The sequence below is a fragment of the Elephas maximus genome, chromosome 1, assembly GCF_024166365.1.
Source record: "Elephas maximus indicus isolate mEleMax1 chromosome 1, mEleMax1 primary haplotype, whole genome shotgun sequence".
In the NCBI taxonomy this organism is placed as follows: Eukaryota; Metazoa; Chordata; class Mammalia; order Proboscidea; family Elephantidae; genus Elephas; species Elephas maximus.
The window spans coordinates 26,027,898-26,099,986 of NC_064819.1; the positions used below are offsets into that span (position 1 = coordinate 26,027,898).

Sequence of the window (72,089 nt, forward strand, 5' to 3'; positions counted from 1 at the left end):
GAAACAAAGGACTAGGAAGTATAAATAGTGATTGGCTCTAGCAGAAAGGACTATGAGATGATTTTAGCTTAGTTTTTGGGTTTTTTTGTTTGTTTCTCTGCATTTTCCAATTTTCTGTGATGATCAGGAAATGTTTATAATCAGGAAAAAAAATAAACAAACTCATACTGAATAGAGTCTCTAGCTATCCCATCTCCCCAATCAAAACCAACTGCTGTTGAGTCAACTCTGACTCATGGCAACCCCATGTGTTTCAGAGTAGAACTGTGCCTCCTAGGGTTTTCTTGGCTGTGACATTTTGGAAGAAGATCAACAGGCTTTTCTTTCACAGCTACACTGGGTGGGTTTGAACCAGCAACTTTTGGTTAGTAGTCAAGTGCTTAGCCATTTGTGTCACCCAGGGGCTCCTTCCAGTCTCTCAGGTTCCCTCTAGTAGGCTGTCAATAGATCTGTCTTCCCCAAGAAACACCGTTCTTACTCCGCTCCTTGGTCTAGCATCCACCCTCCTCTCCTTGGTCTAGCATCCACCCTCCTCTCCTTGGTCTAGCATCCACCCTCCTCTCCTTGGTCTAGCATCCACCCTCCTCTCCTTGGTCTAGCATCCACCCTCCTCTCCTTGGTCTAGCATCCACCCTCCTCTTAAACATCATTCGTATTCACCAGCTCTGTGTCCTTTGCCTCAGGCCAGTCAGATAAATTAGCCATGTTAATGGGAGCTAATGAATTAATAGAGTTAAGCATTCCTGAACCCTACCACCACTTTAATGAATATATTTGAGTTGTTACTATGCATTCAGAAACACCCCCAAAGGTTGGACTCTCCAGCTCTGCTGGCGAGGCAGTGGGGCATGAGAGGGCAGCTGGGACATTACCAAAAAAACCCCACTGCCGTCGAGTCAGTTCTGACTCATAGCAATGCTATAGGACAGAGTAGAACTGCACCATAAAGTTTCCAAGGAGCGCCTGGCAGATTCGAACTGCCAACCTCTTGGTTAGCAGCCGTAGCACCTAACCACTACGCCACCAGGGTTTCCAGCTGGGACATTGTCAGCCTTTTAATCGCTTATCATAATGTACTCACCGATTCAGTAGCCCTACTCTGTGCTGGATTGAATACTTACTCTGTGGTAGAAGGGCCCCTGGGAGGCACAAGTAGCTCCTAACCTAAAGGTTGGTGGTTCAAACCCATCCAGTGGCACAATGGAAGAAAGGCCTGGCAATCTGCTTCTATAAAGATTACAGTCAAGAAAGCCCTATGGAGCACAGTTCTACTCTGTAACATTGAGTTGGAATCATCTCATTGGCAAAGAGTTTGGGTTTTTTTGTTTGTTTTAGTGGTAGCAAAAGGAAAGCCACTGCAGCAAGTCAAATAGCAAAGCCCTAAATTATTTCCTGGAGTCTCTGGACAGTGCAAATGGTTATCGCACTTGGCTGCTAACCAAAAGTTTGGCAGTTCAAGTCCACCCAGAGGCACCTCTGAAGAAAGCCCTGATGATCTACTTCTGAAAAATCAGCCATTGAAAACCCTGTGGAACACAGCTCTACTCTGATACACACAGGGTCGCCATGAGTCAGGATTGACTTGAAGGCAACTGGTACTGGTTGGTAGTTTATTCCTATGGCCCTCTCCTTATTACCTTTACTAATCCTGTCAATTCTGGAAGAGTAAACAGGTTTTAAGATAATCTTGTATTAAGTATTGAGGCTCACTTGACTTACTCTGCTGGGAGGCACTAGAAAGTAAAACTTCTTGTTGCTGTTAGGTGCTGTCGAGTCGACTTCGGCTCATAGCAACCCCATGTGACAAAGAAGAACTGCCCAGTAAGGTTTTCCAGGCTGTGACCTTTACAGGAGCAGATCACCGGTTCTTCTCCCACAGATATCCTGGGTGGGTTTGAACCACCAATCTTTCTTTCAGTTAGCAGCCTAGTGCTTAACCTTTGTGTGACCAGGTTTCCTAAGTAAAGTTTAGGGGTGATAGACCCTCAGTTTATGTCTGTTAATATTGTTTGAATTTTTAGACACATAAATGTATTACCATTTCCAAAGAATTGCAACTTTTTAAAAGAACATATAGAAAACCTGGTGATTACATGCATCCACATAGCATGTCTTCCTTTGGCCTTTCAGCAGCACCAGTTTTCTCTGTGGGCTTCACCTATAATGTTTATTTTCATCAACTTTTACCCAGAAAAAAATGTGAACAGATTGAATTAGGGGCAAGAACTACATGGTAAGATTTGCTCCTCGATCCTCAGCCCATATGGTATCCCCAAAAGAATATTACAGCAATGTGAACTTAGAGGAAGAAATTAATATAAACATTGAGTCATGGAACCCTCTGGTATACACAAAGTATCTTTAAAAATGTAGGAGCTGGGTAAATAAAAGGAATGAGAAAGGCCTTCCCAGTCCGACCTTCAAAATAGAACTGTGATGCTAATCCATGTAAGGACCAAAATAAATTTCTAGTTCATGGCAGGTCACCGAAGATGAAGCAGGACACTTCTCAACACAAATTGGCCTTTGTAGTTAGTCAATACTCAAGACACAGCTCTACAACTGGATTCAAGAGTGATCTCCGTGAATTTTGAATCTGTGGAGTTCCAGAGAACAGAATGGGAACCCTAGGCGAATGTACTGAAGTTAAATTTTGCCTTATATTAAAGAAGGTTTTAAAACAGTTGTCCAGGGATGGAATGGACTACTTCATCATCAGGAGGGAGTGAAGTATTGGCATGGTGTCCACGTGATGGAGGGGCTGCATGAACCATTGGAACTAGGCGGTCTCTAGGTCTTCTCACTGTGTCTCAATGCCTTGAGGGTGAGTTTGGCACTCACTACCTCTCATTCTCCTCCTCTCTGTGTCACTGCTTGAACTCTAGTGCATGGGACATGATATAGACCAAGTAGTACACACACACAACCATTACATCTGAAACAACAACTGTAGGCAACAATAGCGTGTGGGGGAGATGTGTTGTGCCTTTAACATCCCTAAGGGGATAAGCTGTAGTGCCCACATGTCAGATCTTCATTTATAAACCTCAAAAGCCATCTAAAAGATAAGAATAAAAAAAATAGCCAGTACTTATTGAGTTCTTGATCTCCACACATTTCTCAGTTTGTCATACCGTGAAGGTCATCGAAAAACCAGAAGACTGTCAACTAGATGAATTGACACAGTGGCTGCAACAATGGGCTGAAGTATAACAACGATTGTGAGGATGGTGCAGGACCGAGAAGTGTTTCGTTATGGGTCACTATGAGTCGGAACTGGCTCGATGGCAAAGAATAACAACAACATTGAGTTCTTATCACATAAATGTTAGGTGTGCCTCAGTTTTTTGTTTTGTTTTGGTGTATAAAGTAATTTAATCCTCTTGGGGGAGATGACATTTGAGCAAGGGCTTAAAAAATAAACAAGATGCTGGTAGATCAATCTAGTTTGCAGGTAGGAAAATAAGGCCTGATGTCAGAGGTCAAAGATTGAGGAACCTGTGCTGGGTGAAGTCAGTGTTGCTTCAGAGCAAGTTCCTAATAATGTCCTCAAATCCTCTATTGAACTGGAGAATTCTGGTTCCATATTCATCAGGGCCATGCCTGCAGACATGAAAGATGTAGAATCAGAAAATTCCTTGAGGTAATCATTTATCAACACGCAGCTCCAGGGAGAATGGAGTTAGCAGATTTCCTTTAAAGTTATGGAGTTTGGAGAGGTGTTTAGAGAGCTCAGTATTAAATATTCTGTCCTATAGCTGCAGCTGTTAAACCTTCTGGGATAGGCTTAAATAATTTTTTGTTGAGGTGAACATGAAGATAAACAGACTGAGCCAACCGGTTTGGCAAGACGGTCCACAGTTCAACAGCTGATATCTAAGAAGCACAACTAACTTGAAATTGCAGACTCCCAAGAAAGAGTTTGGAATCCAATAGCAAAAGAGAAAATTAAAGACAGGAGATAGAAGCCAGGGAATCCCGGTTACAAGTCCATGTTTTGCTACTTGTGTGTTGGCAGACTTGAGCACAATTTCCAATCTTCACATTCAGGAAGGTTTTGTGATGGATACAGAAATGCAAGCCCCCGATCCTCCCTTTAAGGAAGGAATTGTTGCTCCAGCTGCTGGAATTGCTGTCACAGAGGGCCTTCAGCTGTTAGCCCTTCAGGGATTGCCTACTGTTGCAAAGGACTCCTGCCCTCACGTCCAGGGATTGCTCAAGGTGACTCCCTTCCTAGAGTGGAATACATCCAATAACTGATAGAGGGTGGGCTATAAAGGCCTGGCCAATTCAGCCAAAGTGGGACAACTCTAAGGGGCCATTTTAGCTTCAGAACTTTTTATGATTGTGATGGTTAACATTATGTGTCAATTTGGCTAGGCCATGATTTTCAACATTATGTAATTAACCTCCATTAAGGGGAATTTCCTTGGGGGTGTGGCCTGCATCTAATATGTTCTAGTAAAGCTCACTCGCTCTCAATCTTGCATCTGACTCGTCATCCTCTGACCTCCAGTTCTTGGAACGTAAGCCTGCAGTCTGCTGCCTAACTGGCCCATACTGGGTTCATCAGCCCCGGCAACCACGTGAGTCAGGAAAAGCCTCCAGGCTGGTGTCTGAACCATGAATTTGGGACTTGCCAGCCTCCACAACTGCATGAGCCATTTCCTTGAAAGAAATCTTTCCGTATATATTTACATCTATATGCTTCACTGATTTTGCTCCTCTAGAGCACCCAGCCTAAGACAACGTGTTGGCTGAGTTTACTAGCCAAATAAGTGTCAACATCACAGTTCCACTTCACCCTCTGCCCACTCCTACATTTGCCTCCTACCTTCTACAGGTGTTGAGCCTAAGAACTAAACCAGGTGCCATCGAATCAACTCTGATTTTTGTTTATCTCATGTGTGTCAGAGTAGAACTGTGCTCCAATGGTTGATTTTTCAGAAGTGAATCACCAGGGCATTCTTCAGAAGGTGCCTCTAGGTGGACTTGAACTGCCAACCTTTCAGTTAGCAGCTGAACAAGTTAACCAGTTGCACCCAGGGTCTCCAGTCTGAAGGACACTCCCTAGTAAACATTCTGCTCGCTTATCTCTGTATGAAGATTCTGCTTCCCAGGAAACCAACCTTCAGCAGGTCTCTAGTCAAAGAGCAATGGGTTCTCTGCATCATCTTCTAATAAAACAAGGTCGGATTTGCATGGAAAGAACTTGAACAAATTGCTTTAACTCTTTGAGCCTCAGTTTCCCCATCTATAAAATGAAGGCACTGAATGGTAGGGCTCTTCTATCTCTGTGAGTCCATACACTGTATGGAATCTGCCTGTGGTCGAGCAGAATAGGCAAGCCCTCCACGATGTGAATCCAGAAATTGAAAAAATCCACCCTGATTAAAATATTACCTTTCCAACACAGCTCTGTGGTGCCTACAGCGTCGTTTCTGCCCCGTAATCTAGACTTCAGATCTGTCAACTGTTAGAACATAAGGCACTTCCTTATATTTATGTATGTTAAATTTATATATGTATATACAGTGTGTATACTATATATACATAGGTACATATTTGGTTTTTGGTTTTATTTTCGTTGTGATTTGGTTGTTTGTCTTTCTAGCTTGAATGTTTCAACTCAAAAGTTACAGGATTTGATGAGCTGAAAAGAACACCTGAATAAATGAAGAGACACACATGTCCCTGGTTGGGAATGTTTGGTACATTACGTTGTTCACATTCCCAAAATTTATTTTGACACCCAACTTCACATAGATACATTGGTTCTTTTCATTTGGAGGAGGAAAGTAACAGAAACAACGACACAGGAACTCTGGCTTCTGTGGAGGAGAAAAAGGTTTAAAATATGGAAAATCGATTTTCCTGAATTCAAGAATTTGGATGGAAGAAGTGGAGGGTAGCTGCTGTCGTTGTTGTTAGTCGCTGTTGCGTCGGCTTCAGCTCCGGCAATCTTATGTATAACAGAAAGAAACATTGCTGGGTCCTGCTCCTTCTTCCTGATCTCTGAGATGTTTCAGCCCACTGGTGTGGCTATTGTGTCGATCCATCTCGTTGAAGGTTTCCCTCATTTTTGCTGACCCTCTCTCTACTTTACCAAATGTGAAGCAGGTGCTGTATGATTAGGGCTCTTCCTTCTAGACCCATCCACTCTTTATCACCAGAGCCTCTAGACTAAAGAGAACTGTGGAGCAAGAACTAGAATCCAACCCACAAGACCCAGCCTGGACTCAAGGGCTGCATCAACTAGCTGTGTGATCCAGGGCAACTCCGGCTCTGTGAGCGAAATTCTTCTTCTGGAAAAAGAGCACTGTCTTTTTTGCCCTGCCTCCCTCCAAGAGACGCTGGGAGCATTAAGTGACGTGTGGATATAAAAACACCTTGATAAGTAAGAAAGCAAAATATACATGCAAAGCATTATTGTCATTGTTGAATTTCCAATCCTCTCAGTCAGCAAGGGTTCCTGAACTCATCTGATTTTCAGCACCTTTCAATAAAGCAAAGGTCAAATTTTCTAAAGGGAAAAAGTTCTTTTGTTTCTTTGCTTGTTTCTTGGTTTTAGTTTATTTTTTGTGGTTCGGTTGTCTTTCTAGCTTGAATGTTTCAACTCAAAAGTTACAGAGTTTGACGAGCTGAAAAGAACACCTGAATAAATGAAGAGACACACGTGTCCCTGGTTGGGAATATTTGATGTCTTATGTTGTCCACATTCCCAAAATTTATTTTGACACTCAAAATATATCCCATCACTCTATCCCATCACAGCATTCCATTTTATTCACCTCTAAATTACATTACCCTCGTACTTATGTGTTTGTGTGGTACCTGCTTACTCTCATAAGAATATAAGCTCCACGGCAGCAAGAATCTTGTCTGTCCTTTTCATCACCAAATCCCCAGAACCTAAAATACTGCCTGTCACAGACTAAGAATTTCTTATATTTTTAATTGAGCAAATGAGTGAATCAATGAATACAGATTTTTTTATTGGCCCATAAGAGTAAAGTTATGGGTTCAGTGGTAGAATTCTTACCTTCCATGAAGGAGACCCTGGTTCAATTCCCAGCCAGTGCACCTCATGCAGAGCCACCACCCATCTGCCTTAGAGACTGGCGTGTTGCTATGATACTGAACAGGTTTCAGTAGAGCTTCTAGACTAAGAGGGACTAGAAAGAAAGACCTGGCAATCTACTTCTGAAAATAAGCCAGTGAAAATCCTATGGATCCCAGTGGTCCAACCTGCAACTGATTATGGGGATAATGCAGGACTGGGCAATGCTTCATTCCTTTGTACATGAGGTCACTATGAGTCAGAGGCTGACTCAGTGGCAGCTAACAATACAACAAAGGGTAAAGTTAAACCTCCATGTGTAGATACTTCTATCTGTAGGGTAAAGTCAACTGGGGAGGAGTAATAGCTTTCAGACCAGAAACAGAAATGGGGGATGAAGAACGCCAATGAGCTGCAGAGGAGAATATCTCCTTCTTTATACGTGATGACATACACAGAAAGATGCGTAGATGATAGCTCCTGGATTGTAGTTGTTCAGATATGCCTTCCATGGAGATATTTTCAGGAGCTGAAAGATAAGAAATCCTTTCAGGAGCCTGAGAGATTATGCTAGTTATTTGGAGCTAACCAATTGTCGTCGAGTTGATTTCAACTCATAGCAACCCTACAGGACAGAGTAGAACTGCCCCATAGGGTTTCCAAGGAGCAGCTGGTAGATTTGAACTGCTGACCTTTTGGTTAGCAGCCAAACACTTAACCACTGCAACACCAAGGCTCCTCTTTGGGACTAGAGGGTAGGTATCTTAGACAGTGAGTTAGTTGGGCAAGATCTAGGGTGACCAACTTGTCCCAGTTTGCTTGGGACTGTCCTGGTTTTAAAACTAAAATTCCTGGATCCCCCTCTGCCTCTGGAAAACTAGAATGGTTGGTCACCCTAGAAGGTCAGAACTTTGCACTATACTTTGTAAGCAAGACTTTTTTATTTTTCTTATTACTTGTTGCTTTATTTCCTATGGCTTTCCTCACCGTTGGATATATTTGAAAATTCCAGGAACAATTTTCTGCACTGAACAAGAAGAGAGTGTTCAGAGGGGATCAACTGATAGTGTGGGTGTGATTACAGTGACAAGACCCCAAGGGCAAAGTGACAGATAAGGAACAGAATTGGTGCTTCTCAGCCTAGAGATCTTGCAGATGTTTGCCAAAGAAGAAAAGCAAAGGGAGGAAAAAGAGAGGGAAGGAAAGTAAATGATTTGAATTAAAAAGAACTTTAAATTGGCACTGATGAGCCTCAGTTAATTGTTTTGTGTTGTTTTTCCAGCAGTGGAGATGGAATTTATACCAATTCATCTACAGTCCTGCACCAAGTCCCTCTTGTGCTTAGGTTGCTCATAGCTGGGAGATATCAGCAAGAACACCTTCTCTGCCCTGAAAACACCCACTCATCATTTAATTCAACTGCAGCAGAAAATATATTTGATAAATTTCAACATCCTTTCCGGATTAAAACTTATAATAAGTAGGATATAAGAATAGATGGATGTACCATTTTATTTCTGCTCCTTTGTATATAGCCTTTCCCTCTCTTCTAATAGTTTTTGGAAACTTCTGTTTATCTATGTGACTTTTTTAGTTATTATTCATTATGATGGGTACCACATGTACACTTTCAATCTGAAAAGTCACATCTTTTGGATCTGGGAGATTTAAAAAAAAAAAAAAATTACTGCTTAGTTAAGCTCTTCCTCAGTGCTTGTTCAGATCTTTCTTTCTGGAGCTCCTACTAGACAGATGCTGGAGCTTCTGGTTTGATCTTTTATTTTCTCGCTTATCAATCATCTCTTTGTGTTTTTATTCTACCTTCTAGGTCATATCCTTAATTTTATATTCTAACTGTTCTTCAGATTTTTTTATTACCATATTTTTTATTTCCCAAGAGCCCTTTCTTGTCCTCTGGATGTTTTGTTTGTTTTATTTTGTCTTAAAGTATGTGAAACATCCTTTTTTTATTTTCTGGATGTACTATTTTCTCTTATATCTCTGAGAATATTATTCATAATTTTTAATAGGCTTCTTGTATTATGTATGCTTTCCTCAGCTTCCTTTTTATTTGTTAGTTTATTTGTTTTATTTATTTATTTAATCTTTTATACAGAAGCCTTTCCAAAGATGTCATTTTTTCTTGGAATTGCTTGTCTATAGTCTTTGCTGATTTTTCTATCAAATTGAGGAATTTTCCTTGTTGCAATTTAAGAACTCTTTATATATTAAGGAGATTAGCTCTCTGTTTCAGTGTGGCAAGCATTTCCTCCCAATTAATCATTTGTCTTATTTGGACATCTGTAAAGAAATTCTTCATTATAATGTAGTTAAATTTAGTGATCATTTTACTTGGGAGGTTTTGGTAATATTTAGGCAAGCCTTTCACATTCCAAAATTGTATTTTTTTAAATGTTGCATTTTTTTCCTAAAACTTTTATAGTTTCTTTTTTATATAAATTTATACAGTTAGTTCATCTGGAATTAACTTTCATGTAAGAAGTCAGGTAAACATTCCACTTAATTTTTTTCCCAAAAAGCTAGGCTATTGTTCCAACATCACTTATTGAAAAATTCACTAATTTGAAATACCATCTGTATCAGCTAGGATTATATTGGGCTGAATATTACATTGGGCTGTGTCATGGATGGAATTATGTTCCCCCAAAAATGTATGTATCAACTTGGTTAGGCCATGATTCCCAGTATTCTGTGGTTGTCCTCCATTTTGTGACTGTAATTTTATGTTAAAGGAATTAGGGTGGGATTGAAATATCACACTTACCCAGGTCACATCCCTGATCCAATGTAAAGGGAGTTTGCCTGGGGTGTGGCCTGCACTGCCTTTTATCTCTCAAGAGATAAAAGGAAAGGGAAGCAAGCAGAGAGTTGGGGGCCTCATACTACCAAGAAAGCAGCACCAGGAGGAGAGCGCGTCCTTTGGACCCAGGGTCCCTGTGTCTGACAAGCTCCTCAACCATGGGAAGATTAAGGACAAGGACCTTCTTCCAGAGCCAACAGAGAGAGAAAGGCTTCCCCTGGAGCCGGCGCCCTGAATTTGGACTTTTTAGCCTACTTTACTGTTAGGAAATAAATTTCCCTTTGTTAAAGCCATCCACTTGTGGTCTTTCTGTTATGGCAGCACTAGATAACTAAGACAGGCTGAATGATTAAAAAAAAAAAAAAAAAAAACCTGATGAAATTGACTAAACCAAAGAGATTTTTCCATGTTTAACCAGAAATCTGGAAATAAAAAATCCCAAAGTGGTTTTTGCAATGCCACTAGCATCCTAGTCTTTCTTCTGTTCCTTATATCTTTTATCCTTATGGTGGCCTCATGTTTATTAAAAGGCTGTTCAACCTCCTGCCTAAATCAGCATCCCCATACAGGAGGAGAAAAAAGAAAGACGAGGAGGAACAAGAGAAGGAGGGAAAGATGAAGCAGAAGAAGGAAGAGGAAGAGAGAAAGAAGAAAGAGGAGGAAAAGGAAGAGAAGAAAGAGGAGGACGAGGAAGTGCCAAGGAGAAAGAGGCAATACCTTTAACAGAAACAGTCCCTAAAATTCCCAGTGGATGTCTACTTACATCTTCTTGGCCAGAACTGTGTCTTATGGACAATATTTACTGCAAGAAAGACTAGTAAATGAATTTTTAAAGCTAGACATATCGTTACCCTCAATAAATGGAAGCCTTTCATTAGTAAGAGAGATAGGAGGATGGATTTTGGATGCACAACTAACAGTGTCGGGCACTAAATGGCTAAGTGTGTGCTTGCTGGATGATCTAGTGCATCTGACTGTGCATAAAATAATGCAGGCTGTCTTATAAAGTGGTTAGAGCATCTGGGGGTTAATTAATTATGTGTACGTATAAATAAATAAAATTGATAAACAAGGCAATTATTAACTCTAGGAAAAACAAAGAGCTATACAGAAACTTAGGCAACCATAATTTTTGGTTTTAATAATGTAAACACTATCATTTTTTCTGATTTAAGAAAAACTGTTCCAAACATAACTTTTAAAGACCTCATTTTTCCATACTTCCTCATCTCCCAAGTTCCAGGTTACAATACATCAAGAACCCCTCTAGAGACACTAATAATAAGAGTAATATCGCAGACATTCTGTGTTCAAATGAACCTTGCATCAATTAGGACAACTCTCTTACTTAATTTTTCTCTACAACATCCCTGGCAAGTGGTTACTTTGCTTCTGCTTGAACACTTCCACTGACAGGGAGCTCACTATCCCTCAGGATAGTTCATTCGATTTCTGAACATCTCTAATTACTGAAGTATTATAGGGTGAAGTCAACCTACACTAACTTCTATCTATTGATCCTTTTCTACTTCCTAAAGTCCTTCAGACCATAACCACCTCCTATTTCACAAGAAAGTAATCCACTTTTACTTTTTTATTTGAATGCTATTATCAAGCTACTCACTCTCTCTCTACACTCACTATGTCCCCCCATCTTAAAATCTTCTCCAGGTGCTCCTACCATTTTTTAAATGCTATAGTTTCACATTCCATTAACCTTTTGGTCATTTTCTTTTGAAAGCACGTCATCTGGTCAATGTCCCTCTTAAAATACGGCACCGGAACAGAGCACATGATTGGTAGACGGAGGAGGGAAACATATGAAAAATGAGGTTTCTGAATTTCACGTAATATTAGGAGGTTTAGGTCCTTTGAGTGACTTCTCTGGCAAAAGATTAGATTGTTCGTATTTATAAAAACTTATGGAAAGCTATGCATTCCATTCCCAAACCTTTATCAAACACATCTGTCTCCATTAACTACCCAGAATATTAATTAATGCCAAAGTCTAGGCATGAAGTAAAAGAGAAGGGGGTCTGAGTGACCCATACTCTCTCTCAGCAATCAAAGAATTGTAAACTAAGATGCTTTCAACAATCCTGAATATCAAATAACTCCAGGATAAGGTCTTTTCCCAATACCCTTGCCCTCCCCACTAGGAGAATATGTCCCAATTTGTTGGATTCAAGCAGCCAGGAAATTTTTCCGCTCTGGAGCCTCTGTCAGTATTTTTTTTCTTCATGTCTACCCATTCCTCTTCTTTACACTCATTTCGAGCACGCTAATGGAAGTAGCCTGCCGTGTGGCTCTCCTTTTTGCCACTCTTTCTCAGGAAATGTGATTAAAGAACTTGGAGTGGGCTGTTTTATGCACAAATATTCAGACAGTCTCTTAGCAATAAATGGCTGTCGCTTCTATTATCTGTCTGGCTTTGAGTTCTATTATCTGTTGTGAATTGGTGCAGGGCTCTGTAAAACAGTTTTCAGGCAGCCTCATTACTCCCTTCCACACCTTCTGCTCCATCTGAGAGTGCTGCTGCTCTGATTGCTGGGTAATGTTTGCCATTAGACAAGGCACATAAAAGAATCCAGCTATGACTAATTCACTTGAAGGCTGTGTGCCCTGTGTCATGCTCATTAACACCTCTCAACCCTGTTATTAAAGAGAATCACAGAGCAGACCTCAGTGGGTTCACATTTATGCTACAGGCTGCCTTATTTTTCTGTCTGAGCTACCTTATTACCAACTTGTCCCGAGCATCCTTACCTGTTACCCCAGACTTATTCCACCCTGCAACACTTACCCAGGTCCTCAACTGAATAAACAAATACTTACAGGATTCTGTTGCTAAGGGAGACCTTTGAGTTGTCTGGTAAGTGGGTGTTTATGCCTTCTGAAGGATCAGCCAATCAGATTTCAGCTGAAAAGTCATCCAGAGAGGCTCCTGGTGGAAGTTCAAAGAGGAAAACAACAATAAGAGCACCTTAAAATATTAGTCATATATATTAACTTATCCCAGTCCTTTTGTAACCGTTATTTCATTTAAAGCTATCACTCTCCTATTAGCCTCAGCACTAGATTTCTGTCAGGGAGGAATTATTCTATAAAGCTTTAAGACAAATAAATTATCTATAATGCAGGGCAAAATACAAAGCAATAGTATTATTTATATTTGGTTTTTCCAAGCTCAGTGGCCAAAGTAATGGGAGAAAAAAAAAAAAACAGAGAGAGAAAGTATATATTTTCCTTAGTACTGATTTAACAGCATTCTGATCTAAGACTTTACAGCCATCATACTTAGCTTCCTTAATCATTAATTCCAGCTGAACAGTTGTAATTCCACAGGACTTGAGTGTTCTTGCGGAAACAATTATTACTGTTTAACAATATCTAGGTAACTTCTACGCACGTGGAGAATTGAACTAATCCCCCTCTTGAAGTTGGGCATGGCCATGTTACTTGATTTCACAATGTATGTGAATGGAAGTGACATGTGTAGTTTCCATGTTGAAGCATTTAATTGTAGATGCTTGAACCTCTAGGTTGGCTCTTCCCCTGCCACAAGAATTGTAGGAGCATGTGTTGTTATGGGGGTACTGTAGGATCTAAGCAACCAAAGAGATAAAGTCAGCACATGGGGAACAGTTGTTTCAGAGAAATACCAGGACTTTCAGTAGAATTTGAATGAGAACTAAATAGAATTTTGTTATAGGGAGTCACTAAAAATTGGAAGTTATTTGTTACTGCAGCATAACTTAGTCTATCCTGACTGTTGCAGTCTTCATTACCTTTAGATACATCACAGGATTGGGTAATTTTTGAAAAAAAAAAGAAAAGATACAGCATGGCTGAATGAAAAAAGCAATCATTGTACTTAAGGTAAGTCCAAATCCTAACTCTACAACATCATCTCTGCCGGGTGCCATGTAATGATTGGCAAAGTTGTTCACTGCACAAGGACAGCCATGTGGTGGGCACAAATGAAGGGCGAAATCTAGTTCATGTTTTGCCAGCCAAGCCAAGCATCTAGGTTCAGGACTATACCTAACAATGGGGTGACTTTTTCTAATTCACCCAAAGGTGCTTCATGGGAAAAGGGAAGTGCTGAACTCATATCTCATTTACTTTTTGGGTGGCCTGTGAGATATCGCTTAACTTCTCTAAGCTTCAGTTTAGTTCTTCAATCTTTAAAATTTGAACAAAAATCCCTACCACATTGGTTGTTAGAAATTTAAATTGAATATGATATGTAAAAGCATATATATAGTATCCATGCCATTGACCAGTAACACTCAAGCCTGAAGCATCAACCTTGATTGTTGAAAGTCTCCATCAGGAAATATGCAGATAGCATTTGTGAGTAGGACAAATAATCACTTTCCAAAATAAGTGGTTTGGGAAGCTTCACATAGTGTGAATTATATTGCACTTGTTCCAGTATTATGAACTAAAAAACCAACTAGATATACGCAAATAGTATGTGTTTCCAAGTGACAGAAATCCAGTTTGAACTAGTTTAGAGAATAGAGAGAGAAATAATTGGTTCACATAAGCAAAATAAGATTTGAATAAGCAAACCATGAAAAGGGTAGGGATGAAGCTGGACACTGGAACAACTAAAATCAGGTATTTGCACATGACCAATCTCTTCTCTCTTTCCATATTTTTTTTTCTTCTATATATCAGTTTCCTTTCCTCTCACTGCAAACTGGCTTATTTCAAATAATAGGAAACATGGCTGCCAAGAATTCTTGAGTTTCCACCAGAAGAGAAAAACTAACTATATTTCTCAGTTACATTTTTAAAATTCTAGGAAGAATTCTAATTGCATACTCTGGTCAGGGCCCACTTCTAGGTCAATAAACTGCTTCCAGAGAACAGAACACTCTTATTGACACAACTTGACTAATATGTCACCCATACAGCAAAAACCTGTGGCCAAGGGTGGATCCCCCCCAACCCCCCCCCCCGCCCCATTGCTGTCGAGTCAATTCCAACTCGTAGTGACCCTGTAAGACAGAGTAGAACTTCCCCATAGAGTTTCCAAGGAGTGCCTGGTGGGTTCGAACTGCCAACCTTTTGGTTAGCAGCCATAGCAGTTAACCACTATGCAACCAGGGTTTATGGGAGCCACATCTTAAACCAATTAGTTGGAATGCATGAAGAAACAGTTTCCAAAGGGAATGAAGGTATAAGTCCGGTTAGATAATAAACCCAAAGCAAGTACAAGGAAGGAAAGAGTAAGATAAGAGCACAAATTACTGAAATTGAAAACAGAAAAATAATAGAGACTATCAATGAAACAAAAAGCAAATTCTTTGAAAAGATCAAACTTCTAGCAAATTATCAAATTAAGAATAAAACGGGATATAACTACAGATTCTGCAGACAACAAAAGGATAGTAAGAAAGTACTATGACTACTTCTACAACACAGATTTGACAACTTAGATGAAATGACCAATTTTTTAAAAAACACAAACCTCACCTAATATGAAATACATTCACTCTGTACTGTAGGGTCGCTATGAGTCAGAATTGACTCAATGGCAGCAGATTTTATGCAATATATGATTTGAATAACCTTATAAATTTTAAGGAAATTGAATTCATAATCAAAAACTTCAAAACAAGAAATCTCCAGGCCCAGACAGAGAATTTAACCAAGTGTTTGAAGAGAAATTAGCGTTAATTCTACACGATCTCTCCAGAGATAGAAGAGGAGGGAATACCTCCCAGTTTGTTTTACGAAGCTACTATTACCCTGATACCAGAACCATATAAAGACAATAAAAAGAAATCTACAGTCCAATATCCCTCATGAATATAAACACAAAAAGCCTTATACAATATTAGCAAATAGAATTCAGCAAGACATAAAAAGATTTACACATGAAGACCAAGTGGAGTTTTTTCCAGGAATGCAAGGACGGTTCCATTTTTGAAAATTGATCAATGTAATCCTCAATATTAACAGGCTAAAGAAGAAAAATCACAAAAGCATATTAATCTACACAGAAAAAAAGCATCTGACAAAATTCAACATCCATTCATGATAAAAATTCTTAAAAAAATAGGAATAGAGGTGAATTTCCTCAACTTGATAAAGAGCATCTACAAAAAACCTACAGCTAACATGAACTTAAGACCAAATGTTTTCTCCTTAAGATCGAGAACAAGGCAAGGGTGTTCATTATTACCAATTCTATTCAACATAGTGCTAAAATTCTAGCCAATGCAATAATAAAAGAAAAGGAAATAAAAGACCCAGAAAGAACATAAAGGAAACACATGAGCTCAGGAAGATCACAGGGTGTATCAAAAATATACAAAAATCAATTATATTTCTATATACAAGCAATGAACATGTAGACACTGATATTAGAAATATAATAACATTTAAAACTTCCTGGAAAATTAAATAATTAGGTATAAATCTAAAAACTAAAGAAGAAAATTAAAGAAAGTATAAGTAAAGGGAGAGACGTATCGTTTCTATGAACTGAAAGATTAAATATGTCTAAAGATGTCGATGCTTTCCAAACTGATGTTCAGGTTTAACGCCATTCTTATCAAAACCCCAAAAGACTTTCTGTAGATATAGACAGGATTGCTCTAAAATTTACACTGAAAGGCAAAGAAATTGAAATTTTGAAAAAAAAAAAAAGAATAATAAAGTGAGAAGAATCAGTCTACTCGATTTCAAGACTACATAGCTATAGTAATTAAGAATGTGTGGTATTTGTGGAAGGATAGACACAGAGATTAGTGGGACAGAATTGAGAATCCAGATAGAGACCCACATCAACATGCCCAAATGGTCTTTGTCCAAGGTGCAAAAATAATTCAATGTTGGAAAGTCAGACAACAAAAAAGAACTTCAGCTTAAACCTCACAACTTATTCACAAATAAACTCAAAATGGATCCCAGACTTAAAGATAAAATGTAAAACTTTTAGAAAAGAAAAAAAATCCTTGGTATCCTGGGCTAGGCAAAAAGTTCTTAGAATTGACCCTAAAAGCATTAGTCATAAAAATTTTTAAAAATAATAGAACGAACTTCATCAAAATTTTAAACTTTGGCTCCATGAAAGAGCCTAACAAGAGGATGAAAAGACATAGTAGAGACTGGGAGAAAATATTCGCAATTCACATATCCTACAAAGAACTAGTATCTAGAACATATAAAGAACTCTCACGACTCAATCCTAAAAAAAAAAATAATAAAACAAAAAGCACATGAAACGATATTCATCACCATTCACTATTAGGGAAGTGGAAATTAAAACAATAACGAGATACCACTATGCACCTACCAAAATAACTAAAATAAAATAAAAACAGTCACAATGCCCAATACTGCTGAGGATGCAGAGAAACTGGCTCACTCATATATTGCTGAAAATAGTATGTTTTCCTGAACTGGGTATTGTTAGTGTCTTCTGTTCCCCCGAGGTTGTCAGTCTCCTGCTATCTTCTCATTTCTCCCTTTTTCCCCTTACCCCTTCACTTTCCTCTTCACGCTTCCAAATTCCTGTTCATGATTCATGCAGAGAAGTTTACCGTTCCTTTTCGTTATCTTGACTCCTGGTAACACATGACCTCTGAGTGCCACTTTACCACTAAGCAGTCTACCAAGATTTTTTTGAACTAAGACATTTCCTTCCTTAAGAGAAATTCTTGCACTATCTGTTAAGAAAAAAATTTTTTTTTCCTTGCCACACGCACGCTACAAAATAATATGCTCTCATTGGATATAGGTTGGCCATGTGTTGAGGGACATATCCAGAGAGAGGTGATCAATTATTCTGCCCTTTGGTGTCTCTGAACCATTTCTAATATTGGCCTCTTTGAGACTGGTCCCCTTTGGGAAAAATGAAAGTATCTCAACAATCATTACATGAAAAAAAGCGTAACAAGTAAGGATGACCGTTACAGTCATTCTCCTGTCTTGTTAAGCAAACCCCAACGTTGCCTGAGCAGTAATATCCCAGAGGATCGATCATAATGGATCTAAGTCAATCACGGCAATTTGTTTTACTTTGCATATAACCCAGTTATGGGAAATGAGACATAAGTGGAAGTCTTTTTGGTCTTTCAAACGAGTCTTTTCTGTTGTGTTTTAGATACTATTCTATGAAGATGTTACGTTCAGAACTGCAGCAGATAGCTTGAAACCATGAAGGAAAGAAAAAGAAAATTCCAGGGACATTGAATCTCAACCCCTGACATTGGTGAGCTGTAGATCCAACCCCAGAACTACTTATCTCTGGACATCTTGTTTTGGAAGTTTTGTTAATAAGTCTCAATTGTTTAAATCTGTTCTCATAGATACTCTTTTATTTGCAGCCAAAAGCATCAAAACTATTACACCAAGCATACTGCAATTAACTGCTTACATATTGAAACCAGTCCACATCTTTGTCTGAAATCTGAAAGACTCACTGTCAGAGTTAATGTTAGCATGGCAATCACAAGGATGAGTTTCATCACATCAGAAAAGTGGAAGTAAATGAATAGAGGTACACTAGGAAAATACCATTAACTAGTACCTAAAGTCATTGGCGGAAAGTACTCCCTCCTCTATGCCTTGGCATGTCAATTCCTTCTTTTAAGAACCATTTACTGAACCTCGTTTACCAACCATGCACTCTGCTTGATGCCATTTCCATTCAAAGGGAAACTGGGCTTGTTTATACCATTCACTGACTCCGGTTCAAAATTGTTTTTTGTGTATATGGAGACTAAATATTTTAGCAAGATCCATTTGGCTAACAAACAGAACCAAATAAATGAGGTAAGCCCTGGCCCATTGCCTCTGGCTCCAAAAGCAGCCAGACACTGTCTTTTCCACTTTCTGCCCCATGCCATGATAGACAGTCTACGTATAAAAGGAAAATCACTGGCCATATCAGACAATACCTGAAGACACAACATCAAATGGTGAGGTCAGTTGGTAGCCACCGTGGGACTGCATGACTGGGAGCCCCCACTTCAGAGAGCAGCCCCCCAGCCGTGGCCACTTGCCAGAGGGCAATAAAGGCTTGTAAAAGCATGCTGGCGCCACCGAGATATGCTCAACTGCCCCTCTTCCTTGAGCTTTGCTGCCCTGGAGGTGGGAGAAAGGCGAGCCAGCAGACACAATTGGCTGCAGTGTAATCCATCCTTCTGAACCAAGCAATTCAGAACTGGAGTGAAGAGGGAAAAGCAAAATAAGCCTGGGGATTTTCTCTGCTGAGAACCAAGGAGTCGTTACTTTTCTTCCAGGTGCCCAATAACTGAAAAGCCACTTTTGAGGGCGCCAACTCTACCATCTCGGTATTGTTCTGGCCCCACTGGTGGGTGGGTAATGGCTGGGGGTTAGACGCCCCGAGTTTTAATTGGCCTCCTCCTTGGAAGGGAGGGAGCCAGACTTTTGCGGGATGTTCATTTAAGCCAGTTTCAGTGTAATAAAAGTGCATCTTTGATACAGAGAGTTTATGTTCTTCATAAAAATGCTAATTGCAATCTTTGCAGAAAGGAGTGGTAAGAATGCTTTCCCCCTCAGGCTTTTAAATATGAATAGGGTTGTGCTATGTGGATGACCTTGGATTCATTAAAGAGGAAGCGGGCTTAAGTCCTCTGTTCAGCCTTTTAAAACCCATTCCAAGGATTCTACCACCGCATAGCTGACAGCATTCAAACTCTTTTCATGGAAAATTGGAAAGCCATGCATTTGGTTCTTAAAAAAAAAATCTCTGAATACAAATACACAGGCTGAGCTTAGAATATTTTTTTTTCCTTCAGTGAGTATGTTTTTCCAAGGTCAATTTGGAGGTTCTTCCTATTTGGCTGAGAAAAGCTGGAGCCCGGGTAAGCCGCGTACGCAGCCCTCTCTGTGGCTTGGAAACCATCCCTACCTACAGATGCTACAAGAAGTTGCTGATTTTTTTCCAGGGCCCCACTGTTTGTTTCTCTCACTACAGAGAAGGAAGACAGGGTGATGAGGGTGGTTTTATTTGTCCTGTGGAGTGACTCATTCAGCAAGAGTTTCCGACCCAGAATTCTCGTCTTTCTTTGCCCTATTCATCCCCATTTTCTCCCCTTTTATTTTGCAGTCCTCAAGGCAGGTTTCCATCCACCGCCTCCTGTCATCCTCTTCCTCCGATTTAAAAAAATAATCATAAGTTTTTTGTTTTTTGTTTTTTTTTGCGTTAAGCTTCCCACAATTGCACTCAATTTACTCTGGGAATTTATTTAAAGGGCAGGGGTTTTGAAATATTATCAACAACATAATCAGTTTCTGGATGGCATTAAATAGCATCCTTCCAGACTGAGCCAAGCCTTAAGAGGGAAAACAGCTCGTTTCAATCCCTCCCACTGTGAATGGGACTCTGTGTCTCAAAAACCCTTTTATTGAATATTTCCCAAAATGATGTCCCTTTTTCCAATAGGAAGACTGTGCCGTCTTTCTCAGAACTCAGCCCCATCTCCTGCCCAGCCTCAGTCAGGTGTTGCTCCACAGCCTTGGGCTGCTCTCTGGTGCAACAGCATGTCTCCACGGCAGACACTGCGTTCTAAGAAAGGCTGGTCTTTTTCTGGAATGAAATGGGCTTTAAGGAGACTGAATATGAAGGAATCAAAACAAAGTAGGCTATCTGGACAAATCATCACAGCATCTACCTTTTTTCCTTGCAGCCATGCAAATCCAGGAGATCAAATACTGAAATTTGTGTTCATAAGACGTGATTTATAATATCACTATCATTTCTTCTGATTCACTAAAATGCGTACAAGATACTGTTCCTTAAACCACCTTTGTCCCCATCTGCAAATTGGACAAAAGGAAAGGAGGAAAAAGCAGTAATTTTCCCATGAAGATGCTGCTGCACAGCTTGATAATACACTGCCCTTTTATTCTTCTTGTTGTTAGGTGTCATTCAGTAGGTTCTGACTCACAACAACCCAATGTGCAACAAAATGAAACACTGCCTGGTCCTGCACCATCCTCACAATCGTTGCTATGTTTGAGCTTATTGTTGCAGCCACTGTGTCAATCCATCTCATTGAAGGTCTTCCCCTTTCTCGAAGACCCTCATTTTACCAAGCATGATATCCTTCTGCAGGACTGGTCCCTCCTGATAATGCACCCAAAGTACCTGAGACAAAGTCTTGTCATCCTCCCTTCTAAGGATCTTTCTAGCTGTACTTCTTCCAAGTTAGATTTGTTTGTACTTCTGGCAGTCCATGGTGTATTCAACATTCTTTGCTGACACCGTAATACAAATGCATCAATTCTTCCTCCGTCTTCCTTATTCATTGTCCAGCATTCTCATGCATGAAAATATCATGGCTTGGGTCAGGTGTACCTTAGTCCCAAAGTGACGTCTTTGCTTTTTAACACTTTAAAGAGATCTTTTGCAGCAGATTTGCCCCGTGCAATACATTGTTTGATTTCTTGACTGCTGCTTCCATGTGTGTTGACTGCGGACCCAGGTAAAATGAAATCCTTGACAACTTCAGTGTTTTCCCCATTTATCATGATGTTGTTTATTGGTCCAGTTGTGAGTAGTTTTGTTTTATTTATAGTCTAGGTCACACAATTTATTATGGTCATATGAAACTATCTCTTCTACATGTTCTAAATCTGGCACAATCCAGTATTGACCAAGAAACCCACCATCTAGTTGCCATTGAGTTGATTCCAACTCATGGCAATCCCATGTTTTTCAGAGTAGAACTGTGTTCCATAGGGTTTTCAAATGGCTGATTTTTCAGAAGTAGATCACCAACACTTTCTTCCAAGAAGCCTGTCAGTGGATTTGAACTGCCAACTTTTTGGTTAGTAGTCGAGCGCTTAACCATTTGTACCATCCAGAGACTCCATTTACCAAGAAGCCCAGGTTGATAGTAACATCTGTGGACTGGAGCTTGAAGGAGGCAGCCTCTACCCCAGGCATGAGCTACCAAGGCCCAGAGGCATCAGCAAAATCAAAGATTGTATATTAGGAAAGCAGAGGTCTTAACTCAAGAAGAGTTGCTGCAAACACCAAGTTTATGTCAAGGTTATTGTGACAGAACCAAGTCACAGCCAGGTAAATAAATTTTAGATGCTATGATGTTCTCCTGGAGGTTTGAAAAGTGAACTGCTTCTTAATGGATAAGATGAGGATACAGAGAAGAAGTTGGTGAGCATGTTAGAGAATGCTTCTGCAAGGAGTAGAGAGGTTTTTCTGGAGGTGTTGATATCTGCATTAATGAAGATACCCCTTTAATTAACCGAGTAAAGAATAGCTGTGTGTAGTGACATGAAGAGAGGGCATTGCAGGATGAGGGACACACATTGGCAAAGAAAGGCACAGAGACAATAAAAAAAACTTGATATTGTGGAGGAAGCACAAGAATCTATGAATAATGAATAAACGAAGTGGGCAGCTTCAGTAGAGAGGAGCCTTAATGGCATTTGAGCAGGAACACCATCAGAAAAAACGAATGTGGTAAAAGTATGTTACAGGGTTTGGGGAGAGTCAGAGGGCAGAGAGACTGATGACTCCTCTGGTTTTCTTCTACAACCACACTGAACGTGCTGTTTTATAATTACTTTAAAAAATATATATCTTCCCCATGATAGCTTTGGGAAGATTCAAATTTATTTTGTCTACTTCTGTATTCCCAGTGCTTGCTAGGTGTCTAGGATATGTTGTTGTTTTTATTGTGTGCCACGCAGTTGATTCCAACTCACAGCGACCCTATAGGACAGAGTAAAGCTGCCCCATAAGGTTGTAAATTGTTAAGGAAGCAGAATGCCACATCTTTCTCCTACAGAGCAGTTGGTGGGTTTGAACTGCTGATTCTTCAGTTAGCAGCAGAACACTTAACTACTGCGCCACCAGGGCTCCTATAGCAACGTTATTAAAAAAAAAAAAATTGCCATTGAGTTGATTCCAACTCATAGTGACCCTGTCAGACAAAGCCGAACTGCCCCATCGGGTTTCCAAGTAGCAGCTGGTGGATTCAAACTGCCGACCTTCGGGTTAGCAGCTGAGCTCTTAACCACTGCAACAACTGGGCTCCATAGCAACCATACAGAAAGTATTAAATTAATATGTGTGTTAAATGAATGAGCATAAGGATGAATGATTATATAAAGCATACTAAAGCATAGGATAATGGTGGTGGAGATAGATATAGAGATGTACCTGTGTAAGTTGTTATGTGGTTAATATCAATAGCACCTGGTAACTGATGAGATTTGGGGACAAGGAAGGGTGAGGAGTCAAAAGCAACCGTGAAATATAAGACCTAAGTGTCTGGGAGAATGATGCAGAGTTGGATGGCCATGGAGGATACATTCAAAGAAGCAAGAAGGGGACCAGATTCAGATGGAGATAAGATTGGCTTTGGTCCTATTGAGTTAGGGTGTTGATGACAATCTTGTTGAAAGGTCCAGAACATTCAGAAATATAGAAGTAGGGCTCAGAAGAGAGGTTAAACCTTTAGAGACAGATTTGTGGAGCGGTGTCATTAAAGCTGTGGGCAAAGATGAACTTGTCCAGGTGGGAGGGCTGAGAAGAGAAAACAACAAAGATAATACTCTAGGAAGGTACTATGAACTGGTGTCTAAAGCTTGGGAGCCAAGTCTTGATCTCCTGATCCAGTTATCTGATCTCTTATCTACTCAGCTGACCCAGAAAACATCACAGATCCTTGTCATGCAGAGGGAGATGAGGCTTTTGAAAGCATGCTGCATTCCAGCCATTAACTAGAATCACCAGTTCTTGTGTCCGCCATTAACAGCTACCAAGTGGCTCAGGGATTGCCACTGGGGCTGTACATTGCAAGCTTATGTTTCCCTCTGACGCTACTTTGTTTCTGATGGTGTTATTAAAATGAAAGGATTCTTTTTAATGAGCTGGGAGTGAATCCACTTAACCAAGTTGTTAGTAAAAGGAATAAAACACATCAAAACTCTTTGCTTTGCGCCAACCCACCAATATAGGATCCGGCCGTTGCAAGAATCTTCTTATGTAAATATTTACAAGAAGAGTAAAAAAGGAAAGTGGTTTGGGGAGCCACCAGATGGAATAATACAAGAAGAAACTTGAACACAGTCTAAATGGGCTTTACCAACACCACCAGGGAGTTCTTGCAGGAATCTGCCATTGCCTTGGAGGTGGGAAGGAAGGTTATAGAGTTAAGAGGGAAAGTAGCTCTAGTAAGGCTTCTCTTGGGGCCCATCTTAGCTATTTCTGAAAAACTTGACTTTCGTTTTTATTTTAAACGAATTTATAATAAACTCACTAATAATAATATTCATGAGTTAACTCATCATCCTTTACTGCTGTATAACCAGTCTCTACTCTCTCCCTAAGGCTTTCAAAAGATGCCCTCTTGGTGCTTGGGGATCCTTAAGCAGGAGTGGAGCTTCCTCCTGGGCTGTCCACCCGAGTCCCCAGACTGCCCTTTTGCATTTCATTTCTGGGGCTGCAGACTCTGTTCATGCTGCTGCCATGAGCCTATGATGTTGTCTCAATTTTCATTTCTCTATCTTCCTCGGGTAGTCCCTGGGTGGTGCAAGCAGTTAAGCACTCAAGCACTCAGCTGCTAACTGAAAGGCTGGGGTTTGAGCCCACCCATAGGAGCTCCCAAACAATCAGCGTTTGAAAACCTATGAAGCACAGTTCTTCTCTGACACACATGGGGTAGCCATGAGTCAGAACCAACTTAACAATGACTGATTTGGTTTGGCTCTGGTATCTTCCTTGGGTAGCCTAATTACAAAGAGAGGACCATTCACAGATACAGCGATTGTATCATGTTTGTGCAATTGTTCTCCTCCTCTCCCCCCAGCTCTCGCTGAACTCCCCTGTGCTGCTCTTTTCCAACTCAGAGCGCATTTGAGGCAAACTTGGCTCACAATGCATTTTGCAAATAAACCACAAAATAACATGATTGTAAAAATGTTAGCTGCAAAAGTAATAAATAAGGAAATAAATAAGTGTGTAACCGCAGAGGCTTGTCTGGCTCCTCAGTTCTCTGACCGCAGTGGCCTTCTGCTGTCTGTCCTCATTGGAGGACTGAGCAGGGAGGTGAGAAAAATGACAAGACACCCCAACCTTGCCCTGGGGTCTCATAGATGGAGGCTATACCGAGATAGATTTTTCTCTCCCTATAAGGCAGAAAGTTCTATGCCAGAGCTATCCAACAATGAAAAGCATTCCCAGAGAGTGGAAGAGATGGGCTTCTGGCCACTATCATTTCAGATTCTCTTACCATTCTGTGAGCACCTAAATGGGGTCAGGCGCTGTGTCTGGATGTTCACACCTGGCATCTCATTTCACTCTTTACCAACCCTGTGAAGTGGGTACGATTAGCCCAGTCCCAGTAAACACACAAGGAAACTGAAACTCAACAAAGAAAGACATGGAAGTTGGACTATGACATTCAGGAAATGCTATGAAATCTCTGTAATGATTGGAGTGAGCTGAAGGAGGGCTGGGGCAGACATACTGTGATTTTTTTTTTCCACTTTCAAGCCTAGCTGTTGAGATGTCCTCATTTTCAAAGACTTGGGGGTTGAAACACCAATGCTTAAAGACCAGGCTTGCCAATTTTGTACTTATTTTCACTTTGATATCCTGATGGTCCAAACTTCTCATCACCAGAAGGGGTGAGCTCCATGGCTTAGAAGATTCAATCAAAGTCCAATCAAAGATGAAAAGGAAGGTTGAAAACTGGGCCTGGAGTTGTATAGTACTAAAGTTTTTAATTCAGGGCCCAGAATTCAGTATTCAACAGTATTTTATGTCCCAAGACAGGGCTTAAATATTAAGAATGGAAAAGCATATAATATATACAAAAAAAGCAGCATGATAGGTGCTTGAGTTGAGGCCCATGCATTGCAAAGCCTTATACCCGTTGCCATCGAGTCAATTCTGACTCCTAGTGACCCTATAGGATGGAGTAGAACTGCCCCATAGAGTTTCCAAGGAGGAGCTGGTGGATTCGAACTGCTGACCTTTTGGTTAGCAGCTGTAGCTCTTAACCAGAATTTCCTTGCATAACCTTAGGGGACCCTCTTCACATCGTAACCTGTATCAGTAGCACCCTCCCCCGGGCTCCCTCAATGCAGTACATGTAGCTCGCTTGCACCATAGCCCTTATTCAGATAGATACCAAAAAAAAAGTAAAAATATAGCCTAAAACAAATTAACCATCAAATGAGGGAGGCAGATGTGTATGCGAACGATAACTGTGGATGGAGGCAGGAAATAAATGTCTTGAATGGACTGTGAATGGAACCACTGCTCACTTTACAAGCACGTTCACATCCACTAATGTATTTGCTCTTCACGACAATGCCATAAGGGTTATTATCCCCATGTTCCAGATGGGAAAACAGAGGTTCAAAGAAGGGAAGTGGCTTTTCCCAAGTCCCCAGCTCTTGGGTAGGAAGCTAAGACCAGTGTCCATATTCCTAAGCCTGCCTCAGAGATCCCCCTCCCTCCCCCCTCAAAAACTATATTCTAAACTCAATTGAAGAGGCACCAACAGAGGTTCAGTGAGTCAGGCCCAGGAGAGGAACAAGTGAAAACCACACAGTCAGGGAGGAAGGGAGAGAAACCTCAGGAACCCGGGAGGCATGGAGCTGATAAGACGGAGGCTGGAAGAGGGGTGGATGACATAAAATGACCCATAAAACTTCTGGATTTACCAATAGTAAAGCCAAATTATTCCTGCTCTAGGACTCAGCACTCCAGATGCTGAAGGTTTACAGTTTCAACACAAACTTTATTGTAACTAAATTGGGACAGGAATCTTTCTACCATTGATTATGCATTTGTCTACTTTCTAAAATAAAGCATAAAGAAGACAATTTAGTCTTTTCTTGAGATCTCTCAGCTGTCATGTTCTTCTCTAAACTACAATATATGATGACATTCTAGTGGGCTCTGAATTTAAAGGACTGCTGGACTCCATGCTCAATCCAAACTGCCGTGATTTTTTAGTTCTTGAGGATTTATGGTAGGAATTTTTACTTTTTTCTTTTCTTATCAAGTCAGTGAATTTGTACTTCTCCCCATTTTCAGTGGGTCTCCTGTGATGGCCCCCTCACCCCTTCTAATTTGCTGTTTCTGATCACATATGCATTTGTAGATAAGCAAGTGTATTAGTAGTTTGGATAAACTAAAATGAATCAGGCTCCAAATGAAGGACTATAGCCCACCAGCAAACTAGGTAAACACTGTGTCGAAGTTTGAGGCCCCTCTTGGCTGTACGTGTGTCCTTTCTGCTCCTATGCCAGGTTCACTTGTGTTTTTCCGATGGGTGGCCTTCAAAACCCAACTCAAATAAAATCTCCCTCAGGAAGGATCCCAGAAATCTGCCAGCAGCAGTTACCTCTCCTGCCTCTGAACTCCTAAACTACTAGATGTGCCCTTGAAGGGGTCACCACTGCCTACCTTGGGTTTGTGGTCAGTATGCTTGTTCCCTCTATCACAGTGAAAGTTTAAGCACAGCATTTGCATTTTATGTATCTTGATGGAAGCCCCCAACCAGGGCTTTGCCCTTAATAAGATATAAATGCTATCCTCAAAGGGATGGCATCCTAATAGAGAGAACAAATGGAAGAGAAGGAAGGAAAAGGAGTAGGTGGGGGAGGGAAGTGAGAAGGTGAGAAGAAGGATGAGAAGGAAGGAGAGGTGGAAGACCCTTAGCCTAGTCCATTTATCCAAACAAAGTATCCGCACCACCAAGCCCAGGCTATTTCTGGGATTTCCTGGGCCTCTCACTAGATTCTCTTCAGCGACTGCCAACAAATGGTGCCAGCTGCCACCAGAGCTGGGCCTGAGGGACTGAACGCTGGCACCCAGATCAGCCCCCCGCTATGCCCACCAGAAAGGACACCAGGGAAGGAGGCCCCACAGCCTGGATGCTTATGGGAGGACTGACAGCCCCAGCTGGCAGGAGACAATAGACTGCTGTCGCTGTGGTCTCTCCCTTTCCTGCCTCCCGGCAGCCTGGCTCCAAAGCGCTGAGCCTGTCCTGTGGTGAACCCATCTGAGGCCCTCCTGCTTTTAGCAGGTATTCAAATGAGTGAATGTTTTATTTTAAAAAGACTTTGTTTAAAAATATGGTCTGAGAACTTTCTCTTTCCCTCTCACCCTCTGAGTCACCAATGCCAGTGTAAGGAAACTTAAGGCCATTTTGAAACCAACAAAGTCAAAGCAATCAACATTCGTTGGACTCCCAATATATGCCCCCATGTATATCTCTGTCGGAAACCCTGGTCACGTAGTGGTTAAGTGCTATGGCTGCTAACCAAGAGGTTCGCATTTCGAATCCACCAGGCACTCCTTGGAAACCCTACAGGGTTGCTATGAGTCGGAATCAACTTGATGACAGTGGCTTTGGTTTTTTGGTTTATATCTGTTTTGGAACATTCCACAACCTGTCTTTTTGTAGATTTGTTGTTGAATGCGCTTATACCCCATACAGGCCAGGGATTCCAATTCATCACAGCATCATTCCAACATGTCCCAGCATGGTGTAAACAAGTAGTGTTTGCCCTTGGAGCTCTTGTTGCTTAAATTGATTAGGCCGCTGTGAAAGGTGCTGTTCAGCACCTCTGTTCCTTTGGCCTCTCCAGCACCTGCTTCCTCATATTCCAGCAACAGCAGCTCGCTTTTCCATTAGGGAACCACCCCTCTCACTGTCCTTCCACGCGGCTGATGAGGAACAGACCATGCTCACCTAGGCTCCAGGAGTGGGGTAGACCAGGCATGGCAACCAGCACATGCAACCTCATTGGCCTCCATGACTAACTTAGAGATGGACACATGTCCACACAGTACAATGACAATTGGTTTTGGGAATTATGTCAAAATTATTTGGGAGGAAAAAAGCCACTTTTTGGTTAAGTTTATTCAACTAATAGGATATAAACTTGCAGCTTCTAGTAGACACCAAAGAAAAGAGACGTCTGCTAAAAAAAAAAAAAAAAAAGCCAATGCAAAGGAAAATATAGCTAATAGAAGAGCAGAAGCATACTTCTGATTTTCTTGCTTGATACCTGTTGTCACGATACCCTTGCACATTTCAGTTATTTGTACCCCAATTTTTTTTATGTAATCTGCTCTAAGTTGGGTTTCTGTTGGTTGTGACTAAAGGAATACTGATTATTACAGGCACAGAGATAAATGCTAGAAAAATTACTATCTTTATAATGTTTTGTAGTTTACAAAGTGCCAACATATGTATTATCTCATTTTAAAAAAATGAGTTGCCCTTGAGGCAGTTCTGACTCATGCCGACCCCATGTGTGTCAGAGTAAAACTACACTCCGTGGAATTTTCAGTGGTTGGTTTTTAGGAAGTAGAGGGCCTTCTTCCAAGGCACCTCTGAGTGGACTTGAACCACCAGTCTTTCATTTAGCAGCTGAGCATGCTAACCATTTGCACCAACCAGGGACTCCTTACCTTATTTAAGAATCATAATAATTTCTAACAAGCAGTCACCCTTACGCTCCCCAATAACTCATAAGAAAATGGAAGCCAAATAATTTAAAGAAGACCTGGTAGCCAGTAGGTACCAGAGCCAGAACTTGAATCTCATATGTATGCCCTGAATCCAGTGGCACTCATGCCTTGCTTCAGGGAGTTTACAGTCACATCAAGGAGACAAGCTGAGCCCATGTACAAAGTTAAACAATACAAGACTGGACTGCCCATGCAGTGGTGAAATATACCCAACTAGGCAGCATTTGTTTGTCAATAAAATTGATGGTCTTTAATAAACTATTTGTGTTTTCAGAAGGGAGAGAGTGTTGAGGCTTGGCTAGCATTAGCTTGGGATGGGGGTAGTTAGGGGGATTTGCACTGTTGTCAAATTTCCTAGGGGATTTTAAGGCATCTTAGGGTGTCAGATCTGGAAAGATCTTTAAAATCTTCTAGTCCATCCCCCTCTTTAAAAAGAAAAAGAATCGGTGAGAGAAATGGCTTGTGATTATTATTTGCCATCTATAGCTTTTTTTTTTTTTTTAAATAGCTTAGCTGCTAACCAAAAGGTTGGCCATTCGAATCCACCAACCACTCCTTGGAAATCCTATGGGACAGTTCTACCTTGTCCTGTAGAGTCGCTATGAGTCAGAATCAACTCGATGGCAGCAGGTTTGGTTTTTTTTTTTTTGGTATTGATTACTAAGTAGATTGCTATATACGAAATGTCAGGCTCTGCTTACAGACATCATCAATCCTCACAACCACATGGCAAGACTGGTATTGTTATCCCCATTGTCCAGATTTAGAAAACGAAGTCCCAAGTTCCTTCTCTTCGTTTCTTTATACAAGCTGTCCTTTTATCTCGAATGCCCTTTTTTCCCTTGTCCAAAGAGGGAACACCTGCTCATCTTCTAGGACATTCTGGAAGACCTCTTCCACAGAGACTTTCCTGTCCTTCATCCTTCACTATACTGCTCCCTCCCTTCAAGGCCCAATTACCCTTATGAAGAACTTACAACAATCCATTAGATTTAGAGGTCTTTGTTCACACATCTATCTCACCTCTACTAAATGGTAGGTTTCCTGAGGGTGGATACCATGTTTGATTCATCTTTGTGTACCCGGTGCCTAGCACAATAGCTGGCACCCAAGCAGATGAGATAAGAGAGAGGAGAGTAGAGCAAACAGAGGACCATACGCTTAAGACTTAAGGAAATATCCAAAGTCGTCAGGCAGAGAATATAGTCGCGATGAAAGAACTAGAGAGGACCAGGCTGGAGTAGGAGAAGAACCAGAGCAATGTGGGGTCTCGAGAGGTACTGGATGAATGATTGCCAAAGGTGCCGAGTGCTACAGAGAGGTACAAGAGAATGGGGCTGGAGGAAAATCAGGCCATGGATAAGCAGATTGGTTTTATAATCTGCTGGTAATTCCTGGGAGGGAATTATCAGGAGTTTCAGAATTATTGAGAGAAATGCTCTTCTCTGCAGGCATCCTGGAGGATCTGTGAAGTTGAGCAATGGTGTAATTATACTTCTATGTCTTGTTTGCCTAAATGACCTAGGCTGAAAAACATCCAGGGTTTCCACTTTCCATCTATAGAGCAGAGACTTCATATGCCAAGGAAATTAGGACTCAAAACCAAACTATGGGCTAGGCCGAAAAAAAGCTTCACAAGGGTTTTTAGCTAAACTCATGGGTGAGAAATTTTTCATGGATTGCCATGAGAAACCTAAGTGCTCTGAACTACGTCTCCGATTTTGTGACAGGGATAGAAACCAAGCCCTCAAAGGCCACTATCAGAGACTCTATGTTGGGCTGGGTTAGCCTTGAGTCTGTTCCCAAGTGGAGGAAATGTCAGTGAGCAAGAAAACCTGGGCTCAAACTTTCAGTTCCTTGGCTTAGCAGATGTGTGACCTTTGTGCAGGACATTACCCTCTCTTAACCTCAGTTTCCTTATCTGTGAAGCAGATAGTATAATAATACCTTCCCCAGAGGGATAGTGTGAGTATGCAATAAGAAACTGGACTTCAAAACTCTTTGCTAACTCTAGTTCTATACCAATAGTATTGCCAATATGGTAGAAGTACCCTTCTTATTGGGAAAGATGGAAGGTTGAAATGGCCCCAAAGAGTAGAGCCCCAGCCCACGTAACTCAATGCTTTTCCTTTTTTTTTTTTTTCCTTAGCTCTTAGGATTCACTAATCTGAGTATCTGTGTCTACTTGGATAAGGACTTCTTTTTGTCCTTTTCATTTTTTATGTATTGAACACCTATTATACACTAAACACTGTTGTAGGCACTGGAGATATGAAGGGGGCAACAACATAATAATAATAAATACGCAGTGTCTCTTGAGCACTTTATACATTTCAGGTTTTGCTTTAAGCATTTGAAATTTACTAACTCATTGAACACCAGCACGAGGGAGCCAAGGAGCCCTGGTGATGCAACAGCTAAGAGCTCAGCTGCTAACCAAAAGGCTGGTGGTTTGAACCCACCCAGTGACTGCGGAGGAGAAAGACCTGATGATCTGCTCCCAAGATGATGACAGCCAAGAAAACCTTATGGGGCAGTTCTACTCTGTCACATGGGTCACTATGAGTGGAAAATCAACTCAACGGTGCCTATAACAACAACACAAGGGATGTTTATTATCACCATATTATATATGAGAAAACTAAGACTTGAACAGGTTCAGTAATTTTCCCAAAATCACACAGTAGTTACACAGCAAAGCCAGGGCTAGAACTGGGGTTGGCCAAGTTGCTTGTCCCTAAATCCAGTGGATTTAACCACTGTACTATATATTGCCACAATAGACATGGTCCTCCCCTCACAGAGCTTACAGACTAACCTAGGATGCACAGGTCACTGGGCCAGTACAATAACTGTGGCGAAGGCCCTGAAGACAGCCAGTCTGTCGATCAGTGCCTGTGAACCAGGATCTGATAAATAAAGCAACACTGGATTCCAACCATGTCTTCAATACAAAACAAACCCGTCGCCGTCGGGTCGAATCCGACTCATAGCAACCCTATAGGGCAGAGTAGAACTGCCACATTGAGTTTCCAAGGAGTGCCTGGTGGATTTGAACTACCGACCTTTTGGTTAGCAGCCGTAGCACTTAACCACTACACCACCAGGGTTTCCACGTCTTCAATACTTGAATATTTTCCTCGGAAATATTCGCAGCCTTTTAGATGTAATCATAATACTATGCCCTCACACCTATGTAGGATTTTATGACCTGTTCACAAGATATTTTAGATCACATGGTACCATTTAAAAGAGCCCTGCTAGCACAGTGGTTAAAGAGCTCAGCTGCTAACTGAAAGGTCAGCGTTCAAACCCACCAGCCGATCTGTGGGAGAAAAATGTGGCAGTCTGCTTCTATGAAGATTTACATCCTTGGAAACCCTACAGGTCAGGTCTACTCTGTCCTACAGGATCGTTATGAGTCCAAATTGACTTGAGGGCCACAGGTTTGGGTCTCATTTGATCCTCCCAGCAGTGGTGTGAGATGGGCAGACCCATTTTACATATGAGAAAACTGAGGCCATGGGAGAGAAAGCTACTTGTCCAGAGTCCTTCACTTGGTAAGTGGCAGACCAGGACTTGAACTCGTGTCATCAGACTCATATTCAAGCTTCACTAACATCCAGCCTTAAGAATATGTCATCTAACATTTTCATCCAGATGTTTTGGCAAAATTGATCAAACCTACAGATCTTTTTGGAAAGTACAGCTTTTGACACATGTATAATTTTTAAAAGTAAAGATACTTTGTATTTATAGCATCATTAGTCACTTATGCCTAAGTATTTTCAGGCTCAGAGCTTAGAAAATTTTGTATGCTTGGGATTACTTAGCCATTGACTTTGATCTGACCTTGTCTAATATGTACCTAGCAACCCTATGTACAACAGAATGAAATATTGCCCAGCCCTGCGCCATCCTCACAATCCTTGCTATGCTTGAGCCCACTGTTGCAACCACTGTGTCAACCCATCTCGTCATGGGTCTTCCTCTTTTTCAATGACCCTCTATTTTACCAAGCATGATGTCCTTCTCCAGGGACTGGTCCCTGATAACACGTACAAAGTACGTGAGATGAAGTCTCGCCACCCTTGCTTCTAATGAGCATTCTGGCTGTACTTCTCCCAAGATGGCACCTAACAACAACAATGTGATCATTTTGGTCATTTCAAACCACTGCTGGCCACAGATCATATCACTTAGGGAGTCTAGGCACGGGCCAAGCGCATCAGTATTAAAGGAGTGCCATACTTACTTCCCTGGGCAAGAAGAGCCCCCAAGCTGATTTTTCCACAGGCCCGAGTTTAAGAACAGCTTTAGAATATAAATTTTTATTTTTTTTTAGAATATGGAATTGATTTCCAAGCATCATGAAAAAAAATCTTAAGAGACTTCAAAGTAATTTCCTACTTGTTGTATATAGCCAACATAGTTTTAAATATCAGACAGTTTTTTACTTCCACCTTCCCTCTCACTCCTTCTTTCCCTTCTTCACCAAAAGGCACCCAGCCATCTAGCCAGGGGCAACTCCAGGCAGGCAGTTATTTTATGGTGACTGCTGCTTAGTGAAGGACAAACATTATCACAACTGACTCCTGTATGTCTTGGTGGTCATTGAAGATAAAGTAATGAATGATTCTGTATAGAGGCTGGAAAACTCACAGAGTCATTAATTTAACCTTCATCCCATTTTAAATCTGATCTAGGGTTGTTCATACAACCAAACATCCTTGTGTTTGGTTTCTGTTGCTCCTGGATATTTCTGACAGTTTTGGGGGAAAACCAAACCGAACTATGTTGTTGTTGTTGATGTTAGGTGCCGTCGAGTTGGTTCCAACTCATAACGACCCTATGTACAACAGAACAAAATACTGCCCAGTCCTGCGCCACCCTCACAATCATTCTTATGCTTGAGCCCATTGTTGTAGCCACTGTGTCAATCCATCTCTTCGATGGTCTTCCTCTTTTTTACTGACCCTCTACTTTACTGAGCATAATGTCCTTCTCCAGGGACTGATCCCTCCTGAGAGCATGTCCAAAGTACATTAGACAAAATCTTGCCATCCTTGCTTCTAAGGAACTATGGACTCGCCTTTTCAGGAAGTCTGTACTGAAATATGTTGTGACCTTATTTATCAAACTCAAACTTTGAATATGTGATCTGACAAGTATGAACATCTTTACAACGGCGGGAGATCAGAAACAGAGTACAACCTGTGAAAACCCTGGGCATATGATGATCATTAGGAAGAGGAGATATGGAGGAGTAGGGCCAGTAGGGCTGTAATTTGAATGAACGTCTTGAGAATTCAGGGATATCAGAATATGCCACTGACATTGTAACCGTATAAATGAGAGTACTGACATCCCTGCTCTGTCCTCTATGGTTATCTTTTGAAAAATACAGCTCTGATCATGTCTCTCCGCAGTTTAAAATTCATCCATTTCCATTGGACTCCTGAGCATTCTCTGAGATATCCGTGAGGGGCTTTCCCATCCTCAGGACCTTGTACACACTATTCGCTCTGCTTGGAATGCCCTGTCTGAATTTTTCTTCCTGGAAAACTCCTACTTCCCATTCTCTGGCAAGCGCCAATGTCACTTCCTCTGAGAAATCTTCCTTAATTACAGGTATAGCTAGTCATTCCTTCCTCTGCGCTCCTTTAGCACCTTGCACATGCGCCTAGGGCAGCATCTACCTGCTGCATTCCAATTGTTACACGTCTGTCTCCTTCACTACATTAGGCTGGAATCATGCTTTATGTATCCTCAGCGCCTTCCATGATAAGTGGGACATAGCAGGCACTTACATGTTTGATGAAAGAAAGAAAATAGGCAAAAAGAAGGGAAATGGGACAAAGGGAAGGAAAAAAGAAACAAGGGATACAAGAGAAAATGGACGGAAGAAGTGAAGGAGCTCTGTTTTCCCAACTGAAGATCTCTCTCTATGAAATAGAAATAATCTCACCCCCTGTCTGTAGATATGGAGAATCCATTATTTCTTTCACAGTCTCTAGATTAAGTTGCTCATTTGGATCTAATAAGACATGTATTGATTCTTGGTTTTCTGTTGACTCTGAAGAGGCCCCTAGGAAGATTCAATAAGTACAAAAAAGATAAATAAGTGTACAGGTAATAAACTCTAGATTACATAAGCAAACATTACTTGATTACATTCTTATTAATGCATGGACTCTGCAATGAATTTTTGAGGCATTTAATTATCGATTTGACAAGATAATCTAAGGGTAGTTAAAGATTATACCAGTAAATTGTTTAAAAAAAAAAAAAATCACTGAAAATTACTAAGCCTCGTAACAGACATCAAATTCACTTGCTAAAACTGTCTGGTTAAATAGACAGCAGTTAATTATGAGGTACTTACACATGCCTTAAATTTTAATATGCGAGCCTCTTTAATTGTGTAGTGTCAAAGGCATTGTGTAAGGGAGCAGTTTATCCATGGGGAGTACTCGTATTCAGTACAGCAGGAGCATGATCTTCAATGGATTGTCCCATTTTTCATGTTAGAACAGAAGGATAGAGCTCCTTAAAAGAGACAAAGGATTGTCATGCTTATTTGGGCCCATGGGCCATTAGGCCAGTCTTCCAACTCTCACAAAAAGAACTATAAGAAAGTGATCAGATTGTGAAGGTTTAGGAAAATGTTGGTAATGGTTGCCAACTTATGGACACTAAATATGGGCCAGACACTCTTCACGGTACTTTGTATACATATCTATTTTAATGGTCAAAAATCCATGAGCAGAGCATGGAATATCTTGCCAATATGCAGGTTTTCCTTGGAGTGCTTAGTGGGAGAAGGGGAAAAAGGAATTACACACGCCAGACCAATGAGGTGACTGCATGTTAACTTACAACAGCCAAAAGATGCTGGCCACATAGGATAGAACCAGGCAGAGGGCAACAGTCCCAACCTAAGGTCACCTGCTTTTCACGGGCACAGAGTAGCTATGTTTCAACTTTTCCCCTATGCAGACCTTGGGGTTCCAGGAAACCCCTGCCTATGCTCCTGGAGGGCCAGTTTTCATTCAATGAGAAGTGGAGAAGAGAGACTTCACAAAACACACTTCTTCTGACTCTCTTTAACCCCAGTTCTGGATCTTACATTCTTTCTTGATATTGCCATATCCATTCCATTTTTTGCCATCATTTCAATACTTGATTTACCCTCTCCCATCAAAACTCAAGCTTCTTGGGTCCTACTCCTCTCTGTCTTCTGCATGGAAGCAAGAATTCTACCACTGAACTACTACTGCCTCCGCGAAGGAGACCCAGGTTTTATTCTCAGGCAACGCACCTCATGCACAGTTTAGGAGGCTTGAAGTCTGAATTCAGGCTGCCTTTGAGAGGCAGCCCTATGCCTGTGGCATACCTTAATAATGATAGCCCCACACTCCAGAACTGAGTTGACAAAGATCCAACTCTTGAAACCTAGAAGACTATGGCCCCACCCTTTGAGATCCAGGAGACCGTGGCTTTACTGTTTTGAAACTGTAGCAGCTCTGCTTCCCATGCTCCTTCTAACAGTTCTACTGATCTCTGAGCTCCTCCAGAGATGGTTCTTTTCTTGGAGGACAACAGATGTAGCTCCTTTGGCCTGTTTCATGGCCAGCTCTCAGGAAAGATTTTATCTGTCTGTCAGCATCAAGGAAGGTCCTTGTCTCTTTGAGCTTCTGCTCCTGGGCAATCTTCAGGTGGCTTGGCATCTTGCTTCGCCCATCTCTGCCTCTGTCCCTTGCTTGTTTAGTTTCTTTTATATCTCAAAAAGATTGACTCATGATACACCATAATCCTACCTCATTAACACAACAAACATAACACATTCACAAATGGGAATTTCGCCAGCTTCTAACCCCCTCTACCCTCTCATCTCCCCTACAGGCAGGAGATACCAACATAGTCTCAAGTGTCCACCTGATCCAAGAAGCTCACTCCTCACCAGCAACCTTCTCCAACCCATTGTCCAGTCCAATCCATGTCTGAAGAGTTGGCTTCGGGAATGGTTCCTGTCCTGGGCCAACAGAAGGTTTGGGGGCCATGACCACCAGGGTCCTTCCAGTCTCAGTCAGACCATTAGGTCTGGTCTTTTTATGAGAATTTGGGTTCTGCATCCCACTGCTCTCCTGCTCCCTCAGGGGTTCTCTGTTGTGTTCCCTGTCAGGGCAGTCATCGGTTGTAGCTGGGCAATATCTAGTTCTTCTGGTCTCAGGATGATGTAGTCTCTGATTCATGTGGCCCTTTCTGTCTCTTGGGCTCGTAATTACATTGTGTCCTTGGTGTTCTTCATTCTCCTTTGACCCAGGTGGGTTGAGACTCATTGATGCATCTTAGATGGCCGCTTGCTAGCATTTAAGACCCCAGACACCACTCTTCAAAGTGGGATGCAGAATGTTTTCTTAATAGATTTTATTATGCCAGTTGACTTAGATGTCCCCTGAAACCATGGTCTCCAAACCCCTGCCCCTGCTACGCTGGCCTTTGAAGCATTCAGTTTGTTTAGGAAATTTCTTTGCTTTTTCATTCCATTTTTTATTTTTCTTTCTTTACTTAATACACGTCATGAATACTTTTCCTTGTTGCTAAGATTCTTCATAATTATCATTTTTCGTGAGTACACACACACACACGTAGACAGTCAACCAAAAAGAGGAAGACCCTCAACGATGGGTTCAAGCATAACTATGATAGTAAGAATGGCACAGGACCGGGCACTGTTTCCTTCTGTTGCACATAGGACATAGGGTCATTATGAGTCGGAACCAATTTGAGGCCACCTAACAACAACAAACCAAAGATGTTTGGCAAAAATACCATAATAAAATATTCTTCCGTTGCAAAATATTTAAAGTTTTTAGTGTATTTGCTGTTATAGATAATGCTGTAATGAACATCTTTGCACAGTTCTTTTTTTTTTTTTTAATCAGTCATATTGTTTCTCTAACATTCCCCAGACAAGGCTAAGGCAAGGAATGGACCTAAGTTTGTGGCTCGTATGCTCTGAAAAGGGAGGGTGTAATGTCGATAGGAGCCCTGGTGGTACAATGATTAAGCACTTGGCTGCTAACTGAAGGACTGGAGGTTTATACCCATCCAGTGGCTCTTCGGGAGAAAGACCTAGATATCTGCTCCCATAAAGACTGCAGTCTAGAAAGCCCTATGGGACAATTCTACTCTGTCACTTAGTGTCACTCTGAGTCAAAATCAACATGACAGCACCTAGCAACAATGTTGATAGCAACCACAAATGTCCTGTGCTTTCCAGATTTAAGACATTGAACAGTGAATTTAGTTCCAGATTTTGAGTGATTATGACTGGCTTGCTAAGGTAAACAAAGAGTAGTTTAACAGAGGGTTTGAAAACTGAATTCTTGGTGCCTGGCTCTGAGGCAAAGCTTACTGTCAAAGGGAAAAAGGTATCTGAGAAGTGCCTACAAGAAGCAGACTTACAAGAATAAGAAGAGACTTCACAGGAATTTTAAAAAGCCCAAACCCTCAGGAGATATGAGTAAACCAGTTCTCTTAGGCCTCACTTTGACATCTTAATGTTAACACTAAAGGAACACTCTTGTAATTGCAGTTCAGTGTCAGCTAATCAAAAAAATTAAAGGCGGGAATCATATAAATACATATATTTAACTTAAGACACTCATTTGTCAGCAAGTCTTTTGATGTAGGGCCAGGAACTTTCTTTAAGCAGGCATTCTCCAACTCCAGAATTCCATCCTTTTGTTGTTGTTGTTTGATAAACCATTCACTCCAATAATGCATCTTCTGAGTCAGAATCGACTCGACATCAACAGGTTTGGTTTTTTGGTTGCTATAGTTCTTCTTCGTGTTTTGTTTGTTTATTATTTATTTTAGTGGAGGAAAACTTTAAAGACTTGCAGGAATCTTCCAGATCTTAGTTTTGTGTTGTTCTTTTGCAGTTGTCTTATCCACAGATTAATTTTTTAGAGTCCTTTTCAGCACTTTTTTTTTTAAACAACTCATCCCCTTTGAGTCTTTCCAAAGCAATCAAGTTTGTTTTCGTTGAAGCAAGTCGCTTCATTCTCACACTCATGCCTTGTCTGTTTGCATAATATCTAAATTCTATAATAACAATAACAAATACAACTGGCATCAACAGGTTTGGAAGAAAAAAAAATTGACCCTTGGTAAGCACACACAGCTCAACTGATGGGAGGAGAAGTGCCCCCAGAATACTAGACAGCAGTCTACCAGCCGTGAGCATTTAGTATGCCATGGGCATCAGCCAGGATGTTTTAGAAAGGGAATAGGTGGCGTCAGTCTGTTAACTGGGGGTTAAATATATTGAACAACCAAGTGTTCCTCAACACAGACCAGAAGGAGAGAAGGGGAGCTGAATCTCTGTACCTTGATAGCAGACACTGAGTGCTATCTAATTCTATGGAATTAGAGCCTTTAAGTCTCAGAGTCTGTGGGCTTTTCTTCCTTGGAAACCTTGCCCATTGTCTATTTTAACCCAGTGATTTTTATAAACTGTCAAGTTGTCCTAGACCCTTCGGATGAACTCCGTGGGTACTTTCTCCAGAAAAATGCAAAAATGCACTAACAATCGCATGCTTTCTCAGAAGTTCATAGGTCTCCCCATGAAGCAGCCCATGGGCCCCCAGAGGATTCGATGGAAGCCAGATTTAAAAGTCCTGTTCTAAAAAGGGAGTATTGTCGGAGTGATAGCAATTCTATGATGTGCTTCTAATGCCGAGCCAAGATGCAATGTATACTTGAAACCCTTAAACATTTAAGCTACACAAGCCCTTAGAGATCACGTAGTTTTACCCAGTGTTCTAATAAATTGAGACCCAAAGAGGCCAGCAGTTTTTCTGTGGTCACCGGTTTATAACACAATGCTCAGAACAGAATACATTCCTTTTTGATGCTCAATTATTTTAGGAAAATAACTCCTTATGAATGGCTAGTGAGCAAGACTATAAGTATATTTGAAGTCCAAGTACCTTGCCAGGCTCCGTCTTCCAGATTCACCAAAGGTCAGAGACTGGAAGCTGCAGGAACTGGATATTAAACTCAGAGCACCAGCCAGAGGTCCTGGGTTCCATTTCAGGCTTCACTACAAAGTGGCTGATGTTGGGAAATCATTGCTGTTCTCTCAGTCTGAGTTCCCCTGTTTGTAAAGTTTAAAAATTTGGCTAGGAAATGCCTAAGGTTCCTTTCCAATTCCAAAAAAACAAAGTCTAGGCTACTCTCCTTTCTTGGACCTTTTTTTCCCTTCAGTCCAACGCAGAGACGGTGGCCACTAGAGGTCAGACTTTTTATAGTCACTCCTGGACATTTTCACTTCTTACAACAAGGAACCCAAACCTTGGATTTTTTAACTGGGAGGAACCTTGACAAGTCTTCTGGTCTGGCAAATAGTGCCAGACCTAAAAGCTTTCAATATATGATATTCTGTTATACTGTTAAAGATTTCTAAGAAACGGAAGCTTCCTTATATCTAATTAGATGCCTCAAATGTGATTTCAATGTATCTCCTATTGTATCCTCAGTGGTGCAAAAAGTTAATGCACTTGGCTGCTAACTGACAGGTTGAAGGTTTGAGTCCACCCAGAGGTGCCTCAGAAGAAAGGCCTGGAGATCTACTTCCCAAAAATCAGCCATTGAAAACCCTGTGGAGCACAGTTCTACGCTGACACGCATGGGGTCCCATAAGTCAGTGTCGGCTTGACAGCAGCTGGTTTTCTTATTACAACGTCTCAGTGGAAACTGGCAGTCATTGGTTATTATCCTCTGGGTACGATACATGTTCTTTTGAGCAAGCGTCAGGTTACATCTGTTTCTACATCTGTAAAATGGGGGTGAGGTATGGCTAGCAGTAGATTCCTCTTTTAATAATTACTGAGCACCTAAGAACCTGGTATTGTGCACAGGAAAAAATACATACCTGGGTCGCCCCTCAAGGAGGTTTGATGATCTCTAAGACCTTTGTTGTCAGCTCTAAAATACAATCGTTAGGTAGATTACATGTCATTTTCTTAAGTTGGGCCTCGTTTTGCACTTTTCAAAACAAGCGGCTCATGATAATTGTTCCATAAAACCTCTTACGGGTCTAAAACGTTAGGATTCTAAGGCTCTACTTGCTGGGTTATTCTGAGTCTATTAGTCTTTTTTTAGAAACCTTTGTTTCAGTCTTCTTAATTATCCTGTAAAGCATTTTTTTTCCCTCAAAACTTGTCCGTATTTTATGATATAACCCCGATTCACCTTTTCTGTCACTACTCTTCTCACACAGAGCTTGCCAACTCCATTCATTTCCCAGGCTCTCTGACTATCCAGTAGCACAGAGAATATTCTGGTAGATGGTAAGTCAAGAGACAGCCTCTTTGGCTTGGGGGCAGCATGAGACACTCAACTGAGTTCAGTTCTTGTTTTGTTTAAAATACCTTTATTTGCTTTCAATACTGTAAAATCTCTATGTATGTGTAAAAAAAAAAAAAATCAAACCCTACAAAAGTATATGAAATCAAGAATAAAATCTCTAGCCCCGATTTTTGCACATCCGAGAGCTAAAAGCTATAAACATTTTTGTAGCTTCCAGACTTTTTTTCCTTTTGCATGGGCACATGCACTTTTATTTTATCAATTCAGGATTCAGGAAGCATGTCCATTACTCACTAAAGACAGCTTCCTAGAGGAAAGGAACAAACTACTGATTGATACAATAGCATGGGTGAATATAAAAACCATGATGTTGAGTGAAAGAAGACTTACACAGAGAAGTACATACTGAATGATTCCATGTATATGAAGTTCTAGGACAGGCCAAACTAATCTGTGGTGAGACAAAGATCAGGACAGAGGTTGCCTCTGGTGGGAAATGGCAGGGACTGAGCCAGAGGAGACACGAGAGAACTTTCCAGGGTGATGACAATGTTCTCCATATCTCAGTAGACCTCTGTGTTACACAGGCATATACATTTGTCAAAACTCAGTGAATGTATAATTAAAATATTTTAATTTCATCAATTATACATTTACATTACATCAAATTTTTAAAAAATAGTAAACAAATACTGAACTCTAGCTAATGATATCGAAGAATTTAGGGCAAGGCATACCGAAACAGTGTGGGGGCAAGAAGCCTAGTGTTGTCTCCTGGATCCTCACAAATTAGCTGCCACATTACTTATTTAAGCTCTATTTAAAAAAAAAAAAAAAAACTCACAGGAAAAAATAATAGATACAATTCATTGGACACTCCTATATTATACTTCATATACACTGTCAGACTAAATTCTTTCACTTTGAAACATATCACCCATTGCCACTGACTGGATTCCAACTCATAGCCACCCTATAGGACAGAGTAGAACTGCCCGATAGGGGTTCCAAGGAACAGCTGGTGGATTGGAACTATTTGTTGACCTTTTGATTAGCAGCCGTAGCTCTTAACCATTGTGCCACCAGGGCTCCTTCACTTTGAACAGTAAGTATTATTATCCTTATTTTAAGAATAGGCACCAAGTTAAGCAACTAACTCCAAATCGCATGTCCTGTGAATGGCTGGGTCAGAATTAAAACCGAGTTTTGCATAACCCCAAAGCCCACGTTCTTCCCTGTATGATACACTGTCTCTCACAAACCACCCTCCTAGCCTTTGCCTGTTGGGGAGAATTACCACCCTTTGGTTAATATTTAGGAGAATGTATTCCTAAAGGCAGGAATACATGCCTGACGATGAGAGGGGAGGGCCCCCCAAGTTGTAATGGATCAGAAGCTGCCTTGATCACCTGGACTACTGCACTAATGAACTGAAGTTAGCTCCATAAGCCCTTGCCATCTCTTAGTGAAGGCTTTCATGAAGTGGCAAAGTTCAGTCTTTCTAGAAGAGGGTCAAGGCAGTAAACTCTAAGCCAGCTGGGAAATTCAAATGCAGTCTAATGTTTTGGATCAAAACCTGGGAACCTCATGTACTCCACCCTATCCCTGATAACAGCTGCAGATGTTTGTTTTATTTCTCTAGCATCTGGCCAGCCCATGTGTAAACAGAATGAAGGGTCAGCGTGGGGAGAGAATCTCATTGCCCCATTTCTCAGCTCCTTAAGGATACGATGAAACATGACCGAGCCTGAGTTAGGAAAAACTTTTTCATTTCATTGTGATGTGGGCATCAGTTTCCAAAGGCACTTTGGGATCACTTGCTTAAAAGACCCTTTTCGTGCCATTTTAGGAAAGGCAGCTAGCCAAATAGTGTCAGGTAGTGGTAAGAGCTCTGGATTGAGAACTGGAAAACCCAGATTCCAATTCAGGCTCCACCAATAACTAGTCATGAACCTTTGAGAAATTATTCTTTCTGGACTTCATTTCACCTTCAGGGCTATAAAAGAGTAGAGTTTTCTCTAAGATTTCATCCAGCTTTAACCTTCAAATTTTCAGCATAAATTTAGCGATTACCACGTTGCCATCTATGCTTACTTGGTAAGCATATTCCTAACCATTGCTTCTCCCTTTGTCTACATGGCGTTTCAAAGATTATCAGTCCCCAGATATTTTTAATCTCAACTAAGATTCATCTTGTTTCCCTCCTAAGGAACATGCTAGGGCCAACATCAGTGCTAAAGGCAGAACTCAATCTATCCATTATTGCTTCTGTTTCAAAGAGCTAATTATTTAAGCAAGGCCTTCTGCCTTGTTCAAAATCATAAGCAGATTAAGTGTTTGCTTAGCCTAATTTTTAATGTGAAATGTATGACTTTGATGTTCAAATGTATTATAAAAAAAAAATGCCCATTCTTTTTCTTTTACTAAAAACTAGATCAAGGCAAGGTTCTTGTTTAAAATCAGCACGCAAGCAGCCTTGATAAGTGGAACTCAAACGAAATAATGCTTCACGAAAGTACAAATATACCTTAAATGCCAAGGTAAGAAATGCTGACTTAATTTAGTAGGCAATGAATGGCTGATAAATGTTTTTAACCAGAGAAGTCATACCATTGGAGATTAGAAATTGTGTCATTCCAAGAAACTACTCAACAATTAACCTTCAAGAAGAATGTAGACTCCCTGCTTTTATGCCCATTTCACTCCACCGTGTGTCCTCTCTTTAAATCTTATTTTCTTTATCACAAAATGGTCTTTGAGGCTGAAGTTACCAGTATGAATTCTTTCCCCAAATACGAAGCAGCAAGCAAGATGAGGCAAAAGAAAGAAACTGAAATAGAGGGAATGAGAAATAGAGAGGCAAGACGACCCCACGGGCAGGATCCATCTTATTTGTGGCTGGTATTTAAGTAGTGGCTGCTCAGAGCTTCATTAAGTGGGAACCTGTCTCTCAAGGAAGCTCCAATCTTCCTTTTCCTCGGTTCAGAGTTCCCGTTGGGCCCACTTCCAAGATGGCTGAAATGCTTGGGTCCTGCTCCAATCCAGCAGAGGGTGCTATTGGAGCAAAGTTGGGTGCCCAGTTGGGTGCAGTCGTGAGAAAGTCTGGAGGACAATCTCGGCCTCCTTCATCTGCAGGCCAGCTTGGTGTTCTGTGAATCTTCTGTGCAGGCCTAAAAGACCCATCATTTGTCCTTCTTTCATTGCTTTATAGAAGTCTTCTCAGAGTCTAGTTAAACTCTGCTGAAGACCCAGTGTTCCACCTCCATTTTCGTTGCCCACTTGCACTACCCAGAAAAATTTAACCAGGTTAAGTGTGTATCAGAGGTAACCAAATCGGTTTGAGCAAGATCACTATCTGCCTTCTACCTCTCTCCACCTTATCATCCACAAAGGAGTTCATAAAAAAAATTTTTTTTAAGTGGTGGAAGGTATCACGGACAGAGTCCAAATACAACACAAAAATGAGCTTCAAACAAGGAATAGGTAGCAGAAATAATTCCACATAGGTTTTTGAACACAAGAATGATATAATCAAAGCTTAGCAACTGGGTCACCTAGCAAAAGATTTAATCCATTGTAACCCAGAGACTAAGCTCCAGGTTGTAGGTAAATGAGTCTATGGAGCAGTGGAGATCTGGGTTACAGCCCTGGCTCTGCGACACCTTGGCTCTGTGTCTTTGGCCAAGTCCCTTGGGAAAGTCTCTTTAAGTTTCGGTTTCCTCATCCATAAACTGAGGGAGATGATCCACATAATCTGTCAGATTCATTTCATAATTCATATTTTGAGTCTGTGGGTTTCTAGCATCTTAGAATTATAATTTAATTTTCCCTTAGAGAATTCACATAAGGCAGGTTAAGGGTAGCTGCCCATTCATTATGTCATTATCCAGTGAACAGAGATGTCCTTCAGAGTGAAGGAGGGCTTGTGTTGGAAACTTTCAGCCACATCCCTTCTCTCATTCATACATACATACCCTTTAGGCACAGGCACTGGGGGGTGTGGTGTGAGGGCCAGGGACAAAAGGGAGGACAATAGTTTCATAGTTGGTTTAAGGACTCCAAGGTTGGTTGGTGAATTTGCTCAGCCAACCAGCTTAGATTCTGACTTTTAGACAAACAGAACATGAGTGCTAGAAGAAACTTCAGAGCTCAGTTGATCTCCCTGTCATGGAATAAATGCTGAGATACAAATCTCAAGGCTACATAAACCTGGACTACGGTGTCCTTATAGGCTAAACATAACTTCCACCATGCAAACACCTCATGTGCTGATCTCCCTAACCCTAGCCCTCCATGACCACCACGATCATTCAGATTTTTTTCTTCTGATTATTATTGGATATTCGGGAATCCATTTAAATTTTGCTGCTTAAAGATAACCACAATTCCTTGGCACCTTCTCACACAAAACTGCACCTCAAATATAAGAGCACTAAGTCAAAAGTTTGAATGGGAGCCCAGAACACCCCTGAAGAGGCAAAATCTATTGTTTCTACTAACGATGCTCTGAAACTTGTTGAACTTTTGCTTCAACTAAGGTCTCAGAAAGGCTCAGTCAGTTCACTATTCCTACGTGGGTTTATTTGTCTACTTCAAGCCCTGACTTGGTTTCAATTGAACCTTTATGTATGTATGCATGTAAACATATTTTAAAAAGGCATTTTAAGAAGCTTATGATAAAAAAGCACAGGTATTTTTAAACCCAACTATAAAAAGAAGCATAAATACAAGTATCTCTGAACCTCAGGAAACTACTGCAATTAGTCCCAAAATGACTAAAAGAGAAAAAAAAAAACTTTTTTCTTTGTTACCATATGAATTCACTGAGGAATTTTCTCTGTGGGTCTTTACATAAAAGCCATTAAATAACTTAATAGATGGCGTACTGATAGCACCTTTATAATAAAGAACCTTCTACGTGCCAGTCTTATACTGGGCCTTGGTAAATATTAAAGGTACACTATCAAGTTGTGCTTTTATAAGGCAGAGTTCTGAGGCCCCCAAACCTTATGGTCCTGGTTGGTATAAGGCTTTCTGAAGACCTAATATGGGACAGGGAGAGATCTGAAGCATCTTGAGGAAAAGCTGGTTAGCAGGCAACTAACCTCAATGCAATCCTCTCAAATGTCAGCTGTCTCGGCTGAACTAGGAAATAGATAGCAAGCAAATATAGACAGAGGTCACTGGCAAACTCCTAAAGTGCAGATGTAATGTGTTGTGGCCTAAAGATCTTTGTGCTCTGGGCACACAGGGATCCTTCAGACCAGTCTGAGATGCTGAGAGTAGTCAGGCTTCCTCCCTGGAGAAGAAGGTGGCTGAACTTTGCTTTGTGTCTCACTGAGCAGTTACCTCATTCCCACCTCTTTCCCCCATCCAACACACATGTGCACACAAACACACAAGCCATTTCCTCTTGGGCTTTACTATAGAGTCACAGAATGTCGGGGGTACTAGGACCCTAACTCATTTACTTTACAGAGATGGAAACTGAAGCCCAGACAAAGGGGAGCTGCCATCTGCTGAGAGCCACACTGGGACCCAACAGACCCCAGCTCCAGTCTCTGCTCCTCCATCTAATGGATGTGTCTCCTGGAAGTACACTGCAGATCATACCAAGCCCCTGCTCAGTCACCTCTGTTGGGATCCCAGGGCCCTAAAAGAGAGTCCAAACTTATCAGCCTGGCACCCAAGCCCTCCACAGAATAGCCCTATTTACTTTTTACCCCGTCTCCGTGCTCCCCATCTTGATGGCTGGCAGTGATCTCATAGGATTGACTCCTGCTTCCATTCCAACAGACCAGACTGGTTCCCACCTCTGTCTTGAGACTCATTCTCCTGCCTGTCTCTGGTTTCTGAGAGGCCATTCTCAGTGAATTGGGGTGTCCCAGAAACTAAAGAAGTTTCATAAAATGGCCTCACATACCCTTCATGTATCCCTCCTCAGGGAGCCAAAACCACTTACAGCATATTTTTACTTCTAATAATATTTTTCGTGTAATTAGCAAGGCCTCTGAAAGCCTCAGCCCCCTCCTGTGTGGTAGGAATGGCAAATACGCCCATTTTATAGGGGAGATGAAGGAATTGAGACCCAATGCCGAGAAAGGGCGTATGATTCATGCACAAGCAAGCAGTGAGTCAGAGGAGAAAGAGAAAGGAGACCCGGGTTTCCTGACGCTGGAGATGGAGCTCTATTCACAAGGCCAGGCATCTTGCCTGCTGTTATTTCCAAATGCTAGATATGTTAAGAACACCAACAAACGCTGACCCCAACAGACTTGCTCTTGAGTAAGCTTTTTATTACCATGCAAAAGGGCAAGGAACTTTGTCTTCCCTAAGTTCTGAGCAGTACCTAGAACGTTAACTACATATTTTAAAAGAAAGGAGCTCTGAGCTTCCCAAATTGCAAGGTTCCCATAAAGCAGCTATGCAAATGAAGGTACTTTTGAAGACTTGGGCTGTCAAATAAACTGGACCAGGCCAAACGTCCAGTTGAGGTTGACAATCAGGACTTCATTCCACAGAGTAGGTCCTGATCTTCTCTTGTGTTTGATACATGTTTCCAACGCCCAGTGGCTGCCCTACTGTGGGGGACTGAGAAAAATAGGAAGGGTTGGGGTAAGCAACTTCTTGATGAGTCAGAGCATTTTGAAATCCTGGAAAGGCTAGCCAAAAAGAAAGTGGTAATAGGTCATTCTGGAGTCCTTCCCCAGGGAAGAGGAAGAGGAACTAATGGTAGTTTGCCTCCATAAGGCTGGTGAAAAGGGTAGGACCAAGGGCCCCAGGAAATTGGGTAAGAAACAGCTCTTAAATCCCCTTCCAGGCAGTTCACCACATTTATCAAATGCCTTCTCTGTGCCGAGAACTTGAATGGAGACCCTCAGTAAGGTGACCATATAATTTATCATCCAAACCAGAACTCTTCAGGGCAAAAGAGGGAGCTATTAATAACTATACCAGGACAAGAGGCACAAACTGGGGAGGCTAATTGGCCTGTATGATCACCGTAGCCTTTAGGGTTAGATCAACAACAAGGGGTCCCTATTCATAAAGAAATCCTCACTCTATACGAGCAATATAACAAGCACTAAGACGGTATAAAGTAGTCCTGGTGGCACAGCGGTTAAGCCTTTGGTTGCTAACAGAATGGTCAGTATTTCAAACCCACCAGCCTCTCTGCAGGAGAAAGACGTGGCAGTCTGCTCCTGTCAAGATTTACAGCCTAGGAAACCCTATGGGGCAGCTCTACTCTGTCCTGTAGGGTCGCTAGGAGTTGGAATCAACTCGACAGCAATGGACAAGATGGTATAATCCAGGGTTGTCTAGTTATGCTGAGACATTCTGAAAAAGTCCCAAGGGGGGAGTTGAGGAGTTGGCATTTGAGCTTAGTTTTGAGGAATGCAAAGAATTTAAATGTGTGGCAACATGAGATAGAACAGTCTTCCAGATGAATTAAAAAAAAAAAAAAAAAAGCCTCACCTAAGGCCCAATGGCAGGGGAGCATGGGGCACCCATGGGGTATGGTGAGGAGGCGGAGTCCATCTGTTGTGGCTACAGTGGAAAGCATAGCGACGAGAGAGAGGTGAGGATGGAAGGTCCAGGTTGAGATTGGTTCTAAATTTGTAGACAGGACTAGGGCTGAGCTGTCCTCCTTTCATAAGTGGTATTGCACAAATCAGTTTGCCTTGTCACAGCCCTAGTGGCACAGTGGTTAAGAGCTACGGCTGCTAACCAAAAGGTCGGTAGTTGGAATCCACCAGCCGCTCCCCGGAAACCCTGTGGGGCAGTTCTACTCTGTCCTATATGGTTGCTGAGTCAGAATGGACTCGGTGGCAACAGGTTTGGTATTTTGGTTTGGACTTTGCTTGAGGCTACCCAGATGCCCAAACTCAATCTCCATAAAACCCTTCACAGTCTAGTCAATTCCAACTCTTAGCGACCCTATACTCCGCGGTCTGCTGCTGATCAGACCAGGATGACTGTCTTTCCTCTGACAAATAGTGGAGTCTCATCAGTTGAGGAACTGCATTGACCTCTTCTGGTTTCAGTACCAAGCACTTTCTCTCTCCATCAAGCCACTGGAGAAGTGGGTTTGAGCATTAGGGGCAAGCATCTTTTGGGCCAGACAAATCAGGAGGGTGGATTTTAGGGACTATTTCCCCGTGAATATTCAAACCTTTGGAGCTTTATGATGAAACTTCCACTTAGATATTCCCATTTTCCAGAGGTACAGACAAGACCAGAGGAACTTGGGACCTTGGGGCCTTCAGAGAGGTGGGGGTCAAGGCAGCCAGGGAGAATATCTCCAACACAGCTTACAAGACACTTTCTCATTTGAGCCTTCACAATTTTGTGAAGTAGGCCAGGAAGGTGTTATTATCCTGAACAATGGACAAATAAGGGAATTAGGAGCAAAGGAATAGGTGACTCACCCGAGCAAGTGACAGAGCTGGGACTTGAACCCAGGTCTCCCGGATCCAGACCCTGTACTTGCAGGCATGACTCCACAGCCTGCTTGCAGAAAGGAGGAAGAGAAGTGGAGGAGAAGAGGATGGAGAGCTGAAGGACTAGGAGGGCAAGAGGAAGAGAGGCGGAGGAGGGGGATGGCAAACCCCTCACTGTAGGCATGGGGGTCTGCAATGGTCCTAGAGCCGCCTCTCCTTTCCCCACCACTTCCCCCTCCTCTCTTCCCTCCTGGACCCAAGAAATTGGGGGCATCCGGGGCTGTGCGGTAGGGTAGGGCTGCCGGGTAACGGGGTAACGTCTTTGCAGAGGCTCGGAGTGTGGCCCTGCGGGGCTGCTGGGCCTTTCAAAGGCCACTTGTAAACTCCGACTGGGGGCAGGGGCGGTCCGAGGGGCTGGGGCCAGGGCCAAAAGGAGGGGACGGGCCTGCCTTTGGTGCCTAGAAATCAAAGCAGCCAACCTTGGGCTTTTTCTTCCCCTCACACTGAGGCACTTTTATTGGCGAGATGAAGGGAGACAGAGCAGGCCTACAGTCCTCTCTTTGCTTTTGGAGGTTAATGACCCAGTTAGCAGCTCTTGGCTGCGTTTCCGACATTTTGCAGACATCAAGCCCCGCGTCTCTGCCAAGTACATTCTGTTCCTTGGAGCTCATCCAATGCATCTCAGATTACTATGTAATGCGACAAAGAGGGAGAGGTGGCTGGGAGGGGCGGAGGGGAGCCGGGCGGGGTGCGAGCGGGAGAGAGGGAGGTGGAGAGGGCGGGACCCCAGCCTGCAGGGCGGGGGTGGGGGGAGCCGCTCTAAATATAGCCACCCTCCTGCAAAGGCGTCGGGTCAAGGTGCTGATGGCTGCACAAGACCGATCTCAAAGAGAGGGCTCGGAGGGCCGGGCGTCCAGGCGGGAATCGAAGGAACGTAGCAGCGCCGAGCGCCGAGCTCGGACCCGCCGACGAGAGGCAGGGCTCGGGGCGGGGAGGGCGGGGGGCAAGATGCGAAGGGGCGGGATTAGGGGCTTAGGCCCCGCCCCGAGGCCCTTTTCCGCTCCGCCCCGCCAGCCGCAGTCGCAGCCTGCGCGCTAATTATAGAGGTGAATGGAAAGCGGCAGCTTTTGAATGATCTTGTTGCTCAGGCTGCCGTTGGAGGCAGAGGAGCAGGTGCTGCCCTGCTAGATACAAAGTGATTCATTTCAAAGGCCTCTGTCCCGCACGCACATTCACTGACGTACGCGCATCCTCTTGCTCTCTCCGACCACCGCCAGGCGGTGGATTCCAAAGCTGGCTTAAGAGGCTTTGGGCTGGAGGACAGAAACAGAGGAATTTTTCCCTCTTTCACCCCATCCTTGGGAATTTCCCCTTGGATGAGAAAAGCCCCAGGCCTTTTCAAGCTGTTGCCAAGTGTTGTCTTGTTTTACAGATGGAGAAACTGAGGCTGGGAGAGGAGCTGGAATGTGCCCTGGTGGGTTTGTGGAGAGAGGTGGGCGAGAGCCCGGGTCCCCTGACAGCTCATTCTGTTTGCCTTCCCACGTTGGAACCAGGCATGGCTTCTTCCCATAAGAACATGATCCTCTTTTCCTGCTTCAGTACCTCCCCCAGGATGGACCTACCCGACTCCCACGCAGCAGGCTTGCTAATGCCAGCTGATTCCAGGTGGTAGGTTTAATGGTTCCAGGCCTGGAAGCTATGCCCATTTCCCTGTCAGTTAAGTTTGAGTTAATCTGATGGCCCTTGGTCAGCACAACCCTGTTATGAGCATCTACAGAGGATGCAAAATCTAGACTTTTCTTCTCCACCAGCACCTCAGATGCTCCTAGTGTTTATACTTAGCCAAGTGCTTTCACGACCCTAATGCCCTAATCCAGTCCACACAAACACAATAAAAAGCCTCATGCCCATTTTACAGGAGTCTCTGTAGAAATGAAGTCTTGGCCAGGTGAAATACTTGCTCACCATCATCTGCTGGCTCTCACCCCATCCTGAACTGTGTCCAGAGCTCATTCTGTGGTCTGCAAGGGGTTGCCCTGGTCCACTTAGTTGTGGAGAGGAATCACTGTGAGAAACTGGGTACTTCCAACCTGCCCTCTGACCTCCTCTTCCTACAGGTCTGAGGCCACTATAAAAAAAAAAACACTATAGTCCAGTGTATAAAACTGGCCATGAACAGTCACTGTCTTCTCTAGGGCCAGATGTATCCAAGCCCACTCACTGCTCTGACTTTGAATAACAAAGCCAAATCCCACTCACCACGTGGACCTATCTGTATCACCTCACTCTTGCTGACCACTCTGGGCTGAACCCTTGGCCTGTGTCTCCCTGGCTACTCTTGTTCCCTCAAGATCTCTAATAAGGCAGACTGATAATGAAGCAGCATCAAGTAACATGCTGAAGAAAGGGAGCGGGAATAGGTGTGACTGATATTGTTATTTGCCTCTTGGAAGCAAAGGCTACATCTTAGTCTTTGTAAGTCCCCACTCTGCCCAACATAGACCTATTCCAGACTCATGCCTTGAGTCTAGCAGACACACAGAAATACTAAAGAGTCATAAAACTTACTTGGCGGAGGAAAATCGTAAATGAGTAGGCTGGCCGTTGTCACATCTCTCTGGCCATACAGATGAGTAGTTCAGAACATAGGCTTTCCAAGAACAAGGTCAGGCTCTGCCCTGTACAATAGTGGCAAGTTACTTAATCTCTCTAGGACTCAGTTTTCTCATCTGTAACATGGGGCTAATTATACCTCATAGAGACAGTGCTGAGCCTAGAAAGAAAAAGAATGCTTATACATGAATGGTTGTTAACCCACTGCGTGGGTTCACGAGAGAAAGACCTAGTGATTTGTGTCCATAAAGGTTACAGCCAAGAAAATCCTGTGGGGCAGTTCTACTCTGTCACATGGGGTTGCTATGAGTTGGAATCAACTTGATGGCCCAGAACACTAGCAACAGGTTGGAATCTGAATTCAACTGTGGGGCTTAGGTAAGTTTCTTAACTTCCATATGCCTCAATTTTTTCATGTATAAAATTAGGATAATAGTATTTATCATACAGTATTGTTCTGTAAATTAAATGAGTTAGTAAATGCAAAAGGCTAAGAATAGTACTTGGCACAAAGCAAGGGCTCAGTAAGGATGGCTATTATTTTTATCGGAATTGGATGAGGACTGAATTGTAAAAATCCCTAGCACAGGGCCTAGCAGAGAGTCAGCACTCAGTAAATGATAGCTTTTTTTATTCCTTCATCTGTAAAATGGAGTTATAATAGTTCCTCTCACTTAAGGTTGTTCTGAGGATTAAATTAGATTACATATATGACCATTCTTGGTAAAACTATCCACCACCATCTGTCAGTTTGTTGGACCATGATGGCTTATACGCTGCTGTGATGCTGGAAGCTATGCCACTGGTATTTCAAATACCAGCAGGGTCATTCATGGTGGACGGGTTTCAGCAGAACTTCCAGACTAAGACAGACTAGGAAGAAAAGCCTGGCAATCTGCATTTGAAAATGAGCCAATGAAAACCTATGGATCGCAATAAAACATTGTCCGACTTGCTTGCTCTGGATGTGTCATCAGAAGCGATCAGTTGCTGGAGGAGGACATCATGTTTGGAGAATTAGAGGGACAGTGAGAGTGAGAACAAACCTTGGCGAGATGGACTGGCACAACAGCCACAATGACGGACTTGAACATGCTGGAGACCACGAGGATAATGCAGGACCGGGTAGCCATGAATAGGAGTTAACTCATTGGAAGCTATCTATTTATCTCTCTATCTTGTAAAGCTACTTAAGACTGTTCACACATGCTTTATTATTAATTTATCTTTGGAACACTGATTCAACAAATCTAGTTATGTGTTTACTGCACCATGTCCTATTTGAGGTACAGAGATAAATAATATCCTTGCCTCAAAGGTGGGGCTAAGCAGTTAAGGGCCTAGGACAGAACCACAAAAAGCTATATAACACCAGGCAGATGAGGGCTGGTGTTATATACGGTGTTATATGGTGAGGGCTCTGATTAAGTACAATAAACCAAATGCCACAAGGCATCAGGAAAGGGCAAGTAGACACCCTGAGATGGCGAAAAGAGTACAGGAATAGTTGCAGCAAGAAAAAGGGAGTGTGAGCAGGACCTTGAAGAATTAGGTTTGGACAAGATAGAGGTGAGAGGAAGGCATTCCTGGTGGAGGGATCAGCAAGAACAAAGGCCCAAAAGCAAGAATAGAAGGGCGATTCAGAGAATATAGCCCAGAAGAAAATGGGCAGGAGCAGAGTAGGAGAACGGACCAGGAAGCAAGCTAGGAGACGAGGCATTGGAGTCCCAGGGGGTCAGGGCAAGCTCAGAAGGGTCCTGTGATCCTCATTGGTGATGCAGAAGGTAGATATGCTCAGGACGATCTTGGGGTGATGATTCACGGTCAAACTGAAGAAACTCATGTAACAAAGTGGAAACAGAGTGGAGGAAACTTTCTCTGTGGCCAAAGCTGAAGTGTAGAAACTAGGTGGTTTCATAGCTCCTTCATAACACCTCTCAGTGTTCATAATTGTTTATTTACTTTTTCTGTTAAATTTTTTACACTGGGTTTTAAACTCCATGAGATCTTGGAATGAGAGTCTTTCCTTCCTTCCATATCCCCAGGCAGGGTCTGCCACAGTGACTGGCATATAGGTAGAGCTTGATGAAGCCTTGGTGAGCAACTGAATGTTCCCTGCATACCAAAGGGGCACCTAAGGGATCCAAAAGTGGTCAAAGGAGTCTCCGAGGAGGTTTCTCCTACCCTGAACTTCTGCAGATAAGTAGCCTTAAAAAAAAAAGAAACTTAGGGGAACAGAAAAGAGTTTAAAATTCCCTAACCAGGAGTGCAGCACTTGTTCCATGCCCCCTTAAACATGCCTATTTTTAGAAGATAATGTCAGAAAAAAAGGAACCTGGAGGAGAAATCAAATTCCTCTCATAGTTATGAATTCTGTGTCTTTTTTAGCTTTTATTTGGCCATCTTCTGATTTTAGTCTTCCCTTTTTTTAAAAAAAAAAGGGGAAGAAGAGAGAGTGAGAAAGGAAGAAGACAGAGAGAGAGAGAGAGAGAAGAAACTTGCCCAAGAAAGCTGTAAGTGTGGGTAACTGGTTTTTTGTCTTATGAACCCCTCTATAACTTGGATCCCTTCCCCCTCAAGCTGGGAAGCAGAAAAGAAATCCAACTCACTTGGTTGTTAAGGATTTGGGATAAGCAGTGAATAGAAGCTTTACCCATTCTCCTACCCCAGCCTTCTTTAAAATATCAATGTCATTGTCATTCTTCATTCCTCATAAAACCAATTCGGTGCTGTTCCTTGAACAGTCACGAATGCCAGAGGTAGACAGAGCAAACAACCTAGAGGATGTCTAGCTCAACTGCTTCATGTTATAAAGAAGAACACTGAGGGAAGAGAGAGAGGAAATGGCTCGTCCAAGGCCGTCCAGCTCATTAATGATGGAGAATGGGACAGATATTTCCATATACCATAACACCTCCTTTAATGGAGAAATCTAAACATGTGCATTCGTATTATCTGGAAAAGAAGAAGGTATCTTTGAAATGAGCAGACCTGGGTTTGAATTCCAGTTCTACTGTACATTACCCGTGTATCTTTGAGCAGAAAGCCAGATCTACTATAATAACAATAGCTATCGTTACTGAACACTTCTTATGTGCCAGGCTCAGAAAAGTTAAGAAACTGGTCCAAGGCTTTAAAACTTGTAAGTGATAGAACCAGCATTTGAACTCATGTATCTTATCCTAAATCCCATTTTTTTCACAGCAACACATTGCTTTCTGTGATTCCACTTTCTCATCTCTAAAATATAGGGTTATTATTAAAAATAAGTGAGATAAGAAATGCCTAACATAGTGCTTGACACATAATCAGCAGCTATTCTTACTTTGAAGAACACATCTTGAATACCTGTTCCAGCTTAGTTCTGATCATTTTGATATTAATGATGAATGTCAGCTATTATCAATCATTATCACTCTAATTCTCGGCCTCTACCCTCCTAGTCTCAGGTTTCACCTAATGTGTCTTCTCAAGAGGTTGGCCTCTAAACATGGAAGATCAAGGTAGAACAGGTAAAACCAAAAAAGAAAAAAAAAAAGCCAAACCTGTTGCCATCAAGTCAATTCCAACTCATACCGACCCTATAGAACAGAGCAGAACCACCCCATAAGGTTGCCAAAGAGTGGCTGGTGGATTCAAACTGCTGACCTTTTGGTTAGCAGCCTGAACTCTTAATCACTGTGCCACCAGGGCTCCAGAGCAGGTAAGGTGGGATGGAAACTAGACCTGCCTACTGGTGCTAGAATGCTGAGCCAGATAGGACAAGTTTGGCACTCACAGTCTAGGTAAGCACCAGACAACAGAGTATCCAGGTACAGGAGCCTGATAGATTGTCCTAACTAGGGGCCAGAATACAGGGATTCTGGGCGGGTGATGCCCAAGGTAGTCTGACTGCAGATTCTGAAAGACCAAACATGGGTGCAGGGTCTAAGCTGCCATTTCTGGCAAAAGCAAGGCAAAACTTTGGTGCTAAGAAGAAATAAAGCTGGGTAGGTACCAAACCAGAGAAAGAACTCAAAAAACTATGATTAATGTGAAATTCAGTTGGAAGGATTAGAGATATTAAAACAGACCTACAGCTTCTGAATTTGACAGATGCGTCTTTTTCCTCTTCTGATTATAAAAACTAGTAAGTAACCATGAAATTGTCTTGGCCATAAATTGTTTGTGGATCCATTCACTTGCAGTGAAAGTACAAAAACACTCATGGGAATGATGCCCACCCCCAAATTCAGGATGATGGTTTCCTCTACAAAGAGTGGACGAGAAAAAAGAAGAGAGGAAAATGAAATGAGAGGAAGCAGTTTTAGTCGCATCTGTTCTGTTTAATTTCTTTTAACAAAAAGGAAATCTGAAGCAAATATGGCAAAATGTTAACATCTGTGAATTCCGATGGTGAGTGTATGACATCTGTTATATCTTGTCTGTACGTTTTACATATTTAATAATTTAAAAGAAAAATATAATCAATATATTAATATTTTTTGAATTTATATTAATATTGGTATGTGGTCATTACAGAAAGCCTGAGGTTTTTATGAATAATATCATAGGAAGAGAACGAGTCTCAAATGTTATGATGGCTAGCTAGTGTGAGGTTTCACCGGTGTAACAACAGGTCTTACTCCAATAAGAATTCACATATGACCATTGTGGTAGGTTTTCAGTCTGACAGACCATATATGTGTGTTGGAAGGAAGATTTCAGGATTCTTCAAAGCACACCCTCCAGCCAACCATTCCTGAAATGCCCAACTACTGACCTCTAATCTGGCTGTCCAGGAAGTCCTATTTTAAGATAGGAACCAAGACCTTGTACTCTCATATGGGAAGAAAACCTAAAGAGAATTCTGAATGATCACAACTAACGTTATAAATTCTACAAATTAAAATTGGAAGATAGAACACCCACAAGGATACAGAAGACCTGAACAGCACCATCAACGACTGGATCTAACTGACATTTATAGAGCATTCCACCCAAGAACAGAAGGATACGCACTCTTTGTTTCTGCATATGGAACATTCACCAAGATAGAACATATCCTGGGTCATAAGACTCATGTATGTCTCCGACGAAGGAGAGTCCTTCAGATTCACAAACAAGTTGCATTTTACATAAAATTCTGTGGACTATCTGGAATCTCTGACCACAGCATGGCACAAGAGAAAGAAGAATTTCTGCATGATGGGCAATACTCGTCAATACTAGCTGTCTGCAGAATTATTTGGGAGAAGACAAAATAGCTATAAAATGTAGGCACAAGGTCCCAGAGCAAAGCAGCCAGGGACAAATAGTAACTAACTGAGAAATGTCTGAGGGCACCCCTGTGCTAGTCTGCTCAGTGGTTTAGTAGAAAGACCGTGAGGGTCAGTTGAAGAGGTTCTGGGCCTGGCTCTGCCACTAACACACAAGAGGCTGTGAACCAGTCCCTTTCACTTCCCCTTTCTGGAAACTAGCTTCCTTTTGGGTAAAATGTAGTCATTAGAGTCTAGTAACTAGATCTCAAAGATTATTTCCACTTCTACCTTTCTGTGACTATTTTGGGGTACATTTTAATGCCCCTGAGTCTTCAAAGAAAGGACGAATAATTCTCGGTGTTAGAAGGCAGGGAACGGTGTAAGACATCGGAAGACAACTTCTACCCAAGCATCATTGTTACACAGAGTATTTGGTTACATAGACTGTTTTATTCCCCTGCACCCCTGGATATACTCAGACATATCCCGAAGGGTTCCACAAGGGCATATTTACAAACAGTTTCCAAAAACCAGTAAAATCACAAAACAAGCCTTGCAAGAGAAAATTTCTATACCAGACGATTTAATTCTGAACAATGGACCACATGAGGGTGTATAAATAACTAATTACACTGGACAACATGAACAGCTTTTTTGGATGATTGCAAAATTGGGGAGGAAGGAAATGTGGGTATTTATATATTTGGGCTTCAGTCAAAGATTTCATATTCACTCTTAAGCAATTTGACTTACAAAATTAGCACAGACTAGAACACGGTCAAACAACTGGAAACTGGCAGAAAGTCTGCTCTCCCAGGAGGATGGTTTCTGTCTGAGCATCCAGGGAATTGGAGTGGAGGGTGGGGTGTGTGTCTGCAAGGTGTGTGGCGAGTGCTGCCTTGTTCAACTCAATGACCTAAAGAAAAGGAGGAGAGGCTGCTCTTGGGCATTTGTAATAGGTGTTCCAGTGTGAAGTCCAGGTCATCTTGTTGTCACAGAAGCACACAGTCCTAGGCACTCAGTTCTGCACTGTTCCTGGGTTTCCGCTGTGGGACTGGTTCTATGCTAGGCTCTATAGATACAGAGCCTCCCTGAGGTTTGTGAGGTCCCCTTCTTCACCACTGTATATCTAATGCCTACCACTGCCTCTGGTACATGCTTACTAAGTACACAGAAATGCTTGTGAGAGGTTCCTGAACAATACAAGATGGACCCTGCCTGCAAAGGACTCTGGGGAATAATCAGAGTGCCTTACTGGGAGGTGACCTGAGCCAGGAAAAAAATACGCCAAACACCTGACTTCATGGTAATGTCAACTGAAACCCATTAACTAGTACAAAAAAGGACCCCATTAATCATTATTTAGACTCCCTTGAACTAGGCCCTACATGTTAGCATTGGTTGATACATTGTGCAAACATCCAGTCCTCCATATTGTGAACGGACCTCTACCCAGGTGACTCTTGATGCTTCACTGTCCATCATGAGATTTCTGGTACTGATCTCTGTACGTAAGTTTCCTAATAAAGCCATGTCTGATCACCCTGGCCTTTATTACCTCTTTTTTTGGAATCTGACCTGTGCACTCCTGCACCATCAGACCTAAAACTGCTGGTCCAGTAGGGTGCAACAGCTTGTTAGATCAAAGAATTTTTGAATGAAATGAATAACACTCAGAAACAGCCCAAGATGGTGGCTTAGTCACACACATCATGCTGTCCCCTTATAGCAAAGAACTGAGAAACCAAGTGAAACAGATACAGATGATAATCTGGGAACCCAGAACAACAAATGGAAGGATGAAAAATTAGATCGAACACTGAAGGGAAGGAGAAACTGAATGAAAACAGTGAACAAGGAGACTTACAGACGGTAGGTGTCCTGACAACCTGTCTGGCTCAGCATGGCCATCTTGAGATGACATAAGCAGTGTTCTCAAGTGAGAAGCACAGGAAGACAACTTCGTGGACTTTCCGATAGGAAACAGAGATACTGTGTAGACAAACTCAGAGTGAAGCAAGGTAAGCAAAACATGAACTGGATCTAAGGAGGGAAAGTGCCGGAAGGCAGGTGAGAGCCCTAGGGATCCAGGTAACCACAGAACAGGGAAGCAGCCAAAAAATAGGGTGCAAAGCTACTTACTAGCAGTGGTCCCTGATCATTTGGGTAGGTGGTGCTGGCAGAGTGGAGGATTCTTGGAGTGGCAGCTAGAGAACCCTCACCTGACCAGACTCTGAACAGCTCCCCATCGTAGCATTTGGTCAGGCCCAGGTCCTGATCACTGGTTATACTCTGCAGGGAGTGCTCCAGTGCCCATGCCAGAGACTGGAGGAACATGCTTCTCTCCTGCTCCCACCCCCCACCCTTCCAGTGACAAGCAGTGTGTCCTCCACCCCCACCCAGCAATTTGCAGTGTGCACTCCTGCATCATCAGACCTAAAACTGGAGACTTGCGCTCAGCCCACCTATCCCCATGCCAACTCACCCACCTGGTGATCTGTGTTGTGCCCTCCCACATCATCAGGCTTGGGAGCTCATGCCTACTCTGCACATCCACACATTGCCCTGACCACTCAGTGATTGGCTCCCATCACCAGACCAGTGACCAGAGGTGCAAGACTCCCTCCTTCCCTCACCCCACTGCCCCACCTGCTCGACAGACAACTCCCCATCTGGTGGCCAGTGACCTGTGGACCCTCACCAAACCACCTGGCAACCAGTGGTGAACACATACAGGACCCAACCCAGCCACCAGTGAGAACACTCCCTGCACCCATGACCTGGTGACCAGCCCGAAGGACACATCATCTTATTAGCAACACCAGTCACATCCTGACAGGTGCCATCTGCACTTCTGCCAAATGACAAGCAGGCGATCCTAGTGCCCTCATCCAACATCTGCCCAGATGCAATGTCACATATCTCACACCCAAACAGTTCCTGGAGGCCATCTGCACTTTCAGTGAAACCCCTTGGTAACCCACCATCTACTGAGACACCAATTTGTGCGTGCAGAGTGGGCCTACCACATCTGTTGGGTAGCACTCCCTCACAGTGAATATGGAACATCCTGCCCTAACCTCCATAGGATGCACTAACTGCTAGCAACAATCCAGAAGGATTCCATGATCCCACTAGGGCTGTGGAGGTACCCTTACTACCCAACATTTGTCACCCAATATCAGGAAAAGAGCCTGCTCTCCCACCTCTACTCGATCCAGTAAGGGAAGACATATAAGCCTAACCACAGAGAACCCACAAGTGGATGGGATCCACCATACTCACTAGTATGGTACACACCAGCCAACAGACACTACCAAAGTCACACATAGACCAGAACCACAAAACAACAACAATTAAAATAATACGAAGGGCAACAGAGGATGAAGGGGAGTCAGGAATAGGAGGAGGATATGGAATGTGTGGCTAATTGCCTCCATGAACAATGCCTCCTTTGCCATGAGACCAGAAGAACTAGATGGTGCCTAGCTACCACTACTGAACATTTTGATAATAGATTCCATAGAAGAATCCTGATCAACAGGGGGGAAATGCAGGACAGAATTTCAAATTCTCATGGTTAGACTTTCTGGAGCCATGGAGTCTGGATGGATCCCTGAGACTATTGCCCTGAGATAATCGTTAAACCTTATACCAAAAATATCCCCTGAAGTCATTTTTAAAACAAAGAAATAGTTTAGCATAACTAGTAAAAAAGGTCTGCCTTGAGCATTATGCTCTTTTAAGAGCTATATGGAATCAAATTTACAACAACAGCTCAAAAGATTAGACAGGAACTTTAGGGTGCAGTGAGTTTATGTTAATGAGGGAGGAACAACTCAGAAAAGGAGGGTGAGAATGGTTGTACAACTCAAAAAAATGTAATCAATGTCCTTAAATTATAAATGTAGAAACTGTTGAATTGGTGTATGTTTTGCTGTGTATATTCACAACAACAAAATAAATAAAATGTAGAAGAAAAAAAAAGATTACAGCCTAGGAAACCCTATGGGGCAGTTCTACTCTGTCTTATAGGATCGCTACAAGTGGGAATCGACTCAATGGTATACAACAATAACAACAACAGCAAAGAAATAATACACAAGAAGAAAGGCATTCTAAAGAGAAAGAGAAGAAACAAAGTTCCAGATACATCAAAACAAAACAAAAAAAAATAAGCACAAAACAAACATACAATCAATAAAGTAATATACACATAAATAAATTAACATCTTAATGCCGGCAAGACAGAAGACAATTACAAATCATCTGAAGAAACAAGTTAAGTTGGCTCAAACAAGTGAGCAAAACAAAGGGGCAGAAAACCTTCCTGAAGAGGAAATGGTAATAGAACTACTTGGTAAGGAATTTAGAAGACTTATATATTTTATAGTGTCCTCAAAGAGGTAAAGGAAAACACAGATAAAACCCTAGAAGAATTCAGGAAAACAATACAAGGACAAAATGGCAAAATAAACACTTAGAAACCATACAAAAACAACAACTAGAAAACCAGAAGATTAACAATAAAATACTGGAAATAGATAAGTTGATGGAAGAACATAGAATTGAATCAATGGAAAAAAGAATTAGCAAAATAGAGCACAAATCCCTTGAAAATAATTTGTTTGAGGAACAATCAAATAAAAAAAGGGAATCTAAGAGTTATGCGGGACACTAGCAAGAGGAATTATTTACACATAACAGGAATTAAGAGGAAGAGAAAAAAATACAGACAATTTTTGAAGATTTATCCACACAAAACTTCCCTAATATCATGAAAGATGAGAAGGTTTCCTTCCAAGAAGCTCAAAAAACCCTGCACAGGATAAACCTCAAAAGAAAGTCACCAAGACATATCATAATCAAACTTTCCAAAACAAAAGACAAAGAAAGAATTCTGAGAGCAGAATGAAATGAAATATTAAAACGTTATCAACAAAGGGGCACCAGTAAGACTAATTGATGATTTCTCAGCAGAAAGCATGCAGGTAAGAAGGAAATGGGATGGCATATATAAAACACTGAAAGAAAAAAAAATTGCCAACCAAGAATCATATATCCAGCAAATTGTCTCTCAAGTGTGATGGTGAAACTAAGACATTCCCAGAAAAACAAAAATTGAAGGAATTTGTAAAAACCAGATGAACCTTACAAGAAATATTAGAGTCCTTCAGACAGAGAACCAATGACTTCAGACAACAACCTGAGATTAAGATACCCAACAACATCACTCAGATACCAACCCAGATAAAGTATTCTTAAAAGTAAAATAAAGCTGCAAAACTGAGAACAGGGAACACAGGATGCCAATCTATAAATGATGGAAACATCAAAACAAAAAAAGAGGAATAAGTGGTGATGTTATGGAACTTCCATATGGAGAGAAAGTCAAGGAGATATCAAGATATAATGGATTGTTTTAAACTTAGGAAGATAGGGTGAATTTCAGAATAACCACAAAGAAAATTAATAAATCTACTCACCAAAATAAAGAAATTCAAAAAGACTCAGTAAACACAAAATCAACAACAAAGATTATGAAAAGAAAATCCATAATCAAAAAGAACTCAGCACAGAAAATTAAGCAGAAAAAAGAAACCATTAACACCACACACAAAAAAAAGAGCATAACAAAATGGCAGCAGTAAATTCATACCTATCAATAATCACATTGAATGTAAATGGTCTAACTGTACCAGTTAAGAAGCAGAGAGTGGCAGAATGGATAAAAAACATGATCCACGAATATGGTGCCTACAAGAGACACACCTGAGACACAGAGACATAAATAGGTTAAAAAATCAAAGGGTAGAAAAAAATATATCAAGCAAACAGTAACAAAAAGAGAGCAGGAGTGCCAATAATAACGTCTGATAAAACAGAATTTAAGTCAAAATCCATTATGAGAGACAAATAAGGACGTAACCATAATATATATTTACACATCCAATGACAGAGCTCCAAAATACGTAAAACAAACTGTAATAACAGAATTGAAAAGAGAAATACAATTTTACAATAGTAGGAGACTTTAACACACTACTTTCAAGGACGGACAGAACAACTAGAAAGAAACTCAACAAAGATACAGAAAATCTAAATAACACAATCAACCAACTTCACCTCATAGACATACATAGAACAAACCACCCAACAGCATCAGAGAACACATTCTTCTTCAATCCACATGAGTCATTCTTCAGAATGACCATATTTTAGGCCATGAAGCAAACCTCAGCAAATTAAAAACCACTGAAATAATACAAAGCATCTTCTCAGATCGTCATGCTATAAAACCAGAAATTAATAACAGAAAGAACAAGGAGAAAAATTAAATACATGGAAAATGAATAACACCTTACTTAAGAAACCATGGAGTAATAGAATAAATTAAAAAATTCTCAGAATGAAATGAGAATGAAAACAACACACCAAAACATTCGGGACACAGTGACAGCAGTGCTCAAAGGAGAATTTATAGCAATAAATAGACTCATCAAAAAAGAAGAAAGGGCCAAAATCAATAGCTTAACCCTAGAACTCAAGCAAATGGAAAAGGAACAGCAAAAGAAGTCCAGAGTCCACAGTCACCAGAAGAAAGGGAATAATAAATATCAGAGCACAAATAAATGAAATATAAAACAGAAAAACAATAGAAAGCATCAACGAGACTACAAGTTGATTCTTTGAGAGGATCAACAAAATTGACAAACCACTGGCCAAAGTGACAAAGAGAAAAATAAGAAAATGCAAATAAACAAAATAAGAAATGAGATGGGTGACATTACAACAGACCAACTGAGATAAAAAGGGTCATAACAGAATATTATGAAAAATTGTACTCCAACAAATTTGAAAATCTAGGAGAAACATACAAATTTCTAGAAACACACTACCTACCTAAACTAACACAAATAGAGATAGAAATTTTGAACAGACACCAACAAAAGAAGAAATTGAAGAGGCCATAAAAAAGTCCCTTGCCAAAAAAAGCCCCAGCCCAGATGGCTTCACTGGAGAATTCTACCAAACATTCAGAAAAGAGTTGATGCCAATTCTATTCAACTGTTCCAGAACATAGAAAAGGAAGCATACTCCCTAATTCATTCTATGAAACCAGCATAACCTTGATACCAAAGCCAGGCAAAGACACCTCTAAAAAAGAAAATTACAGATCTATGTTCCTCATGAATATGGATTAGAGAAATTCTCAACAAAATTCTAGCCAAAAAATTCAACCACACATCAAAAAAAAAAAAAAATAATACCTCATGATCAAGTGGGTTTCATAACGGATTCAAAGAATGGTTCAACATTAGAAAATCAATCAAAGTAATTCACCACATAAATAAAACACAGAACTAATAGCCCACACCAACTACAGCCTCTTCTAACCTGAGACCAGAAGAACTGGATGGTGCCCAGCTACCATTACCAACTGTTCTGACCACAGACACAATAGAAGGTCCTGGATAGAATGGGAGTAAAATATGGAACAAAACCAAAATTTCTAAAAAATCCAGACCTACTGAACCGATAGAGACTAGAAGAGCCCCCGAGATTATCACCCTAAGATACCCTTTGAACCTGGAATTGAAGCTATTCCTGAAGGTCACCTTTCAGCCAAATAAACAATATCACCCATGAGTAATGTGCTCCCTTAAAACAATGAACTATATGAGACCAAATAGTCAGCATTTACCCAAAAGCAAAGACAAGAAGGCAAGGAGGGGAAGGGAAGCTACACCAATGGAAACAGAACAGACAGAATGGAAATAATGAGAATGCTGACAACATTGCAAAAATTGTAACCAATGGCATGGAACAATTTGTATAAAAATTGTTAAAGGAGAACCTAACTTGCTGTGTAAACTTTCATCTAAAACACAAGAAGGCAAGGAGGGGAAGGGAAGCTACACCAATGGAAACAGAACAGACAGAATGGAAATAATGAGAATGCTGACAACATTGCAAAAATTGTAACCAATGGCATGGAACAATTTGTATAAAAATTGTTAAAGGAGAACCTAACTTGCTGTGTAAACTTTCATCTAAAACACAATAAAATATTTTTAATAAAAGGGGGGGTGGGGTGGCAATCCATAGTCCTTACCCAAATAGAATCCTTGATCTAATGGATGACATAAAACTGTAATGCATAGCAGACGTGTGATCACGGAGGTGTCAAGGGCCCTGTGAGTACAGAGGAAGGCTTGGCAATGCTCTTTCCTTCCTGCCTCAAGGTCTTCACTCATCTATTTCCTCCCTTTTGCTCTCTGCTACATTTGTCTTCAAAACATCACAGCCAGAAAACTTTCCTAGACTCCACAGATGTAAATGAAAAACTCCAGTCCTTATCTTCCACCCCATGTCATTCCACCTCACGGTGCCATATTCTTTTTCTTCAAAATACATAGCACAGCTTGTTACTAATATTATGTGTTTATTTACTGAAAGCTTACTCCAGCAGCAAACTATGTCTTTTTTTTTTTTTTTTTTTTTTTTTATAATAACTTTTATTAAGCTTCAAGTGAACGTTTACAAATCCAATCAGTCTGTCACATATAAGTTTACATACATCTCACTCCCTACTCCCACTTACTCTCCCCGTCTTGAGTCAGCCCTTTCAGTCTCTCCTTTCTTGACAATTTTGCCGGCTTCCCTCTCTCTCTATCCTCCCATCCCCCCTCCAGACAAGAGTTGCCAACACAATCTCAAGTGTACACCTGATATAATTAGCTCACTCTTCATCAGCATCTCTCTCCCACCCGCTGACCAGTCCCTTTCATGTCTGATGAGTTGTCTTCAGGGATGGTTCCTGTCCTGTGTCAACAGGAGGTCTGGAGAGCATGACCGCCGGGATTCCTCCAGTCTCAGTCAGACCATTAAGTTTGGTCTTCTTATGAGAATTTGGGGTCTGCATCCCACTGCTCTCCTGCTCCCTCAGGGGTCCTCTGCTGAGCTCCCTGTCAGGGCAGTCATCGATTGTGGCCGGGCACCAACTAGTTCTTCTGGTCTCAGGATGATGTAGGTCTCTGGTTCATGTGGCCCTTTCTGTCTCTTGGGCTCTTAGTTGTCATGTGGGCTTGGTGTTCTTCATTTTCCTTTGCTCCAGGTGGGTTGAGACCAATTGCTGCATCTTAGATGGCTGCTTGTTAGCATTTAAGACCCCAGACGCCACATTTCAAAGTGGGATGCAGAATGATTTCATAATAGAATTATTTTGCCAATTGACTTAGAAGTCCCCGCAAACCATGTTCCCCAGACCCCCGCGCTTGCTCCGCTGAGCTTTGAAGCATTCATTTTATCCCGGAAACTTCTTTGCTTTTGGTCCAGTCCAATTGAGCTGACCTTCCATGTATTGAGTGTTGTCTTTCCCTTCACCTAAAGCAGTTCTTATCTACTGATTAATCAATAAAAAAACCCTCTCCCACCCTCCCTCCCTCCCCCCCTCGTAGCCACAAAAGTATGTGTTCTTCTCAGGTTTACTATTTCTCAAGATCTTATAATAGTGGTCTTATACAATATTTGTCCTTTTGCCTCTGACTCATTTCGCTCAGCATAATGCCTTCCAGGTTCCTCCATGTTATGAAATGTTTCAGAGATTCGTCACTGTTCTTTATCGATGCGTAGTATTCCATTGTGTGAATATACCACAATTTATTTACCCATTCATCCGTTGATGGACACCGTGGTTGCTTCCAACTTTTTGCTATTGTAAACAGAGCTGCAATAAACATGGGTGTGCATAAGCAAACTATGTCTTGCTCATAGCTATCTCACCAGCACCTAGTATGGAGCCTGATATCTAGGGAGCACCTAGTAAACACTTTGTTAAATTTTTCATTGACAAAATATGCAACTCTTTACAAAGGAAGTGGTATTTGAGAAGGGCCTTGAGAAATATTTGTCAGAGAAGAGAATTCCAGGAGGCTGCAACAACATAACCAGAAGCAAAGAGGAGGAAAAGTGCAGATCATGTTCAAGGTGGAGTGGCTAGAATGGTCAGGAGAGGCAGGTTAGCCAGTGCCATAAATGACATGCTAAGGAATAGCAGTGGGAATCATCAGTGGCTTTGAAAAGTAACTCAGGAAGCTCCATGAAGGATGCATTGGTGGAAATAGAGACCGAAGATAAAGAGGTTAGTTTGGAGGCAGCTGAAGGGATCCTTGCAAAAAGCGATGGGATCTGACTAGGACAGCTGTAGCACGAATAAAAAGATCAAAGACGTAGTTGTAGAATGATTGAATGGAATTATACGCAAAGAGAAAGTAGAGGGAAATTCAGCAATAATGCTAAAGTTTCTACCTAAATAAGGGTAGGAAAAGGGAGTGGAGCTGTGATGAACAAAGATTGCAAACACAGCAAAAAGCAGAGGAATTTGGGGACAGAAGCAAAAGAGTTTGATACGGACATTTGGTGTTTGCAGAGCTGAAGGATCATCACTGGAAATTACTCAGCAGGCAGAGAGAGATCAGGACTAAGGTGTGGATTTAAGAAACGCCTACCCACAATGGGGAGCTAGAGTTGGTGACCCTTAGGGGCATACCTCAAGACAGGAGCTCAGCTGAGCCTCAGACAATGACCCCAGAAGGTGGCTTCCAGAATCCTCCAGGCTGCTAGGACACTGTTTCTGCCTCCTTATGCTGGACATTGGGCAGCAGAGACACATTCTGCATGTCACTAGATTGTTGTCACTAGTGTAGGCATTGGTCTTGAATTTGGAAATTTGTCTCTCTACCTTTAAGACCTTCTTGACTATCTCTCCTTCCCCTCTGCCCTTCCAGTCAGTGCATAAAGCCTGAACTCTCCCTGTCTTAATTTTCTCCCAGCCCACAGTCCAAGAAGCATAAGCTAAGTTCTCTCTGACCAGGCTGAGCACTGAGTCCATATCAAGGAAATGATGGACTTAAGAGAACAAAAAAAAAAAGAAAGAAACAAAATATTCTACACATAGCTAGGGGAAAAAAAAAAAAAAAAAATTCCCCTGAAAGTGGAAACTTTAGCTTTGGCTGATGGAAAGATTACAGCCCTCAGTGTTTTCAAACCTGAATAATGAGGAAGCCCAGCCAAGCACTAGACTGGTATGAAGAAATTTTCCAGGGTGAGGGGGTACCACGGGGTTAGTCAGCCATGACAATAGACGGAGAGAATATTGTTCCTCACCAGCCATTCAGGGTCAGGAGTGGGGAGGGGTAAGGTCAGTGTGATGTAGAAAGGCTCAGGTCTCAAAGGAGTTTTTCCTAGAAAGAGAAATACAAAGGCAGGATGAGAAGGCAATCAGCTGCTTCCTTCCAGAGACCTTCTGTAGCAGGAGTGGCCCCCCACAGATTGACCAAGAATAATGCTGTTAAATTACTACCGACAAGGACACAGGGTCACAAGTTCCTAGAATTACTTCCTACATGAGAAGTCAAAGAATCACATGGGTGAAAGGGGACCTGCTATCAGATGTGAGGTAATCTTGGTTTTTAACCCTCACCAACACTCTAATCCCCTGGAAAATTAAGTACCTCTGGAGATAAAGGCACCGCCCGCCCTACTGGCTAATAATCAAAGTAAATACTTTTTAATTCTGAAAGTGTTTAGCTTGAGCCATGCTCTCTTTTTCCACTCTTAGTAGGAGGGTAATGAGCGTTGACCACGGACCCATTGCCTTCCATAGGCCCAAAAACATTACTGTAAGATAAACAGTCCCAGAAGAAGACCACAAAATCTTCCCCAATCTCTTTAAAGGTATCCATTATTTTCATTTCAGAATTATTTACGTGTCCTTGATGTTTACATTAAACCATGAGAGGTGGGAAAATTGGATGGGAAAAGGACCGAGTTCAGAACCTTCTTCTGCCACTTGTGAGCCTGTTGGTTTCTTTGGGTTTTATCAAGTGTGAAAATCTGGGGATGAGCCTTACTTGAGCAATCTCAGGTTGTTATGAGGAAAGATAAAATGTATATATAGGAAAGGGCTTCATGACTGTTAAACTCTCCACACATAAGAGGTTATAATCATTCACTGACTAAACACGACAGGATTTTCTTAAACCTCAGTTGCAGCTCTATTTTCCCTCAGGGTCATGAAGTATTGGTAAGAGGCTGTTACTTGCCTTCTTAGGCTGCTTTCTCTGTGTCTCTCTGTTCTGTCTACAATAGAACTTACAGTGACTCACTCTATGGAGCTCAAGGCTCCTCACTCAGTACCTCAAGCAGCTTGGATACTGCTCATTTTAGAGCACATAAAACAGGAAAAGAAAGTAGACATATCCACTACTAATAATCCCTAGCAAGGCATAGCCAAGCAGATCAGAGAAAACTGGATCAACTAGCCTTGCCTAGAATATTCTCAACATAAGGGAGTTTATTCTGATTAATGGAAACTTGGGGCCAGATTGTATCGGATTTCAGCTTCAGAGGGTCACTTCAGGGCTGGGTGAACCCAAAAAGGCCACCTAACTTCTCACAATTTCCTTATGGATATAATATGGCTAATAATAACAGTAAACAATCAAAAGAATTGTTATCACATACTAAGTCCCCAAACATATTGGTTTCCTTCCTTCCTGGCAGGGGCAGAGAAAAGATATATAATAATAGCTACAGTGATAGTAACAGCTAATGCCTATATAGCATTTACTATGAAGCCAGAACCGTTCTAGGAGCTTCACTTATATTGACACATTTAGTCCTCACAATAGCCCCATGAAGTAGGATGCTGTTTTCATCCCCACATTATAGGTACATGAACTGAAGTTCAATGAGTACTTACTCAAGGACACACAGTTTATAGGGACAGGACCAGGATTTCACCCAGGGCCTCTGACTTTCAAAGAATTGTGCTTACCAACCATGCTATGAGTGCTTCTCAAAATAATGGATATTGACCCTCAATATCCTGTCAGCTTTATATTATGAAATTTGATACATAGGGTTTTTTCCCCGTTATTATATGGAATGGCTTTCTAGAAAATATATATTCTGTTTCGTTTTTTTAATATCACATAAGTGTTTTCCTGTCATTTATAATGATTCAGCTCCTGACAAGCTTATTAATTGAATGTTTTTCCCCCATCTAAACTACCTTCAGAAAATTCACATGCATCATGCAGTTATTTATGATTTGAAGAAGAGAATCATGTATGTAAACCAAAGAATGTTTATTGAAGTTGGGATTAACAGTGACTGATTTGACTTCACCGATTAGAGAATTGGGGAAATGAGTAGGTAATCAGGTATTTACAGAAGGTCTGGAGCAGTTTCTGGGAGGAGTTATCCAGGTTCATTCCAGAAGTTTTTGTTCAGATTTTCTTTCCTCCAGACCACACCATTGTGGAGCAGGAAGGTGCCAGGTCTGCATTTGCTTATGACTGATTCACCTATCCAGTACAAGCAGCACTCAGATCTGATTGGCCCTGTTATGAATTGAATTGTGTCCCCCAAAAATGTGTGTCATCTTGGCTACGCCATGATTCCCAGTATTGTGTGACTGTCTACCACTTTGTGATCTGCTGTGATTTTCCTATGTGTTGTAAATCCTACCTCTGTGATGTTAATGAGGTAGGATTAGAGACAGTTATGTTAATGAGGCAGGGCTCAATCTACAGGATTAGGTAGTGTTTTAAGTCAATCTCTTTTCAGATATAAAAGAGAGAAGTGAGCAGAAAGGCACAGGAACCTCATACAACCAAGAATGCAGGGCCAGAAGCAGAGTGCATCCTTTGGACCTGGGGTTCCTGCGCTGAGAAGCTCCTAGGCCAGGGGAAGATTGATGACAAGGACCTTCCCCCAGAACCAACAGAGAGAGAAAGCCTTCCCCTAGAGCCGACACCCTGAATTTGGACTTCTAGCCTACTAGACTGTGAGAGGATAAATTTCTGTTTGTTGAAGCCATCTGTTTGCGGCATTTCTCTTATAGCAGCACTAGGTAACTAAGACAGGCTTTGATACCTCCGCAGGCACTACTGTCTACAGAAGAAAACCAAACCTTAGTTGGGTATCAAAGGCTTTTTGAGATCTTTGT

General features: G+C 41.7%; 1 long non-coding RNA gene across 1 annotated transcript; it reads right to left on the reverse strand.

Annotated features, from left to right (window-relative positions):
- Positions 1–6,773: 6,773 nt before the first annotated feature.
- Positions 6,774–40,499, reverse strand: LOC126073626 (uncharacterized). The gene is made up of 3 exons (XR_007516797.1): positions 40,398–40,499; positions 12,717–12,825; positions 6,774–7,589 (listed from the first exon to the last, which is right to left on the reverse strand). It is a non-coding gene; the product is annotated as an uncharacterized LOC126073626 (long non-coding RNA).
- Between the last annotated feature and the right edge of the window lie 31,590 nt (positions 40,500–72,089).